The sequence below is a fragment of the Mytilus galloprovincialis genome, chromosome 3, assembly GCF_965363235.1.
Source record: "Mytilus galloprovincialis chromosome 3, xbMytGall1.hap1.1, whole genome shotgun sequence".
Classification (NCBI taxonomy): Eukaryota; Metazoa; Mollusca; class Bivalvia; order Mytilida; family Mytilidae; genus Mytilus; species Mytilus galloprovincialis.
The window spans coordinates 2,270,091-2,342,179 of NC_134840.1; the positions used below are offsets into that span (position 1 = coordinate 2,270,091).

Here is a 72,089-nt window from a genome sequence, read left to right on the forward strand (position 1 = left end):
ATGACTTAAGCAGTTGTTTGAAGATTTTTCTTTCCATTTGGTGTTTCATTCTAATATTTTTTCATATACATCTTTTTTTATTCTTTACAAATTCCGTATTGAGCATAGCAACACAAGTGTGAACTTAGTTTTATTGTTTTATTTTTTAGGAATATACTTCCTAATACGGTGTTACACTATAATATAAACATCTAGATTATCATTATTTTTTGGACGAATTCTATATCGAGTATAGAATCCCACATCTTGCTTAGCAACAGCAAACATTTTTTTTAAATTGTAGACCACTACAACACCTTTGTTTCTATGTGAAAGTCTTTTCATGAAAACAAGAATATATAGGATTTAATAATTTGAGATGAGATTGCACAGCTTTTAAAGATACTTAACAGTTAATGGAATGAAAGAGACGTGACTTGTACCACATACAGACATTGTGTGGAATAAAATGTCTAATCCAGGCAATTACGAATTAATATGATGTAGGGGTTGGAATGTGAATGTGTCCTCTGCATGGGTACAAAACCTATGGTGATTTAGAAACGACTTATCAAGGTAAAAAAGGGGGGGATATAACTCATTTTTGGAGTTATTAACGAGGCATTAATTGACCTAAGAAATTAATCCTATTGAGCAGTAAAGAAAATGGCATAGCTTGTAAGAACATATATGGTTTAAGGGTTGGACAATCATTTAACCATGAAAGTTAAAGGTCAATTAATTGGACTTGAGATCAACGGTAAATGTCATAATGATATTAGACTGTTATGATATCTGAGTCATATACACTGTATGCCAAATATCACAAGTCAATGTATAAAAACTAAATAAGTGTAGACCCGGACAAGTGTGTATGAGAATAAAATTCCAAAAAAGAAAAAGAATAGTTATGTTTAACATAATGTATCCATTCATTTCATCTTGGAAGCCAGGGAAAATTGACAAAGACAAGTGAAAACTGAGTACAGAAGAAACTGATGTTTCTTTCACGATGAAATGGACTATGGTTTGAATGGTTTTACAGTAGCAATTTTGGGGTCCTTTATAGCTTGTTGTTCGGTGTGAGCCAAGGCCCCGTGTTAAAGGCCGTACATTGACCTATAATGGTTTACTTTTATAAATTGTTATTTGGATGGAGAGTTGTATCATTGACACTCACACCACATCTTCCTAAATCTATGGAACATTTGTGTTATCTGTAATTATGATGTAGATACTGGCAATGACGGAAAATGGTTTCACTTTACTGTCAGTGTCAAATGATTTGTGAAATATCATGTAAAATGCATGTATGTGATTAATTTGCATTTTGTATCTTTTCGTTTTGTTTTTGTGTTTTTGTAATTTGTTTATCAAAATGAACTACAGTTATAATTGGACATGCAAGTTACTAATAAGAGTATATAAGATCGGGTTATGGTGAAGGTTGTCGCCTGTTTTAACGTTTACACATGCTGCGTTTGTTTGCAACTAGTAAGGAACCTGTTCAGTGGTTGTTGTGGTTCATACGTGTTCTTCGTTTCTAGTTTTTTTTACATAAAGATTAAACCGTTGGTTTCCTGTTTGAATTGCTACATTAGTCACTTGTGTGTCCTTGATAGCTTGATGGTCGGTTTAAGCCAAAGCTCTGTGTTAAAGGTCGTACTTTGACCTATAATTGTTTACTTTTTACATGTTGTGTCCTGGAAGGAGAGTAGTATCATTGGCACTCATACCACATCTTCTTATTTCTATATATGTTGCAAAAAGTTATTTCTTTTGGGTGGATGTGTATGTTTAAGAGCGGATTCATATAAGATGGATTCTTACAGTATGCACCATTTTATTAATTCATTGTACAATTAAATAAATGTAATAAATGAATTAAAACGCCTGATATCGTGTGTTCTGACACCGGCCTGGTCAAACCTAAGACTTAAAAATTGGTATTTGCTGATTTCCGTTAATCAATTGGCATTAATGGGTAAGGACAAAGACTAGTTGGATCGGAGTGTCAAGTTAGGGTAATATGTCTTCCTGCGGACTGTAATCTTTTTAGCTATAACACAATAAAAAATAATGAAACAAACAACCCATGCAGCAACACGATGTCCAAAAGTTAGCACTTTGTGTAAACATGAATTATTATTGAAATAGTCAATTTTATGAATTAACTGTTAACAAAACTTTTTGTTTGAAAAAACTACGGATAATATATTCAGGAATAAACAACCTCTATTAGCTGTATTTCGCAACAAAAAAAATCGGAATTTTGGGCCTTTTATGGTCTTTTGACATTTTTTTATTCGACCGTCACTGATGAGTCTTTTGTATGCGAAACACACGTCTTACAAGCTAGATATCTTTAATTATGATGCGCTTTATTCCTTTCATATTCAATACTTATTTTCTTTTCTTTGACGTGTAATATCTGATTAAAAAATAAAAGAAGCTTTTATTCTTTTGAATATGTTTAAATTCATTATACATGTAGTGCTGCTATTTTAGAAGATATATGATTGATTGAATGTTGTTTTCTGACCGTCCAGGGACAAATACTTTATGCATGCAAATTTTAACGGAAAGATATGTAGAGAATGATTTGCAAACAAGAAATACGAAGTAGCACGCGTTGTCGTCAAGATAGAACAACGGAAGGCGGGTGACAATTACAAATAATAAGTTCAATAAATTCAACACCATGACCAAAAAATAACTAAAGATACATAATTTAGATCATAAAAGTGTTGGATAGTTTTGTTTAATCTTGATTATTGTTACACTTACACAATTAACAGTTACTAATTAAAATTGTCACATGGTGTCTTCTTATGTCATATGAATTACAATGTATGTTATTATTCACAGTTCTGTCGTTTATTTTCGCAATCTGTATTTATATTAAATGATTGTCTAAAATGTTAACTCGGCATGCCATACTTGGTAGAAATGCGGACGTGAAAGAAAGCACTTTTCACAAAAGTGTCAACGGAGATTAAAACATTCCAGGGCGACAACTTCGTCAATTATGAAACAAAATACGTATATATGCACTGTTTGAGTATGAACCAGTTATTATATTCATTCACAATTACGTTCCCAGAGTTTCTCTGAAGTTTGTCATAGTTCCGTCTAATTTTGGGTCAAATTTCGACGGTCTGCTAAAATGTCACTTTAAATTCAAGAATAATGAATACAGGAATATCCTGTTTTCCTGTCTCAAATATGTTTATTTTTCGTCCTAAAGAAACTAGCCATTATTATAGCGTAGCATGAATACATTTCCGTCGTCGGATCCAGTAAATACCGGAAATCATCTCCGGTCCGCAGTTCGGTTAAAAATTTCGATGATTCAATGAAAACTACGACGATTTTTGTCACTTTTTTGAATTTTTAACTAGGAGCGTACTTACGACCCACTAAAATATTTAAACTGCATCAACATTTATGTTCAAGGAATGTCTGGTATAAATATGATCGTGGGTCGTAGGTACGCGCTCATAGTTTAAAATGCAGAAAAAGGTTTGGAAACTGCCATTTTTCTGCCCTTTTCGCGAATCCTGAGGTCTTTACAGCAACAGAGCATGAATCATATCAGCGGAAGTTGAAAAATCTATTGGAGTTTACAAAAATATAGGTTTTAAACTTTAAAAATAATGTATTATAATTAATGGCAAGTCACTTTTGATTTGAACGAAATTAGGGGGCCGTTCTCTGATGCTTATCGTACCTTGTCCTTTTTCATCCTAGCCCCCCCCCCCCCCCCCCCCCCCCATAAAAATCAAATGGTAGCTCCCTAACTCTTTTTCTACAGTAAACCATGCATTTCTACAATAAGATCCTACTTATTAGTAACCTCAACGACCAATAAACATAACAGAACCACAAAAACGTTTTTGATATACATAAACGATTTTCAAGAATACCTCAATCACAGCACATTACGACTCTTTGCTGATTATATAGCATCATATAGCAATGAAATAACATGTCAACAAGATTGCACAAAAGACCCCTCACAAAAGTACAAGCGGGTCTAAATGTGGCTGTGAGATGGGAGGAAGATTGGTTTACGACCTTATCACACACTGAGAAAAAAGAAACCATTCAAACGTTAAAGCATCCTGAATAACCATATTTTAATACTACTAGCATCAACAAAATATCTTGGTGTAACTATAATACAATGGAACATGTTTCCACTAATTGTAGTATCATGTCAAACAATTGAAACCTTGTAACAATCCCTAATGTAAATGATTGAAATGAAATACTAAAAAATTCAGATAGATGTTATCATGATAGAGCTACATAAATTTCTTTAGTTTAACGGAAGTCATGTACACTTAAAATTCTAGACAGGAAGAACCATAAAATCATTACATTAGGGATTGTTATAAAACATATTAATTTACATTGCGTCTAGCATCTAGACATTTAATCATATAGTTCCCTAAAACCTATACCAATTTCCATAACCAAAAAATCTGTGTCTTTTGATAGAAGTAGTAGTACAAGTGTACAAAGAGGAGTAACTCTTACTTAGCTTGAAATCTCGAACAGGTGCTTGTTTCCTACGGGACTTTGCGTGATCTGGTACCGAACCACGAAAAGGAAATGTCAACTTAAAAAACTTGTTAATATTTTCCGGAGTACAGTAATAAAGTGGTTCAGCTGGTACATTGCCAGTGTTAGTCGTCATTTGAAGCTCAGGTAATCATACAATTAACTTAATCCAATCACACTGTGATTAAATCCTTTCATTACACAAACATGTCTTTTGTTTATCAATATATGTAAAAAAAGATAACCCTTGTCCAAATAGTTATGATGTCTTAGAAGACTAATTTAATATTTGCCATGATGCTGTCTTACGGGATCTTATTTAGATATCAATTCTGAATTAGAAATACACCAAAATTCCACCTAGCAAATCGGAGCAATATAAAAAGCAATTCTTTGTATAAAGAACAATATCTGATTGGAATAGAATGTGTGTGCCAAGACAATTGAGAGCTTTAAGACTTCTGTTACTCTCACTTACTAGTGCCTCTCTCCTGTTGCAATTGATGTCATAAACTGGCCCTGCAACTTACAAATGACTTACATTTTCACATTCAGATGTGTAGAACATAAAGTCATAAAATTTGAAGTTGGAGAAATGGAGAACCCTAATCCAAATAATTATGACGTCTTCAAAGACTATTATAATTTTTTTTCTTTGACGCCTTACTTCGACGCCATAATGCTGAAGCCGCCATTTTCGGTTGGACTTTGAGAGCATATTTTATTCTCAAATTTGAGACCCAATTTAGCCATCAAATTTTCATTGAAGGCTAAAAAAATTGCATATATAAAAATTCTTACCTTTTATGTGTTTGTTTGTGCAAAATATTTCCAAGTAATCCCTACAGAAATAATAATATAGATAACAATTCCATCCGAGGCGAGAACATGTCGACTGCATTTTTTAAAACGTTTATCTGATTACTTTTTAAGAGATTGTAAAATAATTTTTACACCAAACTCGGTAAAATTTGGACAGACCGAATTTCCGGAACCTTTGTTTTACATTATCCGGAAATTCAGGTCCGTCAAAATATACAGAGTTTGGTTCAAAAATATATTTTATACTCCTAAAATGAAGCATCTTAAGGAGAAATCAGCTAAACAATTTAATAAAGCAGTAAATTCCCTCTCCCAAGTTCAACTGAAAATATGAGTTTGGCGTTATGACGTCAAAGTAAGGCGTCAAAGAAAAAGATTATGATAGCCTTTCAAGACGTCATAATTATTTGGACTAGGAAACCCATGAACATGAAGAAACCCTATTTGAAAAGGTTAAGTGTGTACAATTGCAGAATTCTATAATTTATCAAATTCTATTTTTCTTGTAAGACCTTTTTGTCAGATCATATATTTTGGTACGTCATATTAATTTGTACAATTCATGCATTTTCTATGTAAATTGTGAATCAATATCATTCTAAATAGTATGAAAACCACAGGCACTTGTCTCAGAAAAAAAATTTTGAGACCAGTGCCTGTGATGAAAACCCATTATATAAAATGTAAGGATGTATTTAAGCTCCATAGAGCTTATGTTTTCTGTATACTAATTCTGTATCTGTATGAGTATGTTGTGGATACCAATACTTGCATTTATACAAAGGTACAGAGAGAGAGTGTGCTGTGGATTTATTGACGGTGTGTGAGAGCAGTCTTGAAGCTCAGGCCATAAAAAAGATTGTTTCTTTGCCCTAACTCTACCTATCCAAAAAAATAGCTGCCTAAAATCTTTTATTGTCCTAATGTGAAAAAGTGTTTTTTTTTATCAAAAAGGCATGGAGACTAAAAAACATTTCACACTTTTTGTTGAAAAAAAAAGAAAATGCCTACCTTCTTCACACTGTTTCAACCAAATATTTTTAAGTGTGGCCTCAATGTGTGCACTGCAGTGTCAGCAATTTGGTTCCACTCAATCGCTGTTTTTACAAAAAAATGAATTTGAATATTGTGGTGTTTTGCAGTTGGAAATTCAAAACACTTTGTGTTGTTCTTAACTTGCTTTTCCACAATATTTGTTGTCCGATAATTTTCAAATTTCTTGACAATTGTTTTTCTTCTAAGATGTGAGTCAATTAGATATTTGTCTTGTTCTATAGCAGGAACCCGTCAACCACTTTTATCAGAAATATTAGCTTCTGACTTAAGCGCTTTGTCTGTCATTCTGTAGATCTTGTAATTCCAGGTTGGCAAGAATGCCGCCCATCATCTCTGGTCTTCAGTTATAAATCTTGTATGCTGTTGTATTCTTTCAAGCTTGTTGATTTTCGTAGATTCACAGGGTCCCATACTATTGCTCCATACTCCATTGTTGACCTGACCAGTGAGATATATGCTATCTTGTATGCGTTTTCTTGTATTCTTGTGGGCAATATTTCAAATTCCTTCTCAGGAAGCCTAAGGTTGAGTTTGCCTTCTTCACTAAATTGGAAATATGGGTAGTCCATGTTACATGTAAGTCCTCTGAAATTTGTAGGCCCATGTATCATGTGTATGGGTTGATGTTGGACTGAAGAACAAGGTTGGCATAAAAGTGGTCAATACTAGAAGCAAATATATAAGATGTGCTTAACTTTATCTAATTAAAATCAAAAAATTGTGAATAAATGGCATTACAGATACAAAGAATTGTGAGTTATTGGCCTTACAGATTCCTGAGAGAAACAAAGAATTGTGAGTTATTGGCCATACAGATTTCTGAGAGAAACAAAGAATTGTGAGTTATTGGCCTTACAGATTCCTGAGAGAAACAAAGAATTGTGAGTTATTGGCCTGACAGATTCCTGAGAGAAACAAAGAATTGTGAGTTACTTGCCTTACAGATTCCTGAGAGAAACAAAGAATTGTGAGTTATTGGCCTTACAGATTTCTGAGAGAAACAAAGAATTGTTAGTTATCAGCCTTACAGATTTCTGAGAGAAACAAAGAATTATGAATTATTGTCCTTACAGATTCCCGAGAGAAACAAAGAATTGTGAGTTATTGGCCTTACAGATTTCTGAGAGAAACAAAGAATTGTGAGTTATCGGCCTTACAGATTTCTGAGAGAAACAAAGAATTATGAATTATTGTCCTTACAGATTGCTGAGAGAAACAAAGAATTGTGAGTTATTGGCCTTACAGATTTTGGAGAGAAAGAAAGAATTGTGAGTTACTGGCTTTACAGATTCCTGAGAGAAACAAAGAATTGTGAGTTATTGGCCTTACAGATTTCTGAGAGAAACAAAGAATTATGAATTATTGTCCTTACAGATTCCTGAGAGAAACAAAGAATTGTGAGTTATTGGCCTTACAGATTCTTGAGAGAAACAAAGAATTGTGAGTTATTGGCCTTACAGATTTCTGAGAGAAACAAAGAATTATGAATTATTGTCCTTACAGATAGCTGAGAGAAACAAAGAATTGTGAGTTATTGGCCTTACAGATTTTGGAGAGAAACAAAGAATTGTGAGTTATTGTCCTCACATATTTATTAGAGAAACAAAGAATTGTGAGTTACTGGCATTACAGATTCCTGAGAGAAACAAAGAATTGTGAGTTACTTGCCTAACAGATTTGGGACAGAAACAAAGAATTGTGAGTTATTGTCCTTACATATCTATTAGAGAAACAAAGAATTGTGAGTTACTGGCCTTACAGATTCCAGAAAGAAACAAAGAATTGTGAGCTAATGGCCATGCAGATTGCTGAGAGAAACAAACAATTGTGAGTTACTGGCCTTACAGATTTTGGAGAGAAACGAAGAAATGTGAGTTACTGGCCTAACAGATAATGGAGAGAAACAAAGAATTGTGAGTTACTGGCCCTACAGATTTTGGAGAGAAACAAAGAATTGTGAGATATTGGCCTTACAGATTCCGGAGAGAAACAAAGAATTGTGAATTATTGGCCTTACAGATTCCTGAAAGATCAATTCTTGATAACATAAAGCTCATCAATAAGATGACTCATACACTGCACAGTATTATTACACTGTAAACAATGACCACCTGTACCATTACCTGTGTATTACAATCACTGTGGACTGTAGAATCATTTGTATATATTGAATTTATAAATGTGTTTGGATTTTTAACTAGTTTATAATTTGATTAGAGGTAGGTAACTTAATTTGTTTGTAAAAGAGTGATAAAGAAATGTGAGTCTATATACATGATATATATACTATCAGATGTAACTGCTCATGTTTGTTTACATAGATGTCTCATCTTCTAAGTTTGACTGGATAATTCACTGGAATTTATTTTAAAGTATGATTGCTTAGAATTGTATTTAGAGTTCAATAAGTTGTTTTATTACAGTTCAGATAAGGACGTGCCAAATAAATTCTTAGTTTCAACAAATGTGAAGGATCATGGAATAGCATAAGATAAAGGCATTTTATAGGGAAAGCCTGGTAAAGTTTTTACTATTTTGATATACTAATGTTAGAAATATAAAAGCAGTTTTAGAATTTCTCAATTTCAACAGGGTTTTACAAAGTCAAGTTTTTTTACATCAATTATTTCTTTTAATCATTATAATTGAGTGCTATTGTGTAGTTTGTATGTTGTATCCCTATAGTTCTTATGACTTTGGTAAATAAAGATTATTATTGCATGATATTATTAAATGACTATTTATATTCATGTTAAATTTTCTACTCAGAAAAGTCATGAAAATATATGTGTGTTTACAGTAGTTACAATATGAGGGTAGTTAAACATGTGTACAGTATGTAATCCTTGTTTATCCTTCACTTGTCAGAGTTTGTACCAGATGGCACATGTATATACACAAAATGTATAACGTAAAGGTACCCAAATTGCACATATTTAGCAAAAGTTGCAAGGAAAATCTTACAAGATTTCCTAGAAGCTAAACAATTTGTATTTTTATGATTCGATACTATGCACGTCTTTCAACATAGGTAGACATATTTAGATATTTTCAAAACGTTTCTCAGTATTTACAAGGATTTGTACTATACAAATCCTTGGTATTTATCAACAGATGAAGTGTTTACTGAAAAAGAAAAATGTATGGAAATGTTGCCATGCGACGTCATCAAAACTTCATCTTTTTAAAATTAGCAAATACAATATGTTACAAGTATCCATTTCTTAAAAAAACGAAGAGTAAGCATGGACAAATATCCAATTGTTCAAAATATTTGAAGAAATTAAACAAAAGCTCTGTTATTTGCCTTTTGCCTTTTGACGATGCAAATATAAGCATAGATGCAATTTGGGTACTCCTCATTTCAGAATCATCGATGGTTTGGATGTCAGCTCAGACTAATTTTTCAATGATTTTATATGGATTGAAAATCTTATTGGTGTACCTATATAATAAAGAAGGATATAGCTACAAAATAAACACAAAATGGAAATGTTTGTCTTGATCATAAAAAAACGTAGTTTAAAAAACTGTCAAAATAGGTGCAATTTGGGTACCGTCACGTTATTAACATGAAGCATCTGTTGTAGCATACAAACTCAAACTTTACTGGATCATGGATACATTAAAACATCTGTAAAAACGCAATTTGAAGTTCATGTATTCTATAAAATTTGTTTTAATTCAAATTTCATTGTCATGTTTTTATATATAGTATGACATCGTCATTGTCTGAAGACACATTTGGTTTCTGGACAATAACTTTAGTTAAAGTAAATGGATCTCTATGATACTTTTTGAGAAGGTTCAATACCACAAAAGGAAGGTTGGGATTGATTTTGTGGATGCCATGGTTCTGAACGTTTAGGAATTAGGGATCTAAAAAGGGCCCAAAACAAGCATTTTTCAGGAAAAGAAAAAGAAGTATTTTGATTGCTCTGAAATTATACCACAATGATTAATACACCAAGTAGAAGGTTGGATACATATTTGGGGTAATATGTGGTGCCAACAATTTAGGAATTAAGGACCAAAAAAAGGCCAAAAATATTTTGTTGTAGTTTCTGGACTAGAACTTGTGCGTGAGTGTATGGATCTCTCTGACATTGTACCACAAGGTTCCATATCACAAAGGGAAATCTGGGAATGAGTTTTGGGGTAATTTCCCCAAACATGCAGGAACAAGGGGTCAAAAAAGGTCCAAATTTTTTTTTCCTAGTTTCAAGACTATGACTTGTGTTCAAAGGAATGGATCTCTCTGAAATTGTCCTACAGGGTTCCATACTACAAAGGAAAGGCTGGGATTGATTTCGGAGGTAATTGGTCCAAGGAGGGATTCAAAAAAGTTTGGGCTTTTTTTTTTCTGATCTTGAGGTGTTCATATTTTTATGCCCCATCTACGATAGTAGAGGGGCATTATGTTTTCTGGTCTGTGCGTCTGTTCGTCCGTCCGTCCGTCCGTCTGTCCCGCTTCAGGTTAAAGTTTTTGGTCGAGGTAGTTTTTGATGAAGTTGAAGTCCAATCAACTTGAAACTTAGTATACATGTGCCCTATGATATGATCTTTCTAATTTAAATGCCAAATTAGAGTTTTGACCCCAATTTTACGGTTCACTGAACATAGAAAATGATAGTGCAAATTTCAGGTTAAAGTTTTTGGTCAAGGTAGTTTTTGATGAAGTTGAAGTCCAATCAACTTGAAACTTAGTATACATGTGCCCTATGATATGATCTTTCTAATTTAAATGCCAAATTAGAGTTTTGACCCCAATTTTACGGTTCACTGAACATAGAAAATGATAGTGCAAATTTCAGGTTAAAGTTTTTGGCTTCAGGTTAAAGTTTTTGGTCAAGGTAGTTTTTGATGAAGTTGAAGTCCAATCAACTTGAAACTTAGTATACATGTGCCCTATGATATGATCTTTCTAATTTAAATGCCAAATTAGAGTTTTGACCCCAATTTTACGGTTCACTGAACATAGAAAATGATAGTGCAAATTTCAGGTTAAAGTTTTTGGTCAAGGTAGTTTTTGATGAAGTTGAAGTCCAATCAACTTGAAACTTAGTATACATGTGCCCTATGATATGATCTTTCTAATTTAAATGCCAAATTAGAGTTTTGACCCCAATTTTACGGTTCACTGAACATAGAAAATGATAGTGCAAATTTCAGGTTAAAGTTTTTGGCTTCAGGTTAAAGTTTTTGGTCAAGGTAGTTTTTGATGAAGTTGAAGTCCAATCAACTTGAAACTTAGTATACATGTGCCCTATGATATGATCTTTCTAATTTAAATGCCAAATTAGAGTTTTGACCCCAATTTTATGGTTCACTGAACATAGAAAATGATAGTGCAAATTTCAGGTTAAAGTTTTTGGCTTCAGGTTAAAGTTTTTGGTCAAGGTAGTTTTTGATGAAGTTGAAGTCCAATCAACTTGAAACTTAGTATACATGTGCCCTATGATATGATCTTTCTAATTTAAATGCCAAATTAGAGTTTTGACCCCAATTTTACAGTTCACTGAACATAGAAAATGATAGTGCAAATTTCAGGTTAAAGTTTTTGGTCAAGGTAGTTTTTGATAAAGTAGAAGTCCAATCAACTTGAAACTTAGTATACATGTTCCCTTTGATAAGATCATTCTAATTTTAATGCCAAATTAGAGAATTTATTCCAATTTCACAGTCCTTTAAACATAGAAAATGATAGTGCGAGTGGGGCATCCGTGTACTGTGGACACATTCTTGTTTTTCTCAAAATTTTTCAAATTTCAAATTTTTGAAAAGGTTCAAGAAGAAAGAAGAACTGTTCAATTGCACAATATTGCGCAATAGATTTGTAAGATCTTTAATTTGACCACATCTAGTTTGTGTCAGAAATTTATATTATGTCAAAAATTTGATCACAATCCAAATTCTGACAGTATCAAGCTTGAATATTGTGTCCAAATATGCCCCAACTGTTCATGGTTAGACCTCTGTGGTCGTATTAGGCTGCTATTAGCTCAGCAAAGTATTTTATTCTATTCAAAGGATTTTTAATATATCCTTCTTCTAGAACTGTTGGGGTATATTGGACCTTTTAAAAATATGAGTTTGAAACTCCTAAGTTAATATCAGAAATACAAAAAGAAATGTGTATACATTTTATTTCATTATTTTTGCAAAAACATATGCATGAGGAGAATTTCCTGCTGATTGAATTTAGTTGTGTATGTAAAGATGTAGGCTGTCTTTGTAATCCGATGGAGATCTGTCCATAATGACAGCTGTGTGGCTGGGTTTTCCTTCTGTGACTCAATCTCATCATACATCCTTCTTTTCCAATAGTTTCCAGTCATATTCAAGAAATTAAATATAAGTTAAGTCAAAATCCAAAGTAAAATCCTAAATCAGAACACTTTGAACATTAAACATACCACGAAACTGGTCAGTTTGGACAAGGAATTTTCATGTTTCCAACTGGTTTTAACCAATAAAATATATTATGTACATGTAGACCTTGAAATTTCTTTAAGTACATTGATTTAAATACTGGCTGACTCACAGTCTGACCTTGACCCTAGATGAAACCTGATTTTAGTCTTAATTTGGCCAAGATTAATCTAATTATTTGTTCTTTATATATATGTCTGAATTTTCATTCAATTAGTACATTGTTATATTTGAAAAATGATATGATTTATAGAACAACATTTAAAAAAGTCTAATTCATATTATATATAATGAATTTGTCCCAAAATGCTGAGGTTTTACTGGACCAAACACCTTCTAGACTTAGAATGGTATTAGACTTAAAAAGGTGTAAGTCATAGTCCAGTGAAAGACCAATACCAAACACCTTCTAGACTTAGAAAGGTGTAAGTCATAGTCCAGTGAAAGACCAACACCAAACCAGCTTTGATTGGACATTACTGGACCAAACACCTTCTAGACTTAGAAAGGTGTAAGTCATAGTCCAGTGATAGACCACCACCAAACCAGCTTTGATTGGACATTACTAGACCAAACACCTTCTAGACTTAGAAAGGTGTAAGTCATAGTCCAGTAAAAGACCACCACCAAACCAGCTTTGATTGGACATTACTGGACCAAACACCTTCTAGACTTATAAAGGTGTAAGTCATAGTCCAGTAAAAGACCACCACCAAACCAGCTTTGATTGGACATTACTGGACCAAACACCTTCTAGACTTAGAAAGGTGTAAGTCATAGTCCAGTAAAAGACCACCACCAAACCAGCTTTGATTGGACATTACTGGACCAAACACCTTCTAGACTTAGAAAGGTGTAAGTCATAGTCCAGGGGACCAAACACCTTCTAGACTTAGAAAGGTGTAAGTCATAGTCCAGTCAAAGACCACCACCAAACCAGCTTTGATTGGACATTACTGGACCAAACACCTTCTAGACTTATAAAGGTGTAAGTCATAGTCCAGTAAAAGACCACCACCAAACCAGCTTTGATTGGACATTACTGGACCAAACACCTTCTAGACTTAGAAAGGTGTAAGTCATAGTCCAGTAAAAGACCACCACCAAACCAGCTTTGATTGGACATTACTGGACCAAACACCTTCTAGACTTAGAAAGGTGTAAGTCATAGTCCAGGGGACCAAACACCTTCTAGACTTAGAAAGGTGTAAGTCATAGTCCAATCAAAGACCACCACCAAACCAGCTTTGATTGGACATTAGGAATGATTAATACTGATATAGAAACTGATGTAGAATATCACACAGTATATCACTATGCATCCCCCCCAATGATTAGTTTGCAAATGAAATGTGCAATAAATAAAGGATGAAATGGTTAAGAAACATAACAATCAATTATTACATAATTTTACTGCCCATAAAAATAATGGATTTTGTGTTCTATAGAACTGCATTCAATAATGCTAATAAGTGCCTGGATGGGAAATTTATTGAAATATTTGAAAACAGATATTTTCTGCCTCGATAAGCATTCTTGGAATTACACATTTTCTGCATGATAGAAGTCATCTCAATGATCATGATTTTGTTGACTGTTATGAAATATATCTGCTTCAAAGATAAATTAATTATACATGTTGCTCACTTTCACATTGAATTATTTTTCTCAGGACTTTTTAATTTTTCGTTGCTCCATTGTATCATCTACCTTTTATTATAAGTGACATTGATTTACAACTTGTCCAGACTTTGGGATTAGAGATGGATGTCTACTGTAAAACACCCTATGTTGATCTCTAGACAATTTTGTGTTGTTAGGTTACTGTCTCACTGACACATACCTCAAATTATCTTTTATTCTTATGTTACAAAAGAACTGTCAGATTTGTACATCAGGTTTTAGATTGATTGAGAATTTTAAGTTGTAACTCTGTATTAATACTGCCACTAAGTAGAGTAGAGACTTATCAGTTTCATTGATTAGTAATCCCACTATAATCTGTTTAGGTACTGACTCAGACTAAAGTCAAAGTCAAAAAAATATAATAGGATACACAAAAATATCTGCATTCTTCTGTTGTGGAAAATATTGGTCAATGAATCACAAGGACAAAGCTGTTGACCATCATTGAATCATACTGTTTGATATCAGTACCAAGGGGGTCCTGTCTCAATTAGATGACTAATTTTGTGTAGATATTGTTTATGAATACATTAGCTATAAGTAAAATCAATGTACTGAGATATATTCCACTCAAGTGTAACATTACTAGCTATCTGCACTGGAATGTTAAAACTCATCTGATTTAATCTTAACTCTTATTACAAAAATATGTGTGTGTGTGTGTGTGCAGTACACTAGTTCATGTGTCTGACTTTAAGGATTGTTTTACTGTAGAATTATTCTTATATTTGGGATTTAGTAAATAAGAATTGTGTTATATAGTTTGATTAGGACTTTTTATTAGGTATGTTATTTTGATGTACATATAATTTTATGATTGTTTAAGTATACATGCTATAAGTTGATCAGGTGTAAACAATGATCAACTGTATTGTAGGATGTTAGACTTGTTATTAACTGAATGTAAATATTGACTCTACAATGTAATGTTGAATCATACAAATTAACACCCAGACTTCTGTAAACAATGTTGTGTATCCCTGAAGACCTGAACTTGCTAAGAGCTATCATATTGTGCAAGTTATTATAACATGGGGTTGACTAAAGAGTATCCCTAGTTAGACTATGGACACACCAACAACTGACCGTTATCTATTTAAATAAGACAGGAAGGGTTGTGGAATGACATTGTCAATTTAGCACACAGATGTAATTTTTGCATTTTCTTTTCTTCACCTTTGATAACTATTTACACCACTGGGTCGATGCCACTGCTGGTGGACGTTTCGTCCCCGAGGGTATCACCAGCCCAGTAGTTAACACTTCGGTGTTGACATGAATATCAATAATGTGGTCATTTTTATAAATTTCCTGTTTACAAAAGTTTGAATTTTTCGAAAAACTAAGGATTTTCTTATCCAAGGCATAGATTACCTTAGCCGTATTTGGCACAACTTTTTGGAATTTTGGATCCTCAATGCTCTTCAACTTTGTACTTGTTTGGCTTTATAAATAATTTGATATGAGCGTCACTGATGAGTCTTATGTAGACGAAACGCGCGTCTGGCGTACTAAATTATAATCCTGGTACCTTTGATAACTATTGGTTCAGTGTAGTGGATATTACCCTAAATACTTTATTATGATAAAAAGACATGTTCCTATATATGACTTATAATATTCATTTATTTTGGATAAAAATAATTTTTGAACAAAATTTCTATTTTCTTTTCACACAGTGTTTAATGAGAATTTAAAGAAAAACAATTAGTAGATAAATTCGGAATGGAAACACATAGACTAGACATGGTAGATATTATGTGCAATATTCATTACTAAAATTGAGATTTTTTTACAAGAAACCCTTTGTTGACAATAATACTTCCTGGCTTCCTTACATGTTCTAGTATACTGCAGTGCTTAATTGTCTCAATTTAAACAAATGATTTAGATAAATCCTTTCAAGAAATAAAATTTTTATTTTAATTAAGATTGTTCTTATTGTTTTGATAAAAATTGTGTGCAAACAAGATGCAGTGATATCCAATTAAATTATCTCCCCTTGAATAAAACACAAGAAGTTACCTCCCTTTGTAAAATCACAACTCCTTTGATGTTTTATAGGACAACTTAGTATCATAAAGAATAAACTGATAGATGTGTTTTAAAGCAGTTAAGTGTGCAACTTAGTATCATAGAGGATGTTAGAGGAAATGTACATTAATGTATGTAATAACAATGATAATTGTAATAATTTTATGGTTCTGGTCCTGCCTAGAATTAAATGGATGTGTTTTAAATAGAATGGTGATAGTAACATCTGTCTGAACATTTTAATGTCTCATTTCAATATTTAAAATAAATATTTTTCTGTTACAAATCATGATGTACGCTGCCCATCAAGGCCCCTTGATTGTATATTCTTATTCTGTTCTGTTCTTATTCTATAAATGCTATTTGAATAATATAGAAGCTCAGATGTGTTGTCCCACTCTAAAACAAATACTTAAAATTTCTAAGCAACTACATTATAATTAGTAAAGCTCAATTACACAGAACATCTAAACAACAGTAATATAAATAGCAGTCTATACAGGATAACCAATTAATTGTTAAGCAGTATGGTGCCAAGCCATCATGTTTCTCCATTAACTAGATATTTATAGTGGTTTAATGCTCACATTTTAAATCTATCAGAGTTGCTTTCTCCTAAAAACCTCCTTGTATTACAGCTAAATGAATATTGATATCCAGTTATAAAACAGATTCAATAAAGTTTGACAATCTGCCAGTTTTATCCTACAAAAAATATTATACAGAATAATCAAATGCATTGTATTTACCAACATTGCAGATTTCCTACATATTTTTGGTGTATTACTCTAGAATTTTATTATAAATTCAGAATGTCAATGAAATAACACTAACTTGATTGCCAGAAATCTGTGCTGCTTATCTTCATTGGAGTACCCCAGGAAGATTTATAAATATAATACAACATGTAACTTATCTTAAAATAAGATTTAGTATTGGCTTATACTTCTCAAGATAAATGGTCAAGGAACAGATTACTCTTTTTGAGCTCTGGACTTTGAGGTCCACATATGTAGACCTATTTACATGACAGTTGAGCTCTGAACTCCAAAGTTCACTCATGTAGTCCTATTTAAATTACAGAATATTTGCATATTTGCAATCTGATGATAAGTCATGACCCAGGACGTGTAACCTTTCCTGCTCCTGTAATTGTACATGGATATAAGTACAATCTGATGATAAGTCATGACCCAGGAAGGGCAACCTTTCCTGCTCCTGTAATTGTACATGGATATAAGTACAATCTGATGATAAGTCATGACCCAGGACGGGTAACCTTTCCTGCTCCTGTAATTGTACATGGATATAAGTACAATCTGATGATAAGTCATGACCGAGGAAGGGTAACCTTTCCTGCTTCTGTAATTGTACATGGATATAAGTACAATCTGATGGTAAGTCATGACCCAGGACGGGTAACCTTTCCTGCTCCTGTAATTGTACATGGATATAAGTACAATCTGATGATAAGTCATGACCCAGGACGGGTAACCTTTCCTGCTCCTGTAATTGTACATGGATATAAGTACAATCTGATGATAAGTCATGACCCAGGACGGGTAACCTTTCCTGCTCCTGTTATTGTACATGGATATAAGTACAATCTGATAAGTCATGACCGAGGAAGGGTAACCTTTCCTGCTCCTGTAATTGTACATGGATATAAGTACAATCTGATGATAAGTCATGACCCAGGACGGGTAACCTTTCCTGCTCCTGTAATTGTACATGGATATAAGTACAATCTGATGATAAGTCATGACCTAGGATGGGCAACCTTTCCTGCTCCTGTAATTGTACATGGATATAAGTACAATCTGATGATAAGTCATGACCCAGGAAGGGCAACCTTTACTGCTCCTGTAATTGTACATGGATGTAAGTACAATCTGATGATAAGTCATGACCCAGGATGGGCAACCTTTCCTGCTCCTGTAATTGTACATGGATATAAGTACAATCTGATGATAAGTCATGACCCAGGAAGGGCAACCTTTCCTGCTCCTGTAATTGTACATGGATATAAGTACAATCTGATGATAAATCATGACCCAAGACGGGCAACCTTTCCTGCTCCTGTAATTGTACATGGATATAAGTACAATCTGATGATAAGTCATGACCCAGGAAGGGCAACCTTTCCTGCTCTTGTAATTGTACATGGATATAAGTACAATCTGATGATAAGTCATGACCCAGGAAGGGCAACCTTTCCTGCTCCTGTAATTGTACATGGATATAAGTACAATCTGATGATAAGTCATGACCCAGGATGGGCAACCTTTCCTGCTCCTGTAATTGTACATGGATATAAGTACAATCTGATGATAAGTCATGACCCAGGATGGGCAACCTTTCCTGCTCCTGTAATTGTACATGGATATAAGTACAATCTGATGATAAGTCATGACCCAGGAAGGGCAACCTTTCCTGCTCCTGTAATTGTACATGGATATAAGTACAATCTGATGATAAGTCATGACCCAGGATGGGTAACCTTTCCTGCTCCTGTTATTGTACATGGATATAAGTACAATCTGATGATAAGTCATGACCCAGGATGGGCAACCTTTCCTGCTCCTGTAATTGTACATGGATATAAGTACAATCTGATGATAAGTCATGACCCAGGAAGGGCAACCTTTCCTGCTCCTGTTATTGTACATGGATATAAGTACAATCTGATGATAAGTCATGACCCTGGATAAGGAAGATGGTATTATCAACGTATCATAAATTGAGAACATACATTTTCAGCTGTGATACAATATCTTTAGCTAAGATGTGTTCTAATTTGTTGTGTACAATTAATGGTCATTTGAAGAAATGAAATATTTTTGTATTTAGATTCTTCAAAAAGATGAAAATCAAAATTCAAATTGAATTTGTTATATTCAAATCTAGTATTTAAAATTAGATAAGTGTTACATGTTGATTATCCCTTATTTTACTACTAAATGGAGTATTGGCTTGGTTATATTGTCAAGGGAGTGTCTATAACATAATACAGTAATAACAGAGTAATTGCTCATTGCATAAGACTGTATATAGGATATAATCCTAATGCATCATATATGTACTCTCAAGGGAGTGTCTATTGTTTGGAAATGTCAATTTATATTTAATAATGTATATCACCATGTTGATAAAACTTTCAACTAAAATAAACTTTTGAGTTTTAATGACAAATTTTATAATTTCAGAATCCCGGGTGACAATCATACAGAATGTCGGACTTTGAGGAGGGGGAGAAACCGCCAGCCCCTCCTGTCAGGCATACAAGCACAAGGTAATATTAGTCACAACTCCTCCATACTGGTTTCTAGATTTACATATTTTATTGAGAAGTTGTCTTTGGTTATATACAGAGCACTGTTTTAAATGTTAAAATAATACCACCAAATATTAAATGACTGTAATTATCAATGATAATAATTTGCCAGTCATTCAATCAGTCATAAAACACAATTACATTTGTAAAGACATAAATAGGTGTAATATCTTTTTGTTTTAAGTACAAAATAATGTTAAAATAGGAAGGCTACCTTTAATTCTACTTCGTTACATAAGAATAAACATTTGTCATGTCAGCTGATTTAAAATTCATAATAATAATACTGGAAGGTATTCAGCAAAGCCTTTATCAATATATCTAACCTAAATTTGTCAATGAACCTTTAAGTTTTATTTAAATTGGTGATTAGATGAATGTTAGAATAGATTTACACCTGAAAAGACCGAGCCCACCTTGCTTTTTTGACAAGGTAAAAGTCAGCCGATCTGATAATGTAATGTTTACACAAAGTCTGATCAATTTAAACACATGTGAATACTTTACTTAATACACAGGAACATAAAACGGCAGGACAGGAAACATGACCAATCATAATGTAAATAGTCACTGACAATCAAAATCCATAAACTGAGTGCATTTTATTCAGGATGGTTAAGATTCATTCATAAAAAATTATTTCCTACAATAGCCCTACGATGGATAAAAGTAAATGTAGTATATACATCAATACAACAGTTCTGTATTGTAAAAAAGGATGTAAAATTCAATAAAACTCAATGCTTCTTTTACACATTTAAATGGGAAAACTAAGTTGTACTGTTTTATCCCTAAAATTGCATTGTCACATTTCTTGGTTTGTATGAATTAATCAGTGAGAAAACAAGATCTGTGCAAGATGTTTATTTTTAAATATGACTGTTTAGTTGAATAATTTATATGATCTAATGGGTATAGATTTACACTGATGATAAATATAATGGCTCTTAGCTAAACTTTCATGTTTCTTTGCTTAGAATTCTATTTAACTTGCAATATTGGTTTTGTACAAACACTGGATAAGAGGCAAGACAGTTGAAAGAGATATGAAAAGACAAAAGATGTCACCTCTTCTTTTTAAAGAAAAAAAATATGTAAGTGAATATGGATGAGGCAGTATAAGTGGCAAAGTTACCTGGCTTAAGATATTTTGTCTGGTTAATAGGTATGCTTACAAAAGGAGGGTGCCCATTTTGACATCTGTCACTATATATTCAATTTCAAATAGGTAGGATTTTTTATGGCAACTTTATACAATGATTCATCTGATCCCTGTATTTGTTGTTTCACAGTAAAATTAAGTTCACTTGCATACATTATTTTACAAGAAATCAAGTTTAATAACAAAACATTTCTTAATGAGTTTCTTACAAGACTTGAGCATAAGAAAAGTAAATCCTAATTGTGAATTGTTTAGACCTGCAGTGATTCATATAGAATTCAATACAGTGATTGACAGGTCTACTGTTCCTTCATTATTGATTCCTCAAATGCATACAGCTCAGCAACATTTAAATATTACACAGAGAAAAGCTAATTGATTCATGCTGGGTAAGAAATAACTATTTCTGACAGATAGTTGAAAGAGTGCACTCTTATGTTGTGTATTTACAGTAATACATACTATGCATTACATATTTCTTCTGGTAAAAAATTTCATTCATTCTTCTTACAAAAAATCTTAATATTAAAAAAAAGAAGATTTTTGTGAAAATATTGGTTAATCTATGCTCTGTTTTTGTGCCTGTACCATATTAAAATCTAGCGGTTTCTCCTATGGGGATTTGTTTTTCCAAATCATTGGAGCTTGAATTTTCTTACAAAATGACATCTGATCCATGAGGGGGTCATTTCATTGACCTTCCCAGTGTCCCCACAGTTAACCTCTACTTTTTGTTTTAATTGATCGATATGTTTTAATTTAATATTTAAGGAAAGTATTTCTAATCCATATTGTTAAGGGAAGGGGATGATAAATGAAAAAGATGTTATTTCAAATGTTGCTTCATAACCACTTTTATAGAGGCAATGTTAACAGGACATTCACTCCCCAAATCTGATAAAAGAGAGATATTTAAAACTCAGGACTCTATTCAGATATAAGGTGCACATGTATATAAATAACAGTGAGAGGATTTGACATTAAACTTCTACAACCAAATAACCTCATAAGAAGGAAACATTTTAGTGTATTTCAATCTGTCTTCCTTCAATGTTTACACTGCCCCTCATGTGTCATAAGGAGTTAACACAAAATATTCCTTCAACATGCATATCCATCAGTATATTGTTGGAGATATTATATGTAAATATGGTATTTGTTTGAGTCATTTGTTATCAATGGTTTCCACAATGTTGTACGATATGATTAATGTCAACACTTAATGCTAATCAAATTGTTATATTGTATATTTCCTTGTTTATTATAAATAAAGCCTCAGGCAGAAAAAAAAGCAGTAGATTACAGTATATGAAGAAGATCAATGTATATAAAAATAAGAGGATGTGGTAGGATTGCCAATGAAACGACTGCAATTGCAGGTCACTGTACTGCCTTCAATAACGAGCAAAAATGTATACAGTTTGAACATGTTTTCAAGGCATCCAACACTCCCCTAACCTGTGACAACAACACAACATAAGAACATACTATTAAACTCGCTTCAAAAGGCTTGTGAATTATCATTTCAACAGAAAAAGACAAAAAACAAGTAGCAAAAGAATTAAGACATTAAATACAGGTTTGCAAGAACTGAATGTTACTGAAAGCTAGTTCAAAGTTAATATAAAACAACTATAAAATTCATGTTTCAAAGACTAAAATATCATTCAATACACATCCAATGGATTTAGTGTATAGATGGTATTAACAGTCTTGAAAAAAACCATGATCTTTTACAATGCCAAAATGTCAGTACATGTACATTTGTATATGAAAAAATTAATATTACTTAATATAATTAAGGACCGTAAATGTTCATAGCTGTTAATTAGGATTGATATTTAGTTAAAGTTATATTTTTTTTTATAACAAAATCAATGTTTGTGCTGATACACCAATATGGGTTCACTATTTACTCTTTGAAGAAAGAAAAAGTTTAAAAAAAGACCACCCACACCAGAAATTATATCTTTCAAACAAAGTCTTTTTATTTCGCAATAGTGAAATGCATGTTTGTTATTGATTAAATTTTTACAAGCAAGAAATTACATTTCCATCATCAAAATGAATATAATGTAATATCCTTGAAAAACTTTTAAGTTCCCGTTTAATTGGGATGAAATTTAGAAATCTGAATTAGATTTAACTGAAGCGAGGAAATTGAATGTTTTAGTTGTGAATAATAAATGATATTTTACATGTAGCAGATTTCAGCTGACAGTCAATTCCAGTGATTTCTTTGTTATGATTTAATTGAGAAATAAAATTGCTGCATTCAGTATTGTCAATTTCAACATGTATCACTCAAGTTTTGGCATTTCCAACCAAGGCTGTAAGGGTTACTTGTAACTGAAACATTTCAAATGAATTTACAATTTTACTCAGCTACCTACCTTAAGCAAAATAATTGTACTTTTCTCAGGCAACTTACATCACCTTTGTTTTTGTCCTCAGCTCAACTTTATGTTTGTTTGAATTCTATAACATTAATTGAGTTGACAAATCTTGGTTAATAATAGACAGCAATTATACATTCACTAGAATTGCTAGTTTTTATGATGGACGTTACAATTCTCTCTTATTAGTAGGGCTTCCACCACTTATAAAAACTGGCTACCACATTATAGCCAAGAGTATTAGAATACCAATGGAATTGACACTTTATAGCCAAGAGTATTAGAATACCAATGGAATTGACACTTTATAGCCAAGAGTATTAGAATACCAATGGAATTGACACTTTATAGCCAAGAGTATTAGAATACCAATGGAATTGACACTTTATAGCCAAGAGTATTAGAATACCAATGGAATTGACACTTTATTCATCATTTTCAAACTGGTTTATATCACAATGTTACGTCATTACATATGAATATTTTATATTTATTGTAGAGTTGCTGATCTTCCTCATGAACACAAACCTCTCCCTAAAGAACCTGACAGCAAAGAAGAAAAAAGAAGAATAAAGACCCCTAAAAGTGAGCAATATACAAAAAATATACTTTTGTTTTCCTTACTTCCTCTTATTTATGGTGGAGGTGCTGCTCTTGGATCATTCTCTTATAAAAACCTTTTCTTGGATCATTCTCTTATAAAAACCTTTTCTTGGATCATTTTCTTATAAAAACCTTTTCTTGGATCATTCTCTTATAAAAACCTTTTCTTGGATCATTCTCTTATAAAAACCTGAGCATGCTCTATTTTCCTATAAAAATCTGAGCATGCTCCATTGTCCTATTAAAACCTAAGTGTGCTCCATTTTCATACAAAAACTTTTTCTTGGGTCATTTTTTTAATGAAAGAAAACGGTTTTTCGTTCATTTTACTCTAAAAACAAGAGTTTTGTTCATTTTCCAATAAAAACCTTTTCTTGGGCATTTTCTTTTAAAAACCGCGGCTTGGTTCATTTTCCTATAAAAACCTTTTTTTTTGGTCATTTCCCTTTTAAAAAATCTGGGCTTGATTTATTTTCTTACTAAAAAACACTCTTTTTGATTCATTTTCCTCTGAAAACCTGTGCTTTATTCATTTTGCAATAAAAATCTGTGCTTGGTACATATTTCTCTAAAACATTTTCCTATTAAACCTGAGTTTGGTTCATTTTCCATTTAAGTTTTGAACAATTTTGTGCACATCTTTCAATCTGATCGTAGGAATATAAGTAATAGACTGGTTTGATCGGCAGTATTATATACATTGTATATTATTACATGAAGAGTATTTCTAGTCAAGTGATTATCTTACCTGAAAGAAAGTAGTTAACGTAACAGAAATGTTAGATTTGATTCCATTTATGACAGATTTATCTCCCTTTAATGATCAGTGACTAGTGATGTATTTTAGACAGTAGGGTTGGAAAGCATGTTTCCTGTGAATCTATATATGTAATGTAACAAAAAGTGAATTTTAATGAGGCCTTAAAATTTTTTTAATTATGTTTAACAAATAGAATGAATGAACAGATATTATTAATTAAAAAGAAGATTTTGAGATGAGGAAATATTTTGTGAATTCCCTCACACTTTGACATACATATATACAGTACTACCCTAAATAAATACCCCATGACCAGGAAAGGAAGTACTTGTTATACACAATTTCTACTAATGAACCCTTCTCCTTAACACAGGATATCAAAGGCTACCAAGGGGAAAAGATTTACTGCCAGATATTTTTGTCATTGTGTAGGGAAAAGATAACATTGTTGTCGAAATTATATTGATAATAAATGGGATTTTTTCCCTTTTAATTTCCTGTTTGACATTTTTTGTACATTATTGATTTGTAACAGAAGGTCAATTCCCCATTGGTAACCTAGATTAGAATTAGTCATTGCATCTTTGGAAGAGAATGTGCACAATAGAGTAATTAAATTAAATGAGCCCTCAGAGAAAGACAATCATATTGCTACCCTGAAATGATATGAAAATATGGAATAGTTCAATCTTACCAACAGATGGGATTTACTTATAAAATTTATGGGAATTACTTTTATTTATTTGTGACTTATAAGGGAAATTGACTATTGTGTAGTGGTTAAAGTACATAAAAAACATGGAGTAACTTAAAGTTTAAGTGTATTTGTTCCGTTAAGTAATTAATCAAGGAATGATAAAAGGAGTATGATGTTGTTGTGATCTAAAATGATGAAGAAGCAGCGGTCAAGTGGTGGGAATTTTTTATCCAATACTCTTCGAAGAATCAGTGTCACAGGTACTGAGTTATAAATTTAGCTTGATAATGTTTTTGTGAAGTCTATGTTTTTCTTAATTTTGTAAATGATAAAACTGTTCAACGAAATTTTATAATTAGATAAATAGGGGTCCTACTGAACAGATATATAAAACTGGGGTCCTACTAAAGAGATAAATAAAAAGGTGTCACACTAAACAGACAAATGAACAGAGGTCCTACAAAACAGATAGATAAACAGGGGTCCTACTAAACAGATGAATAAAACAGGGGTTCTACTGAAGAGATGAATAAACAGGGGTCCTACTAAGCAGATAGATAAACAGGGACCCTACTAAACAGAAAAATAAACAGGGGCCCTACTAAACACATAGATAAACAGGGATCCTACAAAACAGATAAATAAAACAGGGGTCCTACTGAAGAGATGAATAAACAGGGGTCCTATTAAGCAGATAGATTAACAGGGGTCCTACTAAGCAGATAGATTAACAGGGGTCCTACTACACTGATCAATAAACAGGGGTCCAACTAAACAGAAAAATCAACAGGGGCACTACTAAACAGATCGATAAACAGGGGTTCTACAAAACAGATGGATAAATAGGGGTCCTATTGAAAAGATGAATACACAGTGGTCCTACTAAACAGATGTATAAACAGGGTTCCTACAAAACAGATGGATAAACAGGGGTCCTACTTAATAGATGGATAAACAGGGGTCCTACTGAATGATGAATAAACAGGGGTCCTACTGAAGAGATGAATTAACAGAGGTCCTACTGAAGAGATGAATAAACAGGGGTCCTACAAAACAGATAGATAAAACAGGGGTCATTCTAAAAAGATTGATAAACAGGGGTCCTACTAAACAGATAAATAAACAGGGGTTCTACTAAATAGATAATGAAACAGGGGTCCTACTGAATAGATAGATAAACTGTGGGTTCTACTGAAGAGATAAATATACAGGGGTCCTACTGAAGAGATGAATAAACAGGGGTCCTACTGAAGAGATGAATAAACAGGGGTCCTACTGAAGAGATGAATTAACAGGGGTCCTACTGAAGAGATGAATTAACAGGGGTCCTACTGAAGAGATGAATAAACAGGGGTCCTACTGAAGAGATGAATTAACAGGGGTCCTACTGAAGAGATGAATTAACAGGGGTCCTACAAAACAGATAGATAAAATGGGGGTCATTCTTACGAGATTGATAAACAGGGGTCCTACTAAATAGATAAATAAACAGGGGTCCTATTAAACTTTTTTATAACAGGGTCCTACTTAACACATAGATAAAACAGGGGTAGATTAAATATGGGTCCTTCTAAACACAGATAAAACTGAGGTCGTACTCTGCTACTGAACAGAAGGATAAACAAATTTTTATTCTTAATCTGAACTGTTCTAAAGTGGATTGTAAAATTTGGTTTTGTAATTTGTATGCCTGTTTTTTTGAAAGAGATTTGTTTTTTTAGCCAAGCTAAGAGTATTGCTTTCTATAAAATCTTTTCGTTCTATATAATCTGGAATATGACTGTAATTTTCTTATACTTTTAACATTAAATCAATATTACTTTGCATTTCATGTTATTAGGGAATACAGTTTTACTCTTTAAAATGCCATTTGGTTATGGATAACCTTTTACAAGATTACAGTTGAACTCATTTCCCCCTCCTCAATCAGACTTAGAAAGGCCAAAAGATCCAATTTACATTGCATCCCCTTATTATTATTCTGTTGGTAAAAGATTACTCAATACTTTTTATGCCCCACCTACGATAGTAGAGGGGCATTATGTTTTCTGGTCTGTGCGTCCGTTCGTCCGTCTGTTCGTTCGTCCGTTCGTTCGTCCGTTCGTCCGTCTGTCCCGCTTCAGGTTAAAGTTTTTGGTCAAGGTAGTTTTTGATGAAGTTGAAGTCCAATCAACTTGAAACTTAGTATACATGTTCCCTTTGATAAGATCATTCTAATTTTAATGCCAAATTAGAGAATTTATTCCAATTTCATGGTCCACTAAACATAGAAAATGATAGTGCGAGTGGGGCATCCGTGTACTGTGGACACATTCTTGTTAAAGATTAATACTATCTTTCTTAGTGTACAATGTTGTGTCTAAGGATGAGTAATTGAAGATTCAATTCATTATTTCCTTGAATGCTCTATACATGTTCATTGGCACATACATTACTGAAAATAAGTCATAACTTCCTAGGGAATTTAAAAATTGAAACTTTTCTTTTGGCAATGATGCTTTGTCTGAAGATTTAAATGATTAGATATCAATATTGGTTCAATAGTAGTTCAAATAAACAAACATTGTCTTAACTAAAGTATATACCCTTTCTCTGTATTTCATCTATTACTTTTTTTGTTGTCATTTTTCTTTTTCTGAAACATACTTCAGTATGTAACACCATCATGCACTCGAACTGTTAATTTCCTTCCAATTTAGGACAATAAATTGTGTTTCCTTTTACAATTCAGACTTTTCTAAATATATTTCTTGCTGATGCATGTATGGAGTTTGTTTTAATAAACTAAACTGTAATGTCAGCTGGTTCAGCAGTGTTTTTATATTTAATACGAAATATAGACAACAACATCGAGCAGGTGTCTAATTAATGGACATTAGGCATGTTTGGTGGAATTACATTTAAACATATTAACAGCAGTTCAGAGATACATGTACAGTGAAATTGAAATAGGAAATATTTAAAACATAATGTGTAGTTCCAAAATTCAAATCCTATTAAACCAAAACTATTAATCACTGACTGTTCTTGGAAAAAGTATCTGTTGTAATTAAACAAATCTGGAAAAACCTTTTTGAGTTGTATCTGTTGTAACTAAACAAATCTGGGAAATCTTTTAGAGTTGTATCTGTTGTAACTAAACAAATCTGGGAAATCTTTTAGAGTTGTATCTGTTGTAACTAAACAAATCTGGGAAATTTTTTAGAGTTATATCTGTATTGACATGTTGTAGGAGTTTTAATAACCATAAAGATGAACTTCTTTGTTATAATAGAATCCTGCTCTGCATTTAAACAAATATGGCAACAATTCCTTGGGAATTTGGTTGGTGCACATGTTTTCCAGTGGCTGTCTTTAGATTTCCAGCCTTTCATCTTATTTAATCCACTTTGCAGATTTTATTTACTTGTTCTTCCTCTCACCATGCATGAATTAGTTGTAAATTGTTCTTCTCCTCACCATAAAATTGAGAATGGAAATGGGGAATGTGTCAAAGAGACAACAACCCGACCATAGAAAAAACAACAGCAGAAGGTCACTAACAAGTCTTCAATGTAGCGAGACATTCCCGCACCTGGAGGCGTCCTTCAGCTGGCCCCTAAACAAATATATACTAGTTCAGTGATAATGAACGCCATACTAATTTCTGAATTGTACACAAGAAACTAAAATTAAAAAAAATACAGGACTTACAAAGGCCAGAGGCTCCTGACTTGGGACAGGCGCAAAAATGCAGCTGGGTTAAACATGTTTATGAGATCTCAACCCTTCCCCTATATCTCTAGCCAATGTAGAAAAGTAAATGCATAACAATACGCACATTTAAAATTCAATTCAAGAGAAGTCCAAGTCTGATGTCAGAAGATGTAACTAAATAAAATAAACAGAATGACAATAATACATAAATAACAACAGACAACTAGCAGTTAACTGACATGCCAGTTAGTATTTAATAGTTTTCCATTTCTAAGCTTCATATTTGTTTTTATGCCCCACCTACGATAGTAGAGGGGCATTATGTTTTCTGGTCTGTGCGTCCGTTCGTTCATCCGTCTGTCCCGCTTCAGGTTAAAGTTTTTGGTCAAGGTAGTTTTTGATGAAGTTGAAGTCCAATCGACTTCAAACTTAGTATACATGTTCCCTATGATATGATCTTTTTAATTTTAATGCCAAATTAGAGGGTTAACTTCAATTTCACGGTCCACTGAACATAGAAAATGATAGTGCGAGTGGGGCATCCGTGTACTGGGGACACATTCTTGTTTGTTTGTGAAATATATTATAAAGGAGCAAAGACTGGCGTCCAGAATATGAACCAGCATACAATAAATTAAGTTATGTAAAAATGATAAATCTGTTCGGCTAAAAATGTCAAACACTATTAGTATTAGTTACCCGGAAAAAATAGGGTATATCAGGGTAGCGACTGACGGCTGACTAAATAGTAGAATGGGGCTGAATATTGAAATACTTCTTTTTGATAAATATTCCTAAAGTAATGAACTAGAGAAGTTCTCGCTCGGACACACACTCCATAATCTAGTATATTATAAGAGCATAAACCTGAAGCATGAATTAGTTGTAAATTGTTCTGAATTGTTAAAAAACAACAATCAATCAATAGTCCATGTAAAATTATGATGAAGTCAGTTTATCAATTTTGCATTCAGGGTTATACTGTGTTAGTTTTAAAAGTTGAGTGTTTGGGACATATTCATTCTTATCAGTATCACTAACAGTTTCTTTTTATATTTTAGGTACTAAGATTACAAGGCTACAGAATGAGAAGCCGGTCATATCATCCCCATCAAACTTTGAACATACCATCCATGTTGGATTTGATGCTCATACGGGGGAGTTCACGGTAGGTTATCAGCTCATATTGGAGAGTTCACAGTAAGTTATCAGCTCATATTGGAGAGTTCACGGTAGATTATCAGCTCATACTAGAGAGTTCACTGTAGGCTATCAGCTCATAGGGGAGAGTTAATGGTAGGTTATTAGCTCATAAGGGAGAGTTCACAGTAGGTTATCAGCTCATAAGGGAGAGTTCATGGTAGGTTATCAGCTCATACTAGAGAGTTCACTGTAGGCTATCAGCTCATAGGGGAGAGTTCATGGTAGGTTATCAGCTCATAAGGGAGAGTTCATGGTAGGTTATCAGCTCATATGGAAGAGTTCATGGTAGGTTATCAGCTCATACGGTAGAGTTCATGGTAGGTTATCAGCTCATAAGGGAGAGTTCACAGTAGGTTATCAGCTCATAAGGGAGAGTTCATGGTAGGTTATCAGCTCATATGGAAGAGTTCATGGTAGGTTATCAGCTCATACGGGAGAGTTCACTGTAGGCTATCAGCTCATATTGGAGAGTTCACGGTAGATTATCAGCTCATACTAGAGAGTTCACTGTAGGCTATCAGCTCATAGGGGAGAGTTAATGGTAGGTTATCAGCTCATACGGAAGAGTTCACGGTAGGTTATCAGCTCATAAGGGAGAGTTCACAGTAGGTTATCAGCTCATAAGGGAGAGTTCATGGTAGGTTATCAGCTCATATGGAAGAGTTCATGGTAGGTTATCAGCTCATACGGTAGAGTTCATGGTAGGTTATCAGCTCATACGGGAGAGTTCACTGTAGATTATCGAATACACCACCCCATAGAATTTCAATTTAGAAAATAAAATATGAAAAAATTGTACTGTTATAGGTAAATTGATATAAATATAAAAAATACAAACTGCAATGTTATAATATCAACAGCATTGTATTGAAACTTTAAATACAAAAAGTAAGATTTGATGGACAGTTCTTATGTATGTTTGCATTTTAAATGATGTTATCATAAAATGTTATGTGAAAAAAACACTATTGACTAACACTTTTGATGTTTTGATTTAACACTTACATATTTCAAAGAATGTGACAATCATTGTTATTATGTAGTTAGCTGTCTGAAACAAATTACTGAAGTAATATGATTGATATTCTATATTTCAGGGCATGCCAGAATCGTGGGCTAAACTACTGTCTCAATCATTTGATATTCTATATTTCAGGGCATGCCAGAATCTTGGGCTAAACTACTGTCTCAATCATTTGATATTCTATATTTCAGGGCATGCCAGAATCGTGGGCTAAACTACTGTCTCAATCATTTGATATTCTATATTTCAGGGCATGCCAGAATCGTGGGCTAAACTACTGTCTTAATCATTTGATATTCTATATTTCAGGGCATGCCAGAATCGTGGGCTAAACTACTGTCTCAATCATTTGATATTCTATATTTCAGGGCATGCCAGAATCGTGGGCTAAACTACTGTCTCAATCATTTGATATTCTATATTTCAGGGCATGCCAGAATCGTGGGCTAAACTACTGTCTCAATCATTTGATATTCTATATTTCAGGGCATGCCAGAATCTTGGGCTAAACTACTGTCTCAATCATTTGATATTCTATATTTCAGGGCATGCCAGAATCGTGGGCTAAACTACTGTCTCAATCATTTGATATTCTATATTTCAGGGCATGCCAGAATCGTGGGCTAAACTACTGTCTCAATCATTTGATATTCTATATTTCAGGGCATGCCAGAATCGTGGGCTAAACTACTGTCTCAATCATTTGATATTCTATATTTCAGGGCATGCCAGAATCGTGGGCTAAACTACTGTCTCAATCATTTGATATTCTATATTTCAGGGCATGCCAGAATCGTGGGCTAAACTACTGTCTCAATCATTTGATATTCTATATTTCAGGGCATGCCAGAATCGTGGGCTAAACTACTGTCTCAATCATTTGATATTCTATATTTCAGGGCATGCCAGAATCGTGGGCTAAACTACTGTCTCAATCATTTGATATTCTATTTTTCAGGGCATGCCAGAATCGTGGGCTAAACTACTGTCTCAATCATTTGATATTCTATATTTTAGGGCATGCCAGAATCGTGGGCTAAACTACTGTCTCAATCATTTGATATTCTATATTTCAGGGCATGCCAGAATCGTGGGCTAAACTACTGTCTCAATCATTTGATATTCTATATTTTAGGGCATGCCAGAATCGTGGGCTAAACTACTGTCTCAATCATTTGATATTCTATATTTCAGGGCATGCCAGAATCGTGGGCTAAACTACTGTCTCAATCATTTGATATTCTATATTTCAGGGCATGCCAGAATCGTGGGCTAAACTACTGTCTCAATCATTTGATATTCTATATTTCAGGGCATGCCAGAATCGTGGGCTAAACTACTGTCTCAATCAAACATCTCTAAATCGGAACAAAAGAAGAATCCTCAGGCCGTGTTAGATGTACTCAAATATTATGACACATCCACCAAAGAAAAAGATATACAAAAACCTAAATATATGACCAACATTAAACCTCCTAGTAAGTTACTTTTTATAGTACTGTAAAAGGGTGGGAAGGACCTTTATTATTAAGTGTCACAACCCTTTATCCAGTACAGTTAGTATCAAATAGACTTAAAAATGTAATTGTCATTTTACAAATTGCATTATTTAGGTACGATTAGCATCAAATGGAGTAAACTATTTTTCATTATAACTTCAAATTAAATTAATCAAAGCTATATGCTTAATTGTCATATCAGTTACTCCATTTCCATCTGCTAGTATATAACTTTAGGGTTCACAATGGTAACACATGAATACTGCAACATAGACATATTCAATGGTTTTACACCACAGATACACTTCTTACATGACTATGAAAGCTGGGTAAATAATTGTATTCTGCCATGACTGTGTCCATCCATCTTATTTTCCTGTTTACTCTGGTGATATATGCTCTTAATTCTTCACTTAACTTTTACACAATGTTATAAGTTAAGTTACCATTACATGAAAAAGAACTACCTTACATTTCTACAATTTTTTGAAACCATTAAGTCTTTTCTGGCTAATGAATTTTAAACGCTAAAACAATAGGCAAAATTAAAATAAATATATGTATTAGAATAACTCAAGTCTGCTTCACAAATTGTTATGAAATTTTGACTGTTAAGTTTTGTAAAGACGAGGTCCCTGTTGATTTTAATTTGATCAGTCATTCCATTGCAATAAGTATTTCATTTGACTAGAATCTTCTGTTCATAAAATTTTTATACAATTTCAGGTGCTGAATCAAGAGGGCCAACGCTATCAGACAAATTTAACTCAAATGTTATGATTTCACAGGTAATTTACTTTAGTTTGACCAACAATAAGGTTACTACTGTAAATTCTCACTTTTGCATAGTTTGACAGTGTGACAAACAATAGACAACTTTCAATTTCATTGCATTTTCATTAAAAACTTAGCGTTTTTTGAAGGTTGTCACTTCCGTTCCTATGTTGAGTGATTGGTCAAAAAATGAAAATGCTATATCTAAATAAATAAATTCTGTCACATATCTTATAGATTTAAGCATGCAGGGGCAATGTTGTGTCTCTAAGACAATGGACCGTAGTTAACACTAATATTGTTAAATAGAAAAACAATTTTATGTGTGACTGCCTAGACGCAGCCCAGCTAAACCAATTTGCTAAATTGTTAGGGACTAACAAATCAAATTCAATACTGTAAGATAGTATTTATTCCGTTGCACATCTATATGGTGAAAAGCTACAATAAAACAAAGACAATCAATATAAAAACAGCTAATGTAACATTTCAGACAAATCAACAAAAATGGTATCAAATAATAGAAAATATTATGTACCTCTAATGGAAACATATAAATCAAAATAAAAATTCAGTATACAAACAAAGTATCAACTTATTCGCAAAAAAGCACTTTATCTCCTGTCAAGCTTATCCACAGTGACGTTTCTGACCATATTCCAACTGAAAACATTTTATGGATTCACACTTTGCCTACAGTGACACAAATTCGCATGTGATTATCAAAAATTGTTTGCATGTCAAAGACTTATAAAAACAATTACATTCTATCAAAATAAATATGTTTACACAAAATATACATAAAAAAGGTAAGTATAAGTGACTTATATCATGGCATCAGAAGGATTGTCCAAGAGAAATTTATTGTGAGTTAATGGAAGTTAATGAAAATTGTAATACAAAAAATACAGTCCAGTTTCTTTCGGGAAAATAAATGAATGTGAAACATGAGACATGGCATTATGAATTTATCATTTATAAGTTTACAGAGAGTAAAATTTGTATATCTAAGTATTTATTTTTGTAAGAAAGATAATTTAAGTTTAAACTGTCTTACAATTCCACCCTTGTTATTGGTAAAAAGTTTGCAGTAGTCAATTGCTTTATCAATATTTTGTCTTTCAGCAACCAGCACCAACTGCAAAGCCAGAAAATTCAACAGGGGCCTCGACTCCAGAGGATGATGATGATGAGGAAGCACCTCCCCCTATAGCAACACGTCCTGATAAAACAAAATCAATTGTAAGTTTAAAGTATTTTTAAAAAAAAAAAGATGTGTTATGAATGCACATTGGACAACTCTGAGACCAACTGACAAAGAAGTTATCACCTCAACAGCCTTCAACAACGAGAAATTGTTAAAATTAGAATAAATGTGTGTATACATTGCAACAAGTTCAAGATAAAAAAATAATCAATAGATAAAGTAACAAGACCTAAAATCTAAAGAACTGGTATGTTTGGAATATGTTTTACAAAAAGAAGGTGTGTTTTGAATGCCAGAGACCTAATGATGTAGAAGGTAGCAACATAGTTCACTGTATGGTCTTCAACAATGAGAAAAAATGTATAACAATTCAAATGAGAAAAATATCAAGTGTGCAAGTTACAAGATCCTGTTAAAGCTAAATCATTAAGTAAATTAGATAATATGAAACTGTGAAAAATACCAGCCTAGAGAAGGAATTTCCTTTATCTAGCATATCAGGAAATTTTACTTTCACAACGTATCTATTTTGCTAATATATTTCCTGAACATCATATATATGTTAAAAACACCACATTGTATTTTTGATCAACGTTTGTCTTGTAGTATACAAAACCTGTGGAAAGTGAAGAGAAAACAAACGGAGCTATCTCAAAAAATGATAAACCAAAGAAAAAGAAAATGACAGATGAAGAAATAATAGAAAAATTACGAACAATAGTGACAATCGGAGACCCCAATAGGAAATATACTAAAATGGAAAAAATTGGCCAAGGGTAAGATAAAATGTCAAATCACCATTTCAGAATCTAATACATTCTATATTATATTATCAAAGTGTACAACAAAACATTGTTATGACTAAAAACATCCTCAGCAATGGACATTTAACTTATAACATGATGTTTTACAAACAATGAAATTACTCATACTCTTTGCATTATAATCCGTCATTCTGATTGGCCGACAACAATAGCTTAGTGCATTATTATCATATTTTATTACAGTAAAAAAACCTTTGAGTGCACCTGCTATCAGTGACAGTGTAAAAATAGTTCACTGAAAAACAAACCAAAAGCTGGATATAACTGACATGCTTTTTCACTCTAATAGAATTATACAAAAATTATACAAATGCAAATGCAAACTGGAACCATTTGATTATATCAGTATGAAAGATGACACTATTAGCTTAGAAATGACTTGATTATCTTATATGTTAGTTAGTTTTCACTATGTTATACTCAGGATTATTTTCATTGACAATAATTTATTGCTGGTTTATGTAAGTGAATTGAGTACACTATCCTTAACTTTTATTTGACATTTCAGAGCCTCAGGAACTGTATTTATTGCCATGGAGGTTGCCACAGGTCGTGAAGTGGCTATAAAGACAATGAACTTATCTCAACAACCTAAAAAGGAACTTATAATTAATGAAATTCTAGTGATGCGGGAAAATCAAAATCCTAATATTGTTAATTACCTGGATTCTTATTTACTAAATAACGTAGGGGGAGAGGAATTGTGGGTAAGTACTTCTATTTATAGACATGACTAAATAACGTAGGGGGAGAGGAATTGTGGGTAAGTACTTCTATTTATAGACATGACTAAATAACGTAGGGGGAGAGGAATTGTGGGTAAGTACTTCTATTTATAGACATGACTAAATAATGTAGGGGGTGAGGAATTGTGGGTAAATACTTCTTTTTATAGACATGACGAAATAACGTAGGAGGTGAGGAGTTGTGGATAAGTACTTCTATCTATAGACATGACGAAATAACGTAGGGGGTGAGGAGTTGTGGATAAGTACTTCTATCTATAGACATGACTTTTGTTTTACCAAGAACAGAAAACTTTTATCTACTATACAAAAGATTAAGCTGAATGGCACATTTTTATTATTTAATTGGTTATATCAATACTGTTTTTGTTAGATTTGAATAATTGAGAACCAAATAAAAACTGAAGTACATTAAATGTCTTATAAACTAGTTGAGGGAGATTTATATACAGTGAAAAGAACTCTGTTGAATTGAGTTTTTTTACATCTAATAATTGTAATGTTTCAGAAACAGTAGATAGGGAAACCAGGACAGTACACATCAAATGATTTTGATCTCCAAGCCACAGTTATTGTAAATATTTGATTATTAATTATAGGTTGTTATGGAATATTTAGCTGGTGGGTCTTTAACAGATGTAGTCACAGAGACTTGTATGGATGAGGGTCAAATAGCTGCTGTTATAAGAGAGGTAGGAGAAAGTGTTATATAATTTGAAGAGCTTTTAAAATATCAAAACTGTTGAAAAAAAGGTAAATTCTGCTAAAAGCACACTGTCTAGTATTCAGATTGATATAAAAGGCATCATTGGAGTTAATTAGTACAAAATAATTTACATAATAAAAGTTAATTCATATGTTACTGATTTAATTTGCAATTATGATAAAAGAGGGGCGAAAGATACCAGAAGGACAGTCAAACTCATAGATCGAAGAAAAAAAATGACAACGTCATGGTAAAAAATAAAAAGACAAACAGACATATAATAGTATACAAGACAACATATAAAACTTAAGACTAAGCAGCACAAACCTCACCAAAAACTGGGGTTGATCTCTGGAAGGGTAAACAGATTCTGTTCCACATGTGGCACCCGTCGTGTTGCTCATGTTATTACAAACCCGGTAAATAGTCTAGTTTCTGTAGATACTTGTTAACAACAGGCATTAAACAAACTAATCATATAAGAATATAAGTGAACCAACACCTGGAGTGGTGATTGTGCAGTAGAGTAAAAATCATATAAATAATCACTACATCAACTGTTTCCCCCATTATAGGATTGACATTAATGCTATTGATTTCATTTAGGACATTCGTGTGTAAGCCCGAATATAAGTTGTTAATATATTGAATATTTACAACATGTTTTGGCAATATTGAATATTAAGGACATGTTTGGGGAGAAAAGACACGTTTGGGGGAATTGGACACGTTTGGGATTGTTACATATTGTGTAACCTCCGAAAACGATAACAATAAAACTGGCTTACGAAAGCACAAATGTAAGGTTCATATATGCAGATACTGGACAGTATGCTATAAGGTAACTAGTACTAATACTCGTAATGTTTATAAGAATATGTCATGTCTTTTAGGATTCTGTGTATGACTAAATGACTATTAATAACTATTTCAGTGTTTACATGCATTAGAATTTCTTCATGAGAACCAGGTGATCCACAGAGATATAAAAAGTGATAATATACTGTTAGGAATGGATGGTAGTGTCAAACTAAGTAAGTTATACTAAATCTGTGAGGAGGTTTACATACTACTTATTATAAATCAATTGGGAGGTATAGATACTACTTATCATAAATCCATTAGGAGGTATCAATATTACTTATTATATATTCTTTAGAAGATAGATCTTACTTTAAAATGAAATGTACCTTCAGATAGTATTCTTATATATTTACTACATATCAAAGAAGTTGAACCTCTGTATATATAATGTGCATGTTCACATTTTGTACAGGATAAAAGAGAAGAATTTGTCATAAGATTCTTGATTTTCACTTTTTATGCCCCACCTACGATAGTAGAGGGGCATTATGTTTTCTTGTCTGTGCGTCCCTCCGTCTGTCCGTTCGTTCGTCCGTCCGTCGGTCCCGCTTCAGGTTAAAGTTCTTGGTCAAGGTAGTTTTTGATGAAGTTTAAGTCCAATCGACTTCAAACTTAGTACACATGTCCCCTATGATATGATCTTTCTAATTTTAATGCCAAATTGGAGTTTTTACCCCAATTTCACGGTCCACTGAACATGGAAAATGATAGTGCGAGTGGGGCATTCGTGTACTGAGGACACATTCTTGTTCTTAAATTTTGTTTAGACCTTTTTGTGTGATAATTTTTCATCTCAAGTGACTCGAAATTACATAGTCATTTCTTCATTAGTATCATTTAGCAATATAGCAAAAGACACCTGGACTTGAAAAAAAAACCAATTATAGTTATTTAAGATCGATGCTCTTGTATTATACTACAAAGAATAGTTGTAAACCATATATTTTTCTTTTCGCAGCTGATTTTGGTTTTTGTGCTCAATTGTCTCCTGAACAAAATAAACGATCAACTATGGTTGGAACACCTTATTGGATGGCCCCTGAAGTTGTCACAAGGTAAGATCTCGTCATGTCTGAGACCTAATTTGTGTTTTTAAACATGAACAACATTTGTAGCTACTGACAAGAAAAGACTCCAGATAAAAAAAAAGAAAAAAAAATATCTTTGAAAACAGAAAAATATGCAAAAAAATATATTTCACCTTTCTAACAATATGTTCGGTGTGCTATTTTATCATCATTTCTTAAATATTAGTTCAATGAAATATTATTGCTCAGCTGTCATAAACATTGCATGACATCGTCTATTAATTTCCTATGAAAAAGGGGGTTTGTGTCCACGGACAAAGACGAAATTAAACGTCATTTCACAAACGTAGACCTTAATCGATTTTAGGAAACTTGGTGAATAATGAATGATCTTCAAGCACGAAAACTGATAAAGAAAAAAATTGCAAAAACATATTACAAAATAAGTTTCAACAAACATGTCAAAATTGTAATAGACTTGTCCACTGGAAATACGAGGATATCGGGTTAATCAGTTGTCATGCATTCCCATTTTTTATATCCAAATGGACACATTTTTATGATCAATGACACTAGTCTGAAGAAAATTCCAAATAATTAATCATTTACTAATATTTAGTACTTTAACTTAACGTCTTTCACGGTTGGACAAGTTCATTTTCCATTTTTCTATGAGATGATGCATCTTACGGAATGATGACAAATACGGGAAAGGAACTTATTGTGTAATGGGTTTTAAAAACAGGTTTTGTTCCGCAAAATTATTTGCACAAATGACATTTCAAGGTCAGTTATGATTGATTTGTCTATTTTTAGATACGTAAATTTGAAGTTTTATTTTTCACAACAGAAAGTGTTATCAATTCCGTTAGTGTTTAATGCATTTCATTTCATAAAAAAAGAATATTTTATTTATTTTTCAAAGATAATGTATTTGATATGGTCGGCGGGAATAAAAAAGCATGAAAAGTCAATTTTATTTTAGTCTGCAAATCAGCAAAATCAGGTCGGCGGATCGGTAAACCAACAAACTAAAAATACCCTAGCCTAATATCTAACTTTAGATTGCCTAATCCAAATGTTATGAAACTTGTACACAAAAAACGATCTCATTAGGGTGGTGTCATTTCTACCTTTCTAAAGTTATGCCCATTCACAAATTGACCATTCTCTAACTGAAGTTTGCCCCAACCAAATGGTATGAGATTTTTACACCATGCTTTTACCTTAAAATCCAGATCAACTTCGTATTTAGCTTGCTTGAGTTTTGTCCTTTAAAAAGGTTATGTGCAAGCTGGGACACCATCTGTATCACATGGACACATTCTCCATTAATTTTGAAGTTGTTTATCAAACTCAATTATGTAAGTCAGTGCTTATTCTAATTTATTTTACAGAAAACAGTATGGTCCTAAAGTAGATGTTTGGAGTTTAGGGATCATGGCAATAGAAATGATAGAAGGAGAACCTCCTTATTTAAATGAGAATCCTCTTAGAGTGAGTAGTGATGAAAATAAAAAGATATAAAAACAATTAAAAGGATCAGAAAAATTTATTGGCTCAAATGCATGAGATAAATGATACATGTAAAAAATAAAAAGACCAGATTATGGACCTGATGTACAGGGCTTGCACTGTCACACCTGACAATTGAAAAAGTGAATTAAGTTATGTGTAACATTTATTTCTACTTTTTGGGATTTAGCTAAAAAAAAAAATTAGTTTGGCATTTACAGTTCAGAATAAAATTCAGAAACATCTAAAAGCTCCTAGAAAAATTTGTACAGGATTGTTCAAAATACATCCTATAAATATCTATGTTTAAGATAAATTTTTCTTTATCTTATAAGATAATTAGCATGTTTTGTATTTTAGGCTTTGTATTTAATTGCCACTAATGGTAAACCAGACATAAAAGAAAAACATAAATTATCTCCTGTGTTCCAAGACTTCTTAGATAAATGTCTGGAGGTGGATGTAGACAAACGTTGTTGTGCCTCAGATCTCCTAAAGGTTTGTAAGATTTATCCCCCTTGTTCCAAGACTTCCTAGATAAATGTGTAGAGGTAGATGTAGACAAACATTGTTGTGCCTCGGATCTCTTAAAGGTTTGTATGATGTATCTCCCTTGTTCCAAGACTTCTTAGATAAATTTCTGGAGGTGGATGTAGACAAACGTTGTTGTGCCTCAGATCTCCTAAAGGTTTGTAAGATTTATCTCCCTTGTTCCAAGACGTCTTAGATAAATGTCTAGAGGTGGATGTAGACAAACGTTGTTGTGCCTCGGATCTCTTAAAGGTTTGTAACAATTTACAGAACAAGCACAGACAGACATTATATTAACTACTAAATAAGAAGATGTGGTATAAGTGCCAATGAGACAACTCTCAATCCAAGTCACAATTTTTAAAAATTAAACAATTATTGGTCAAAGTACTGTCTTCAACACAGGGTCTTGGCTCACACTTAACAGCAAGCTATAAAGGGCTCCCAAAAAATTACTAGTGTAAAACCATTTAAACGGGAAACCAATGGTCTAATCTATATAAAAACAAGAAACACTTATGAACCACATCAACGAACGACAACTACTGAACATTAGATTCCTGACTTATGACAGGTGCAAACCATTGCAGCGAGTATAAACAAGCACATCACTGACTTTATATCAAACACTGATGTTCATTTACAATAAGATGTGGTATGATTGCCCATTAGACATCTGCCAGAATTTACAATAAGATGTGGTATGATTGCCCATTAGACATCTGCCAGAATTTACAATAAGATGTGGTATGATTGCCCATTAGACATCTGCCAGAATTTACAATAAGATGTGGTATGATTGCCCATTAGACATCTGCCAGAATTTACAATAAGATGTGGTATGATTGCCCATTAGACATCTGCCAGAATTTACAATAAGATGTGGTATGATTGCCCATTAGACATCTGCCAGAATTTACAATAAGATGTGGTATGATTGCCCATTAGACATCTGCCAGAATTTACAATAAGATGTGGTATGATTGCCCATTAGACATCTGCCAGAATTTACAATAAGATGTGGTATGATTGCCCATTAGACATCTGCCAGAATTTACAATAAGATGTGGTATGATTGCCCATTAGACATCTGCCAGCATTTACAATAAGATGTGGTATGATTGCCCATTAGACATCTGCCAGCATTTACAATAAGATGTGGTATGATTGCCCATTAGACATCTGCCAGCATTTACAATAAGATGTGGTATGATTGCCCATTAGACATCTGCCAGCATTTACAATAAGATGTGGTATGATTGCCCATTAGACATTTACAATAAGATGTGGTATGATTGCCCATTAGACATTTACAATAAGATGTGGTATGATTGCCCATTAGACATCTGCCAGAATTCAAATGAAGTGCATATAAGCAACAATAAAAAACATGCTGCATAGTCAGCTATTGAAGGCCCAGACAGAAAAAATATGAAACTATTCAAAGGATAAAACTAACGGCCTAATTTGTAACAAAAATAAAAATATACCGACAGCAACTAATGAAAAGCATTGGAAAACCTGCTACTTGCCATATACAGAGATTCTGCATATAAAGAATCTCTGTATATGGTAGAGGTTCTCAAAACATACATCTTACATAGAACATTGATGAATACTTCATCATTCTGATGTAATTGTTTCTTAGACAATACATATTTAGAACCAATTATATATAGAGAGAGTTATTATAATGTTTTCTTTATCTTTTTCAGCATCCCTTTTTACGACTAGCAAAACCATTAGCCAATTTACAACCTTTAATTTTAGCTGCTAAAGAAGCTCAAAAGGGGCATTAACACATATTTTATATATTAAGGTAAATAGATTATTATAGAAGTGCAATATTAGCAAGTGATTTTCATGAAGTATTTATCATGGTAATACAGTTTCATTTTATACATCTTTTCATATTGGTAAACACTGTGTTTCCAGATCTGCAACAAGTCATGTTTATTTCCATATGATAAATTGTGCTATTAAGATAAAGCAATACTGGACTAGGCTCGGAGCACAAAAATCATGCTCGAAACATGAAATCCAGCAATTTGATTGGTTGATTTTCTAGTCTGAGTACAAAAATCATGTTCGAAAGTTTTATGACCGTGAGGCCAGTTCTTATTATTTTGAAACTGAAAGAGAACCTTTAACATAAAATAAAATAAAAAGGGACACATCAATTCAGAACTGATACAAAAGGAATAAGTTCAACCATCATTTTAAAGATTGCATATACAGTTTACAAGCAGTCATACATGTGAACCTCCCGACGGGAGTACAATAATCCCGTTTTCAGGGGTCTCCTCCCGTCCTCCCGTTTAGGAGAAAAAACTCCCGTATGAAATATTTCATGAATGAAAATTTTCAGCCGCCATATTTGATAATTTCTTACTACTGTACAGGTGTAATTGACACCTGTGTTAATTTTTACCTGTAAATCAAAGAAGATGTATAATTATATGGCTTCACTTGACAGCTTGGGTGTCAAACATACTGGTAATCAACGATTTTTACCTCTGGCTAACTGCCGTGGTTTACTCCTGGTTTGCCCACTTTTAATTCTACCAATTATCTATTAGTTAAGAAAACAAAAAAAACAAAAGGTTTAATGAGCATACAATTGTATAGTCTGTTCCAACTTAGGTAAATAGTTTGTAAGTGTTTTCCAAATATTCAGGTTGTTTTATTGTATAGCAAAATAATAAAAAAATCAAATATTTTTTCTCAGTAATTTAATATCAATTCAATCAATTAATTCAACATACATATACAGCAAATAACTAAAAAATGATATTCAGTTATAAAAGTGTCTTTATGTTCATTAGTTTCTGAATGATTTTCATGATAGAAATAAATTTATACACTGAGTACTCTTTTATTGCAAACTTTATTTAATAAATTAATTAATTTTATAAATGCATTGCATAAGGAAATCAATTAAGCACAGAAATGTAATAAGGACACTACATGTAAAATGAGGAGAAATACAATCTTTTATATATACTTCAAAAGTAACAAAACATTTGATATATTTGCAAAGTCACAATTAACAATAATTCACTTCATTGTTCAGTTCAAATGGAGAAGATGGGATGTTGCGTCAGAGTAGTCTACCACGTTGATGGGTCCTTGTTGGTATCTGTATATGAGTCTGGTGTCTAATTACTCTGTATGGTCGTCTTTAAGGTGGGCAGGTTCCTCCTGCTGCATACTGGATAATGTTGCATTCTGTTAGTGCTTTTGTCTTTTTCAGTAGCTCAATGATCTCGTAGATGTATGGGTGGGCGTGTTTGTGTCGCTTCTTATGTTTGTTGTGCCATCCTTCCAGGTGATTTGTGCATGGTGCGTGGTTCTTCTATGTAATAGTGGTTCCATAGAAAGCGGTAGTTTTCAACCCAAAACTCTGTCACGTAATCTGTAAATGAACTTGTAGCGGGTATGTTTTCGCCATATACACTAGGTGAAATGGAAGAAGCAGCCTTTCACGGTTACCCCTAGACATACTGTCTGTGTTACGTTGTTGGTTGCTGTCTCGTAGTCAATAGATAGTGTTTCTGGTTGAAGCTGTAACTGGTGTTGTTGTTCAATGGCTACTGAACAGTTGCATTTATATTCTAGTTGTTAAATTTAATTGGATAATTTTATATTTTATTAAATTTTGAAACAGTGTATTGTACTGAAATTTTAAAAAAATAAGTTGAGTAAATTAAAAGATATTCAAATGAGATTTATTCTATTTAATCTTTAGTTTCATTATTTTACTTTTCACCTTTTTTTGAGAATGTACCAATAATTAAAAATATTTGTTGATAAATTGAAATATTTATTCATTTTAGTACACATTTTCCCTTTTTTTTTTTTTTGAATAAAATACATTATCCTGCCAAATATATATAAAATATAGAAATTTTTTGGACATTTTTCTTGATTTAATAGCAGAATATTATATTATTTTTTAATTTTACAGGTAAAATATAAGGTAAAAAATATGACTATAATTCAGAAATAAACTATAATTGTTAAAACAATAATTCCCTCTATGTTTACATATACATTTAATTAAAAGTGGGCAAACCAGGATGACACCACTGCCGTTTATTGGAAATACTTGAAATACATTTTTGTTACTTCCCTTTGATTTATCCTGTTTTCTGTGATTTTGCTTTTAAAAATATAAATTGTGAAAATACTATAAATGAATGATATTTTAATCAAATAATCATAAAAGGATGGTAATTAAATGAATTTAAATGTTTTGGGACAAATAAAAAAATATAAATTTATAAATTATTTCAGCAATCTAGACTTCTTTTCAAGGATTAAATTAAAGTTTATATTTTAAGTCTGTCTGACAAATATGTAAAAGGAATATAAGTACATTTAAACTGAATGTAAATAAAGATAAAAAAAAAGAATGTAAATCCGTCTATTTTATTCCTAATAAATCCTTGGGGATGAGAATTTATTGTTTTAGCTAAAGACATCAAAATTTTTTACACTGTTCGAGTCTTTTTACAAATATGACTTTCTTAATGCCTAAAAGCCATGCATTACTATTGTAAGTGTTTGTTATTTTTTTAATTAATTTATCATGTTACAAATATACATGTATAGCATATTTCTTTCTTATTGTCTATACAGTTACAATGATATGGAGATGGAGACATGAATACAAATCTGTACAGATAAGATAAATACATATAATGATTTATTTGCAAGCAGTGAACAATCAATTATCAAAAACAAAACAAAACAAGAAACAGATTCTTTTTAATATTTTATTTTCATTCAAATAGAAAGGCAATAAGGGTACTATAAACATATTACAAAAATTGATGGAAATTTGAAGAAAAAACACAATTTCTACATCATACGGTTACATTTACGACAAAATTTATGTCGATAAAAAAAATCCTGATCTGAGTCCTAATCTCCTGACCAAAATTTCCAAATCTCCTGATCTGAGTTTCACAGTCCATCACATGTATGAGCAGTATTGCCTTTAGAAGCATATAATTATTAGATTTTTATTTTATTTTATAGATTGGTCAATCTGATTTGAATTGCTATACGTACAATCAGGAAAATATAGTCAGTAATTTTGGTAAATATATCAAAAGACTGAATTGACATCAGTCATGGAAATGAGAAAACTGCTTTACATTTTGATTTTGAGGACAGAAGACAAAGTTTAAAAATAGAATATTGCCTATAATCAGTTTGAACATTCTGGTAACTACAGATGCATTTGTTTGCATGAAGTAAGATGTGAAAGGTCAAATGTTAATTCTGGTCCTAGGTTCTAATTGTGATACTTCTGTTTACTAGGTTTAACATACAGATTACTTATACTTATATTTAGTGTGTCACATTTTTATTTATATTAAACCATTTGAGTGTCCAAACTTGTTTTACCTTTACAGAAAATTCAGTTTATCAGAAATGATCTTTATTTAACTCTTTTAATCCATTATATTTTTAACCTTATTTTTGTTAGTATCTAAAAAGCACAATTAAGTGAAAGATCCATGCTAATCAAGTTTATCATTATTTTGTCCGTTATTTTCTCTTCCTATGATAGTGTATGCAACAGTTTGGATGTATCATCTGTTTACTCTTACATGTGTATTTCTATGCATAGAAATGAAGAATAAATACAATGTGAATTTCAATTTAAAAACAGATTAATTATGTGTTATTTTATGCTGAATACTCTATATAGGTTAACAAGAGGTGAAAGATCTTTAAAATGATCACTTGAATTTCAATCTAGTGCTTAAAGTGTTGGTGCTATAATAAAATGTCAAAAAGGAGTACATGTGCCTATGATGTAACAAATATTGAAGTGAATACATTACACCTTATGTTTACATGTGATGTCTCTTAAAGTTCTGGGTTTTATCTTATCATTGTTAATGTATTGTATTTAAGACCAGTTTCTTTTGTCTGAATGCAAGCATAATAATTAAATTTCTAATTGTTCATATTTGTTGAATTTGTCTTGTAAGATTGCTGTCTCAATGATGTTTTCCCCCACATCTTTTTTCATACATTTCAATAAAGTCAAATTTTATTTTGGTAAATTTATTTTTTGCCTCACTGTCACAAAATAAGATAAAAGAAATTTTCTCTGAAATACATGTTTACAGAATGGAATGATATTTAATAAGTATATTTTAACACTTTCATCTTGACTTTTCTCAAAGTACTTCAAAGAAATGAATGTTTTATCAAGTTTTCACTGAAATCAGATTTTAACAGTCAAAGGGAGACAATCTACTATTAAAATGAAATTTATAAGTTCTTATGTTCTATGCAAATTCATATTTTTTTTAATTTAGGAAATTCTTATTTGGTTTCTATTTTTAAAGTTTGACAATTAAATGAATGACATCTTTTAATATTGTGTGTTTTCCGATTTACACACAGTTAATATACATTATTATCATTGAGACCTGACCTCTCTTTGTAGATCTTCCATCTGCATATAAATGTACTTTATAAATCAGGCTGATTTAGGACTAACTGTATAATCTTGTCAGTCAGACCAAATTTCAGAAGTTTGATTTCTCCAAATGTAGTTATATTTTACACTGTGTGTTTATGTTGTAACACTTGCATTTATTTCCACTAATCTAAATTTTTGTTCTGCAATAAAGATGAGTGTTCTCATCACGATGAACAAATTCATTAATAGATATTTAGATTTAACAGTATTTAAATGCATGACTCTGCTCATACATTTCATTAAGTTGATATCAGTTGTTGTTACTGACTGAGACACTGTACAGTTATATGTGTATGTTTGACAGTGTCTGGTTGTCATGGTTTTATAAGGGTTAACAGATCTTACATGTTCATATTGAATCATGTGTTTGTACAGATCTTCCATTTAATGATTATGCAAGTAATTATGCTTTATTATTTCATTTCTTCAGTTTCATATTTCATGGTTTGTCTGTAGAACAACATCATTCATGCTTGTATCACATTGATTATTCTTGTATTACATTGTATTACTGTAAATTCAGAAATTATTGCGAGGTTTTTATTATTGCGAATAATGCGACTGAGTTGTAAGCGCAATAATTAAAACTCGCATTTTGTAATATTTTAACTGAATTAAGCATGACTTTTCTCAAAATCGTAAAAATTAAAATCGCATTCAAGTGTAAAATGACAAAATCGCAATAATAAATGCACGCAATAATTTCTGAATTTACAGTACATTGATCATTCTTGTATTACATTGTATTGCATTGATTATTCTTGTATTACATTGTATTACATTGATCATTCTTGTATTACATTGTATTGCATTGATTATTCTTGTATTACATTGTATTACATTTATCATTCTTGTATTACATTGTATTGCATTGATCATTCTTGTATTACATTGTATTACATTTATCATTCTTGTATTACATTGTATTGCATTGATCATTCTTGTATTACATTGTATTACATTTATCATTCTTGTATTACATTGTATTGCATTGATCATTCTTGTATTACATTGTAATACATTGATTTTTCTTGTATTACATTGTAATACATTGATTTTTCTTGTATCACATTGTAATACATTGATTTTTCTTGTATCACATTGTAATACATTGATTTTTCTTGTATTATATTGTAATACATTGATTTTTCTTGTATTACATTGTAATACATTGATTTTTCCTGTATCACATTGTAATACATTGATTTTTCTTTTATTACATTGATTTTTCTTGTATCACATTGTAATACATTGATTTTTCTTGTATTACCTTGATTATTCTTGCATTACATTGATCATTACACTGTATTACATTGTATTACATTGATCATTTCATGGTATTACATTATATTACATTGATTATATTACACAAAATATTGCACAATGTTGAATGCAAATTAGTGGCTTAAAGTGACAGTCTGATTGTGTTTTAATGTAGTGCTATGGTGTATTTGAGCCTTGCAGAATGTTAAGATGAAAACCTAGTGATCTGTATCATTCTAAGTGCAAACATTCTGTCCAATATAAATAATCTGTGTTGAAGGTTGTTGGAGAAATAGAGAAAAATATGTATTTTACAAGTCTTAATATAGGAATACCCCATTACAGAATATTACCCTGTGTAATCTTAGTTCCTTCCAAAATTGTCAACTATTATTTTTTATTGACATAAGAAAACATCTTTATTCTTTCCTATAAATAGGAAGTTTGTGTCAAGCAGTATATAGAATTAATAATAAGGATTCTAATGATTACCTACAAAATATCAATTCAAATAACATTCTGTCTCATATGTTCCTATGTGTTTACAAAAACTTATCACTTGATACTGAACAAATATTTCAATTGCCAGAATCATAGTATGCAATATATTGAAATAAATAAAACTACTGTCAAAAAAAAATTGATGCTTTGATATAGTAATGATAAATGGAATGTATTTTTAAGCAAACTTTTGCATGAAATCACTGATATTTTGAAGAGAACATGATAAGAAAAAAATCTATCATTATCATTAATTTGCAAAAGTAAAAAATAAGTGCTGACACCCAATGATGGCCTCCAACCCGCCAGGTGTTTTTAGAGACATACGGTTTTTACACTAGTACTAGCATCCAATATTATTTGTGATTATTGAAGATGGTGCTATTATATATATGAAATGTGTCAATTATAAGAGAAAGATGGTATTCAATTTACAAGAACTGTGTCAAGAATTTTTTTTCTAAAATTACATTACTTTAGTTCACATCAGTTCAAAAACTAGATTTTTACTGAAGTTATGATTTGACCAATGTGATGTATGAGTACTTTTTACTGAGTAGTAATTTATCATCGGTACATTCTATGTCATATAGTATTACGTAATAACTACTGTATATGTATTTACATACTTTATTTCCAACTTCAACGGATGTCTTGCTCAATTGTTATAAGAGTCTACCATTCTAAAACCAAAGTTTGGAATAAATATTACATGATACAGTCATGGCCACTGTCACAAACAAATATGGTGGAAAAGATAAAAGGTGAATCATCCAAACTCTCAAAGACCCTGTATACAAACTAAACTCACTTCTTTTTCCTTAAACAAATCAATTTGGAAGTACATTTTAAGTTTGAAATAAAAATTTAAATATGTATAAATGTGTCATTATTTTTAAATTAAGAGCTAAGACAGCTAAGGACATTTGCTACTGTATTGGCTGAGTATGTAACAAACGATTCTTTGGTGTATACATGATTAATAGCTTTATAACAAGCTACAATAACTGTGTGAAGAAATTAACCATTTTATTATTAAAGTATGCAAATTTTGTTTGTTAGCAAAGTAAGATGTATGTGTTGATTACACTTTAAAAGTGTCTCTAGGTTACATGTAGTAGCTTTAATTGTTTTTATATAATGAGTAATGAATAAAAATATTGACATCTAAAACCAGTGTTTATTTTCTGTAAATATAATGTAATATGAAAATAAGATGTGGTATGATTTCTAATGCTACAACTCTAGCAAAAGACCAAATGACTATGAAATTAACAACTCTAGATCACCGTACAGCCCTCAACATTGATTAAACACATTACTGCAAAGTCAGCTGTAAAAGGCCATGACATGACAATGTAAATAAAACAACTCGAACAAGAAAACTAACGGCCTGATACATACATACAGAATGGGAAGGGGAGTTAAACATGTTAGCAGGCACCCTAACCTCCATCTAACGGCCTGATACATACATACAGAATGGGGAGGGGAGTTAAACATGTAAGTAGGCACCCTAACCTCCATCTAACGGCCTGATACATACATACAGAATGGGGAGGGGAGTTAAACATGTAAGTAGGCACCCTAACCTCCATCTAACGGCCTGATACATACATACAGAATGGGGAGGGGAGTTAAACATGTAAGTAGGCACCCTAACCTCCATCTAACGGCCTGATACATACATACAGAATGGGGAGGGGAGTTAAACATGTAAGTAGGCACCCTAACCTCCATCTAACGGCCTGATACATACATACAGAATGGGGAGGGGAGTTAAACATGTTAGTAGGCACCCTAACCTCCATCTAACGGCCTGATACATACATACAGAATGGGGAGGGGAGTTAAACATGTAAGTAGGCACCCTAACCTCCATCTAACGGCCTGATACATACATACAGAATGGGGAGGGGAGTTAAACATGTTAGTAGGCACCCTAACCTCCATCTAACGGCCTGATACATACATACAGAATGGGGAGGGGAGTTAAACATGTAAGTAGGCACCCTAACCTCCATCTAACGGCCTGATACATACATACAGAATGGGGAGGGGAGTTAAACATGTAAGCAGGCACCCTAACCTCCATCTAACGGCCTGATACATACATACAGAATGGGGAGGGGAGTTAAACATGTAAGCAGGCACCCTAACCTCCATCTAACGGCCTGATACATACATACAGAATGGGGAGGGGAGTTAAACATGTAAGTAGGCACCCTAACCTCCATCTAACGGCCTGATACATACATACAGAATGGGGAGGGGAGTTAAACATGTAAGCAGGCACCCTAACCTCCATCTAACGGCCTGATACATACATACAGAATGGGGAGGGGAGTTAAACATGTAAGTAGGCACCCTAACCTCCATCTAACGGCCTGATACATACATACAGAATGGGGAGGGGAGTTAAACATGTAAGTAGGCACCCTAACCTCCATCTAACGGCCTGATACATACATACAGAATGGGAAGGGGAGTTAAACATGTTAGTAGGCACCCTAACCTCCATCTAACGGCCTGATACATACATACAGAATGGGGAGGGGAGTTAAACATGTTAGCAGGCACCCTAACCTCCATCTAACGGCCTGATACATACATACAGAATGGGAAGGGGAGTTAAACATGTTAGTAGGCACCCTAACCTCCATCTAACAAGGAACAGTGTAGTAACAGTACACCATATGAACAGACTCACAGTGGAAGTGGCAGGGTACTTATACATCCCCACAACCAGAAGACACTAAGTACGGATCTCAGAGTAATCACAGTTACAAACAGGTAGTTCAAAGCCTGGACAACTAATAAAAAAAATCATGCATTAATCAAGACTTCAGCTAAATGCTCCTTTTCTGATATCCTCTATAAAAACAATATTTTAATGGGTTTTTAACCAGCAAAATACAATGTCGATGAAATTTTTTAAAATGTATTCTGAGGACTTTAAAAGATGGTACGAACTGAAGAAAGAAAGAAGTGAACAATTACACAATCAATAACAAAATATAGCATTGTATACAATATGATACTGCTCACCTGTCTCAAACTTATGCCATCATTTTGCATCGTTGTCAGTCTCTGTCTTGTCATCGTTGTCAGTCTTTGTCTTGTCATCGTTGTCAGTACATGTCTTGTCATCGTTGTCAGTACATGTCTTGTCATCGTTGTCAGTCTCCGTCTTATCATCGTTGTCAGTCTCTCTCTTGTCATCATTGTCAGTACATGTCTTGTCATCGTCAGTCTCTGTCTTATCATCGTTGCCAGTCTCCGTCTTGTCATCGTTGTCAGTCTCTGTCTTGTCATCGTTGCCAGTCTCCGTCTTATCATCGTTGTCAGTCTTTGTCTTGTCATCGTTGTCAGTACATGTCTTGTCATCGTCAGTCTCTGTCTTATCGTCGTTGTCAGTCTCCGTCTTGTCATCGTTGTCAGTACATGTCTTGTCATCGTTGTCAGTCTCCGTCTTATCATCGTTGTCAGTCTCTCTCTTGTCATCATTATCAGTACATGTCTTGTCATCGTCAGTCTCTGTCTTATCATCGTTGTCAGTCTCCGTCTTGTCATCGTTGTCAGTACATGTCTTGTCATCGTTGTCAGTCTCCGTCTTATCATCGTTGTCAGTCTTTGTCTTGTCATCGTTGTCAGTACATGTCTTGTCATCGTCAGTCTCTGTCTTATCGTCGTTGTCAGTCTCCGTCTTGTCATCGTTGTCAGTACATGTCTTGTCATCGTTGTCAGTCTCCGTCTTATCATCGTTGTCAGTCTCTCTCTTGTCATCATTATCAGTACATGTCTTGTCATCGTCAGTCTCTGTCTTATCATCGTTGTCAGTCTCTGTCTTGTCATCGTTGTCAGTCTTTGTCTTGTCATCGTTGTCAGTCTTTGTCTTGTCATCGTTGTCAGTCTTTGTCTTGTCATCATTGTCAGTCTCTGTCTTGTCATCGTTGTCAGTACATGTCCTGTCATCATTGTCAGTACATGTCTTGTCATCATTATCAGTACATGTCTTGTCATCGTCAGTCTCTGTCTTATCATCGTTGCCAGTCTCCGTCTTATCATCGTTGTCAGTCTTTGTCTTGTCATCGTTGTCAGTACATGTCTTATCATCGTTGTCAGTCTCTGTCTTGTCATCATTGTCAGTCTCCATCTTGTCATCGTTGTCAGTCTGCCTTGTCATTGTTGTCAGTCTCTGTCTTGTCATCATTGTCAGTCTCTGTCTTGTCATCGTTGTCAGTATCTGCCTTGTCATCGTTGTCAGTCTCTGCCTTGTCATCGATGTCAGTCTCTGTCTTGTCCTCGTTGTCAGTCTGTCTTATCATCGTTGTCAGTCTCTGTCTTGTCATCGTTGTCAGTCTCCATCTTTTCATCGTTGTCAGTCTCTGTCTTATCATCGTTGTCATTCTTTGTCTTGTCATCGTTGTCAGTCTCTGTCTTGTCATCGTTGTCATTCTTTGTCTTGTCATCGTTGTCAGTCTCTGTCTAGTCATCATTGTCAGTACATGTCTTGTCATCATTGTCAGTACATGTCTTGTCATTGTTGTCAGTCTCTGTCTTGTCATCGTTGACAGTCTCTGTCTTTTTATCATTGTCAGTCTCCGTCTTGTCATCGTTGTCAGTCTCTGTCTTGTCATCGTTGACAGTCTCTGTCTTATCATCGTTGTCAGTCTCTGTCTGGTCATCGTTGTCAGTCTCTGTCTGGTCATCGTTGTCAGTCTCTGTCTTGTCATCGTTGTCAGTCTCTGTCTTGTCGTCGTTGTCAGTCTCTGTCTTGTCATCATTGTCAGTCTGTGACTTGTCTGTCTGACAAAGATTTTTCTTTTGAAATTTTCTCCTTCGAAACTGCTCAAATAGATAGAAAACCAAAGTTAGTCCGCCTCATCTTTAGGATGTAGAGTTTGTGATTTTTGTTCAAGTAGATAGGCCAATATTGCCTCTCTGTCTTTGAACATAGAGGTCAAATTACATCTACCCTCAACCTGCAATAAATTTGGTAATGGAAATTTAAAATGTGTCAAAGAGACAACAACCCAACCAAAGAGCAAATGCAGCGAGAAAATCCTGCATTGTAAATTTTAACTTTTTAGCCATTCTCTTGCCATTTACTCAAAAACGTGGTACTAGATAGAAAGTCTAAAATACAAAAAGAATCAACAATACAAAATGTATTTACTCTAAAAATTGGAGAAAATATGTTGACAAGTTTTGAATTTATTGCCCTCGCATATTCACTTTTTGCAGTTTTAGGCTGTTGTTGTAAAAAAATATTGAATCAAGATGAAAGGTGCAAATTGAAAAAAATGATCAGCATGACAAAATCTATTAACCTAGAAAATTTCTGAAAAATATCTCGTCAACCGGTTTCAGAGTTATTGCCCCTGGAATGTTAATTTTTAATGGTTTTTTTTACTTTTGCTCCTAAAAAAGACGAGAGCTAGGTTAGATATGTAAATTGTAAAATAAAAAACATCAGCAACACAGTGTGTGTATACACAAGTCTTATTACCAAGTTGGCAATTTTCGATCCAGTTGAACATACAGGCATGCAATTGTGTGCCTCTGGTTTTCTTGAACACAGGTCATAGCAAACCACTGAACCAATTTCAACCAAAATAAGTCTAAAAACATCAAGGCAATTGTTATAAAGTTTGTGGGTTTTTTTTTCGATTCTTTTCCAAGAAACATGGCTGCTTGGTTTAGAGAGACAAAAGACACCAAAGGGACATGTAAACTCGCACAAGATAGAATAGAGGGATACAATGCAGGTTTTGGCTTATGCCCCAAAAGCTAAAGCAGTTAGAGCAAATTAAATATAACAGGGTAACATGTTATTTGATTTTGTAATATGTTCTACGTAACTCTTAGTTGCTTAGTCTGAAGTTTTGTATGTTATGGCTTCTGTACTATTATTTTGTCTGTTTGTCTTTTCTTTTTAGCCATGGCGTTGTCTGTTTATTTTCAATCTATGAGTTTAACTGTCCCTCTGGTATCTTTTTTTATTTAGTTTAGCTCTTTACAACCATAACAGCTGACTTTTAGAACACACCTACGCATGTGAGATTTTGGCGGGGTTTTGGTGAATGTAAACAGAAAAATACGAGGGCCAAGAATACTGAACACAAATAGAGAAAACGTTAGTTTAATGTAAGCATTAGTAATTGTATATTTGTTTCTTGTTATTTGCACTGGATTTTTTGACAAATAAATTTTTTAGGTAGGATCACAATATTCTTATATATTATTCCCTTAATATAACCAGACTTGCTTCAGGTTTATGCTCTTATAATATACTAGATTATGGAGTGTGTGTCCGAGCGAGAACTGCTCTAGTTCATTACTTTAGGAATATTTATCAAAAAGTAGTATTTCAATATTCAGCCCCATTCTACTATTTAGTCAGCCATCTGTCCTACCCTGATATACCCTATCTTTTTCGGGTAATTAATACTGATAGCGTTTGACATTTTTAGCCGAACAAATTTATCCATTTTATATAACTTAAATTATTGTATGCTGGTTCATATTCTGGACGCCAATCTTTGCTCCTTTATTATATAATTCACTAACAAAACAATTATGAAGCTTAGAAATGGAAAATTACTAAATACTAAACTTGTTCAAAGGGTATCTACACGTCTCAATCTTCAAAATCGGTTATCTAAAAATACTACCATCGCTAACATTTTTAACAATAAAAATCGTGGTTACCCTTCTATCGATAAGTGTCATGCCAAAAAATGACTTACATGTCCCCGTCTTTCCACCAACAATACGGTAAGGTCCACGTTTAATGGTCGCACATTTTCTTTAAATTTTGAAACTGATATAACTTGAAAAACAAACAGTATTATTTATTTACTCACATGAAACAAACCGGGGTGTGGTATTCAGTACGTAGGAGAAACTGGACGATATTTATCTAAACGCACTCAAGAACATCTGTATCGTTTTAAAAGACCCAATAAATTCAAAAGTATCATTTACCAACACCTTAAGAAGCACAACCATCCTTTTAAATATTTAGCAGTTCAACCTTTAGAAGTAGTAAATAAGCAGCCTGGTGAATCGCATTCAAAGTTTGTACGATCACGGAAAATAATTGAATTAAATTGGATTAAAAAATTACAGACAGTTTACCCTCTCGGTCTAAATGATAATATCATGGGAATTGGTAAAATATTTAGAACCAATTCCGTTAACATTTTGGATATAGTTTCTAAAACTATTCGTAAAAAACGTTCTCACGGTCGTAGAACAAATCGCAATCAAAGAAAATTTCGGGCCAATCATACCAATATTTCGGACCTAATTTCTATTTCAAAAAACAACGGCAGACATTATCTGTTAACAAAACTCTGTTCGTTACCGGTTAATAAGTTAAATAAAATTTTGGAGGATTGCAACACAATTTCATATAGCAGTCCTAAGTATGAAATTGTTCAAATTATTATGGCATATTGTTATTCTAAATTATTTCCCAAAATTGATCGCCCTGAAGATCATAAAAAACATTTTATTAAAATTAAGTATATCAATAAAGGCTTTGATTTTGTAAATATTGCCGGTATATTTAACGACCATTCTGTTAAAGAAGTATAGTTTTTAATTCTAAAAACGCATAATTATATGCGAAGTTCGTTTTCTTCGACATTTCGTAATTCTCCACTATCTAAAGTATATGTTCAGTGAGTACTTCTTAGTAACTTTGTAATCATTATTAGATATATTTTCGATTAGTTATCGATTCGATCTGGATGGGATGAAAGACACGGTTGTACAGAGTTTTAGTGGAGCTAATTTAGGTTACATTAAATATGTTATTGATAAGGAGTATATATATCTTCATGAGTTTGATAGCTTTTCACATGTTATTTTACATTTTGGTACCAATGATATAGAGAAACATTCCATAGAGATTATTTTATGTAAATTTAGAAATTTGATATATAGTGCAAGAAATAGAAATAGAGACATAAATATCTTGATATCTTCCATTTTACCGCGACCAGTTGATTTTGTTCAGTTAGGATATAAGGTTGTTCAGATTAATAAAGCCTTAATTGGTATTTGTAAAGAGGAGAAAATAAGTTTCATTAAGTCTTATAGAAGATTTTTATTTAAGGGCTCTCCTAAAAGAGATTTATTTGCAATTAAAGATGGAGGTTTGCATTTAAATGAAGCTGGAGTTGCCCAGCTTAAGATGTGTTTTATTCATGTCATTTCACATTTGTAAATTGTATATGGTTAATTATGCAGTTGTAAACTATAGTATGTTAATTCTGATTTGTTCATATTTTGTAGATAACCATTCTAGTATGTGGCTTACAATGAAGTTCTTTATTCGTTGAGTCAGAAGATTTTCAAAGAAGTAACATATTCTTTGGATCTTCAGTAGGAGATTTACAAGAAAGTATCGTTTTGATTTCTTGAGTCTCGTCAGGCTTACACAAGTGTATATCAGTTTGTGGGTCTGAGTTATTCTTATTCTAAGAGTGTTTTGTTTTGTTTTAAGAATATAGTTTTCTTTTTTTTTTTATTATTTATTTTTCTTTTTCTTTTTTTTTCTTTTTGTCTTTTGCGGGCTTGTTTGGCGGTTTATTTTTGTAGGGCCCGCAATTGTGTTTACTCTATGACATGTATGTGTATAAATTATTTGTTAAATGAACTTGTACAATAATTTTCGGCCAAAATAAAAGTTTTATTTATCTTGTTTTATATTCTGAGCCAAAGATAATTGTATAGTTTTTAATTCTAAAAACGCATAATTATATGCGAAGTTCGTTTTCTTCGACATTTCGTAATTCTCCACTATCTATAGTATATGTTCAGTGAGTACTTCTTAGTAACTTTGTAATCATTATTAGATATATTTTCGATTAGTTACCCTCCCACCCATCCCTAATGTTTAATTATTGTACTTGTGAGTTTAATATTGACAGATTTAATTTGTGCGGTTTATTTTTGTAGGGCCCGCAATTGTGTTTACTCTATGACATGTATGTGTATAAATTATTTGTTAAATGAACTTGTACAATAATTTTCGGCCAAAATAAAAGTTTTATTTATCTTGTTTTATATTCTGAGCCAAAGATAATTCAAATTCCTGGATATTTTGACAATACTGAGCTACCTCTTATTTGTTATATCCAGGGTTATATTTACAAGAAATCTACCCGGAAATTTGTGTTTAATTATAGTCAATTGTGTAAAGATGTTAATATCAGTGAAAATACACCTACTTCATGTAATTGCAGTAATTCCGAATATATTTATGGACCCATTTCCCATGTTATAATAGGAGATCTTAACATCGTTCAAGACCGAGAGTTAAAATCATTCCTCAGTAAAGGACCTAAATATCGTCCCCCGTCAATTATTAATTGGAATGAGTGTCGTAATATCATCCACGACTCACTCCATACTTACTGTATGAAATGGATAAAACGGGAAAAAGCTGACAAAAAATCTTTGGACTCTTTTTTTATTTCAGTAATGAAGATAGTTGATATACGTATTCAACATTTTAAAGAACATTTTACTATTAACAATAACCACAATAAACCTATTTCTCGTATCAAACATAAACTAAAAGAACTAGCCAAGGAATTTGTTTTTGTCCCGGCCGATAAAGCTGCTAATAATATTATTATTGTTTGACGTAAATTTTACATTGAGGTTCTGAAAAAGGAAATCACCAATTCACCAACATGCCAACTGACTCCATTTTCAGAAAACGAAATCTGTAACAAACATAAACTTTTAGCCACCGCTTTACAAGCTGAGCCAAATACAATGAAAGTCCCAACTATGTATTGGCTTCCGAAGCTACACAAAACCCCTTACAAATATAGATTTATTTCGTCTTCAAGCCATTGTTCAACTACTAAATTGTCTATTCTTCTTACCAGCACACTTGGTACAATTAAAAACCTGATAATAAATTGTTCAAATAAGGCCTTCGAAAATAGTGGAATAAATTACTTTTGGAGTGTCAAGAACTCGTTGGAAGTACTTGATAAATTGCATGCTTATATTGGTGATTTTGAATCAGTTCAAAGTTTTGATTTTTCTACCCTGTATACCACATTGCCTCATATTCTCATTAAGAAAAAATTCACACACCTAATTAAATGGGCATTCAAAAAATCAGAATGTGAATATATATGTTCAAACTCTTTTAGGTCATTTTTTAGTAGCAATAAACAAAAAAACTATGTTAATTGGACATGCTTTGATACTATATATGCCCTTGAATTTTTACTAGATAACATTTTTGTTCGCTTTGGGGATTCCGTATATCGTCAGATAATCGGAATTCCAATGGGGACTAACTGTGCACCACTTATTGCGGACCTGTTTTTGTATTGTTATGAGTTACAATTTATGACAAAAATAAGCAAAGACCCATCGAAACAACATCTGATAAACAAATTTAATAATACTTTTAGATATTTGGATGATATTTTGGCTCTCAATAATGACAACTTCAGTATGTATATTAATGAAATTTATCCTGTTGAACTTACTTTAAATAAAGCTAATACTAACAATGACCACTGCCCTTTTCTCGATCTTGATATCTATATCACTAATGGAAAGCTGAATACTAAAATTTATGATAAAAGGGATGATTTTTCATTTCCTATCGTTAATTATCCGTTTTTAGATGGTGACGTTCCCTTGTCACCATCTTACGGTGTTTATATATCTCAACTTGTACGATTCGCTCGTGTATGTAACAATGTTTTAGATTTTAACGAGAGAAATTTATGTATTACTGAAAAATTATTACACCAGGGTTTTCGATATCACAAACTAGTCAAAACATTTACTAAATTTTATCATCGGTATAAAGACATCATTCGTAAATATAGCTCAACATGCAGACTTCTAATACGTTCAGGTATTTCACATCCAATTTTTTATGGAAATATTCTTTATAAAGCACAAAGGTGTCAGTATTCACCTCAGAAACTTACAAAACCTTTGAATAGACTTATTAAGAAGGGATATAATTACGATACTGTTGTCAAGTCATTAAAGATTACATATTTTGGCGTTAATATTGACTCACTAATAAGGTCTTTGCATCGGAACTAAACACATTTATTCTAAAAACAGTTGTTGGCATGGCACGGGTTATGTTCTTCTCATATATGTTATGATGGTATGATACTAAACCCCTAACGGGAAGGATTGTGCCTGATGTTCATATGATGAAATCATAATCTTTCAGTCAGTTTAATTGAAGTCTGGAGCTGGCATGTCAGTTAACTGCTAGTAGTCTGTTGTTATTTATGTATTATTGTCATTTTGTTTATTTTCTTTGGTTACAACTTCTGACATCAGACTCGGACTTCTCTTAAACTGAATTTTAATGTGCGTATTGTTATGCGTTTACTTTTCTACATTGGTTAGAGGTATAGGGGGAGGGTTGAGATCTCACAAACATGTTTAACCCCGCCGCATTTTTGCGCCTGTCCCAAGTCAGGAGCCTCTGGCCTTTGTTAGTCTTGTATTATTTTAATTTTAGTTTCTTGTGTACAATTTGGAAATTAGTATGGCGTTCATTATCACTGGACTAGTATATATTTGTTTAGGGGCCAGCTGAAGGACGCCTCCGGGTGCGGGAATTTCTCGCTACATTGAAGACCTGTTGGTGACCCTCTGCTGTTGTTTTTTTTTATTTGGTCGGGTTGTTGTCTCTTTGACACATTCCCCATTTCCATTCTCAATTTTATTAGTAAAGAATTTCTTGCAGTTTTCAGATGCAGATTTAAGTCATTGTGCTTTTGAAGGTTATCGAAACATATACTCAAATTTAAATACGTCGGATATATTTTTTAAAGATAGTTTTTGTTTTATTTAGTTTATATTTTTATGCTGTACATAATGTGTATTCTCTTATGTCTCATCAAGTTTTATAATGTACCATTTTTTTACCAGTCTGAAAATTAAATTTCTAATAAATATAAATATATTCGAATTAAGGGAAAAACTAAACAAGAACCAAGATATTTTCTATCAGATTTTCCCCGTTTACACCATATATACCTAGATAAATTTTTATCCTTCAAATAACCCTGAAGGTATATCGATAACTCTGTAAATCTTTTATTCAAATTTAAAACACCACTGCATTTAAGCTACCTGTGTTAATTATAAAATCTAGTTTCAGTATTGACAATGTATACCTTTATTTTTTATTTGGTGGCAGCGTTTTAAAAGAACTTTTGGTGAGATCTGGATGTAGATTGACCAGTACTTCAATCTTATGGAGTGAGTTTTCTAGGTAGGTTACTTTTCCGTTATATTTTGTGTAGAAATATTTATGCGTTTCCAAACATCTATTTGGTAACGTGTTTGGTCTTGTATAATAGGAAAACAGGATATAAGAACGGTTATTTTGGGAAATGTTTTAATATTTATTTATTGATGTCTCGCTCACTGGTTGATATATATTTTCTGTTTTCCATGGACAATCTACGGTTAGTCATTATAGGTAATAAAGTATATTTTATCATGTGACAAGACAACACATATACTTATAACAAATTATTTTTAAGATATCATACAATTTAATGTTTTGCTTAAATGAAAAAAAGAAGAAGTTTTTGGAGCACTTGTTTGAAAAGATGAAAATGTGCAGGACATAAGAATAATCAACCCCCTTGAATTTCAAGGCCATATCCACAGTTTCTTTTTAAAATCTTCTGGCATTTAAATAGTTTAAAATATTCTAAAAGAATAAACCTTAATAGTCAATAATTTAAATGTGTACATTGTTGTTAAAGCAGTTTTGATATAGCATTAGCATAGTCAACTGCAAAGTAACGGGTATGTGTTTGATTATGTTTAACAGATATCAGCCTACCTATATGAAAACACCTACCAGAGAAAGACAAACGTAATTCTGGTCCAAATCGTAGAATTTTGTAAACGAATCTTTGAAGATAGGCTGGAGTAACTTAAAAAAAAACACAAGTTTAAAAAAATAATATTTCCACCCTGAAAAGACACATTTATTGATATTCATCCACTGATCAACATGGAAATAAAAGTAGATTATTTTATCCCTTACATTTAACAAGAGTGCACACGCTGAAATGTATCGCCTTCTTTACTAACCATTGATATTATGTTGAGAGTCCTAAATATAAAACAGTAAATGTAGTTGACATATTGCTTATAGTTTAAAAAAAAAACCAGACTTAATAAAGAAAACTAAACATTGACCAATGAATCACCAAAATGAGGTCAAGGTGAAATAAAACCTGCCGGACTGACATGTACATTATAAAATATTTCCATACACCAAATATAGTTGACCTATTGCATATAGTATCAGGGGAAAAAAAAAACTTAACTTTGACCCCTGAACCATGAAACATGCGTGTAGATGAGGTCAAGGTCAGATAACAAACCAGTTGGACATGTACACCTACAATCATTTCATACACCAAATATAGTAGACCTATTACATACATTGTAAGAAATAAAGGCAATAGTAGTATACCGCTGTTCGAAATTCATAAATCGATAGAGAAAAAACAAATCCGGGTTACAAACTAAAACTGAGGGAAATGCATCAAATATAAGAGAACTACGACACAACAGAAACACAACATTAAAATGTAACACACACAGAAACGAACTATAATATAACAACGGCCATTTCCCTGACTTGGTACAGGTCATTTTAAAATAAAAATGGTGGGTTGAACCTGGATTTGTGGCATGCCAAGCCTCCCGCTTTAATGACGATGTTAATTATAACATTAAAATGACAATATTATGTGACAGGACTACAATACAAATAAATTGGAGAAAATATAGGACAGATAAACAAATGAATAATAGCCAACAATAGGTACCAGGTTAAAAATTTAATACGCCAGAGGTGCGTTACGTCCACACAAGACTAACCAGTGACGCTAAGTTTGGAAGCCAACCTCACCAAAACACCAAAAACACACCAAAACACAAAAACTTAACTATAAACACTGTACCACGAAAATGAGGTCAAGGTCAGATGACACCTGCCAGTTGGACATGTACACCTTACAATCATTACATACACCAAATATAGTAGACCTATTGCATACAATGTAAGAAAAAACACACCAAAACACAAAAACTTAACTGTAAAGACTGAACCACGAAAATGAGGTCAAGGTCAGATGACACCTGCCAGTTGGACATGTACACCTTACAATCATTCCATGCATACACCAAATATACTAGACCTATTGCTCATAGTATCTGAGGCATGGACTTGACCATAAAAATTCACTGATCCATGAAATGAGGTCGAGGTCAAGTGAAAACTGTCTGACGGTTATGAAGGTATGCACATACCAAGTATAGTTATCCTATTACTCATAATAAGAGGGAAATTAACATTACAAAAAAAAAATAACTTTCTTTTCAAAAGTCGCAGGCTCGACAAAAACTATGGCTTAACATGAATTGCCGCACTGATGTATGCGATCTTATATGTTGTAGGTCATTCAACTTGGTCCTTGTTGCCACGGAAATAAAGACGAACGTGGTGTGAAATGTAAACCGACGTTTCTGAAAAGAGCAAGATCCCATCCCAAAATCTCGGTTGTCTACGGACGACACATTAATACCGATGGAAGATAACAGAACAGGGGAAAGCATTTCGATCAAAACAGCGTGCGATGAGCATGGAATTGACCTTGACAGTTATTGTAGGTGGCATGATGTGGCAATTTGTAAGACCTGCTTAACATCATGCCATGAGAAATGTTCTGACTGTATTATCACTCTACAAAAAGCAGCAATAAACGCTAAGACATCGACAGCCCTTGATGGAGTATTGACTTCCATCGATGGAGCTTTAGAACAACTACAACGTGTTATAGAGGATTGTGGAATGGTCTCCACAAATATCGATGAACAAGAAAAGAGCGTTCAAAAATCGGTACAAAATATACGATTTACAGTAAACAAACGAATGGACGAACTGGAAGAAAAACTGCTAGCTAATTTGTCAGAAACATGTAATAACTATAAGGTGAAAACCCTAGAGCTTATTACAAAAATAAACAGAACGAATGATGAAATTAAACGACTCAAAAAACAAACATTCGAACTTAAACGTTTGGACTCTGACAGTCAAGTATTTCTTGGTACGCGTCAGATTGATAAAATAGTCCATGAAGAAATAGAATCTGTCAAGATGTCGCTGAGTTCTGTACGCAAATACACAATAGACATAGAGGTTAACGAAGAATTGACCTCATTGTTAGAGAATATCAACTCCTTTGGCAAAATAAAAGTCAATGAAAATGCTGTCAGTATACCGTTTATATTTGAGAACATAGACCAAGCACAGACACAACTATATAAACCCGTACGATCAGTTCACAATACCACATTTAATTTCCGTAGTAAGTTTTCACTTAAAGAACAAATCAAGAATTTGGAAATCACAGGAGCAACGATTTTACCAAACGGTCATGTATTGATAGCAAACTACACGAGTGACAAAGTCCTTCTAGAATATAATGATACAGGACAACACATCCGGAACATACCCGTCTCTGGTATGGCGTATGATGTGACTTTAATAGATGGTGAAAGTATTGCAGTTTCTCATGGTGAATCCAAACGCATGGATACTGTAAACATCGAAAATGGCACAGTCATTCAAACAATGGATACCAAAGGGTCATGCTGGGGTATCTCATGTCATGATAATAGAATCTACGTACTAGTAGAAAGTGAAGGAATAGTTGTGATGGATAAATCGGGGAAGAGGTTGAATACAATAAAGTGTAACGTGTCCGTCTTCGATATTGTTGCATTCAAGGACAGGATTTACTACACAGACTATGTGAACAACACAGTCCATTGCTGTAGTATGACAGGGGAAGAAATATGGGTGTTCAGTGACAAATATCTGAGGAGTCCTAGAGGAATGTCAGTGGACAATATCCAGAATGTGTTTGTAGCAGGACTGGTGTCTAAAACTTTATTAATTATACAGAATGACGGGAAGGTTAGTAAGATATTACTAAGTGAACCTGACGGTCTGGATCGCCCGATTCCTGTATGTTACAATAAAAACAAAAAAATATTATTTGTATGCAGTGACAATGGAGATGCCACCTTTTACAACATTGTGTAGAATCAATGACAATTAATGGAGATGCCACATTTTACAACATTGTGTAGAATCAATGACTATGGAGATGCCACATTTTACAACATTGTGTAGAATCAATGACAATGGAGATGCCACATTTTACAACATTGTGTAGAATCAATGACAGTGGAGATGCCACATTTTACAACATTGTGTAGAATCAATGACAATGAAGATGCCACATTTTACAACATTGTGTAGAATCAATGACAATGGAGATGCCTCATTTTACAACGTTTTTTTGTAGTTCTAATCAATGACAATGGATATGCCACATTTTACAACATTGTGTAGAATCAATGACAATGGAGATGCCACATTTTACAACATTGTGTAGAATCATACATCTGTGACAGCATGTCTCTTTACTGTTTTTTTTTTTTAACAATAACGGAACCTCTATAAGTTTTCTTTTTCGATTCCCCCAAAATAAGTCCAGCAAGGGAAGCGAAGCATCGCATGAGTAGACTATAAATAGCATTTACATACAAGGGAATGCTTCCAAAACGTATACAATGGCCCGACAGGGAGAAATCAAAACACAAAGTCGGGACATTTTGTGAAATAAATTGATATTGTTTGAAATCCAATTATATTTACATTCTCCATTAACTCTCTTTTACACCATGCAATTTACAGTGATTACAAGAGGGAGAGATATCAATTGACAATATGTGGATGCAGACGATACTTACGGTCATATGCTTGCTCTTAGTCTGGCTAATCCAGGCAGACGATTCCTAGGGTCACACACTTGCTTCAAGATCATCTGGCTAATCCAGGCAGACGATACCTAAGATCACATGCTTGCTCCAGGGGCATCTGGCTTATCCACTGCCTTTTAACAATGCATATGATCTAGTAGTTTGTGATTTGAAATTAAGATGTAATTAGAGTTCTTTGTAATCGAATCGGTTTTTGTTGTTGTTGATGGTGTTATGCTGCTCTAGGACCAAAACCATAGGGGAACTGTTTATATATTTTAAATAGTAAATTTATCAAATAGTATAAATAAAAGCTTTGTAATTTTATACGTTTTGTTTTGTAAACAACAATGTTAAAATACTAACAAGGGTAAAACTTTATCCCCCTCTCCCCTAAAGCGGGCGCCGTAACCCCAACAATTTTAAATATAGAAACTTATATTTACATTAGAAATATAAATAATGAACAAGAGTCAAAATGCTGAAATGTCTCGCCAGCTTAAATGACCATGATTGATTTGATGTTGAAAGTCTTAATATAATGATATTACTACACATACGATATCACATTTACTCAATATAAGCAATGATCAATGACAATGAGGTCAATAACAGATGAGCCCTGCCAGATATACATCTACACATTACATTCCATGCTACACATATACATGTAGTTGGAATTGTTTTCAATAATCTAAAAGATAGACCAAACCATGAAAACTTGACATTGGCTAATGAACATGAATTCTCATTGGCAATCATAACACATCTTCTTTTTTTATTTGAATACCAGAGATATAAGTACACCTTACAATCATTCACTGCTACACATACAGTTGGATTTTTTTTTTGATAGAATAAAAGAAAGACCAAGGATTTGTAGTTATACAAATTCTTGGAAAGACCAAACCATGAAAACAACATTGGCTAATGAATCATGAAAATGAGGTCAAGGTCAGATGGAACATATCATGGACATATACACCTTACATACAAAACTTTGAAGTTTTAGAAAAACTAAGCGTATTTGGCACAACTTTTTGGAATTTTGGATCCTCAATGCTCTTCAACTTTGTACTTGTTTGGCTTTATAAATATTTTGATGAGCGTCACTGATGAGTCTTGTGTAGACGAAACGCTTGTCTGGCGTACTAAATTATAATCCTGGTACCTTTGATAACTACCTACAATCATTCCATGTTACATATATATAGTCAGCCAAATGTTTATAGTATAAAAAAAAACACCTAATTAAACATGAAAATGAGGTCAAGGTCAGAATGTACATACCAGACTAATATGTACATCTTACAATCATTGCACACACCACATAAGGTAACAATATCTGAGGAATCACTAATCCATGAAATGAAGTTGATATCAACTGAACCATGTCTCACTACACCAAATAAAGTTATCACATCACTCATAGTGATTTGCTGAACCATGAAAATAGTCATATGACAGACAGAAGCTTTGTTACATAAGGCATCTGCATACAAGGTATGAAGCGGCCGAGTCCTATCCCCTCTCGACATATAAACATTTATACAAATGAAATACAGGGCTGAAAATGTGTGACACCCTCTATATCAGCTTCCATAGTAATTGCTACTTTTGTAAGCCAACGCAATAGCATTACAAGTCAGTATCATATCAGGATAAGCCAAAATCAGCCACTACAAGAGACTGTTTGGGCTCACCAAACATTGAAAAGTGATGGCAAAATATATCTCTGGTTGAAATGTCTATATAGATGTCCCTAAAAAGCACGTGTGTATAGTTTAAGTGTACTGATTAGCTTATCCACGGACAGTTACAAGATATGTAAATGTAATTGTACAAAAAAGTTTAGATGAACAAGATAACCAAATTTGACAGTTTCAAAAGGGAGCTTTTTCATACATCAGTCTTATTATGACAAAATTTAGAGAAATTTGGAATAGAAAATTTGATTTATGATGGGACAAAGTGAGATGTGTGAAATTTTATTACTGAAATGAGATTCATGTTAGTGGCCCTTAGATTATGTAAATCTAGCAAATGCACACTAAAGATATAAAATGAAATGGGAAAATCTACAGAACACCACATCAGATCTAGTCTTCCAAAGACAAATAAATGTTCCCGACGTTCTAGATAAATACATACTGTAAACAATGAAACACCACATCAGATCTAGCCTTCCAAAGACAAATAAATGTTCCCGACGTTCTAGATAAATAATTACTGTAAACAATGGAACACAACATCAGATCTAGTCTTCCAAAGACAAATAAATGTTCCCGACGTTCTAGATAAATAAATACTGTAAACAATGGAACACCACATCAGATCTAGTCTTCCAAAGACAAATAAATGTTCCCGACGTTCTAGATAAATACATACTGTAAACAATGAAACACCACATCAGATCTAGCCTTCCAAAGACAAATAAATGTTTCCGACGTTCAAGATAAATAATTACTGTAAACAATGGAACACCACATCAGATCTAGTCCTCCAAAGACAAATAAATGTTCCAGACGTTCTAGATAAATAAATACTGTAAACAATGGAACACAACATCAGATCTAGTCTTCCAAAGACAAATAAATGTTCCCGACGTTCTAGATAAATACATACTGTAAACAATGAAACACCACATCAGATCTAGCCTTCCAAAGACAAATAAATGTTCCTGACGTTCTAGATAAATAATTACTGTAAACAATGGAACACCACATCAGATCTAGTCCTCCAAAGACAAATAAATGTTCCAGACGTTCTAGATAAATAAATACTGTAAACAATGGAACACAACATCAGATCTAGTCTTCCAAAGACAAATAAATGTTCCCGACGTTCTAGATAAATAATTACTGTAAACAATGGAACACCACATCAGATCTAGTCCTCCAAAGACAAATAAATGTTCCCGACGTTCTAGATAAATAATTACTGTAAACAATGGAACACCACATCAGATCTAGTCTTCCAAAGACAAATAAATGTTCCCGACGTTCTAGATAAATAATAACTGTAAACAATGGAACACCACATCAGATCTAGTCTTCCAAAGACAAATAAATGTTCCCGACGTTCTAGATAAATAATTACTGTAAACAATGGAACACCACATCAGATCTAGTCTTCCAAAGACAAATAAATGTTCCCGACGTTCTAGATAAATAATTACTGTAAACAATGGAACACCACATCAGATCTAGTCTTCCAAAGACAAATAAATGTTCCCGACGTTCTAGATAAATAATTACTGTAAACAATGGAACACCACATCAGATCTAGTCTTCCAAAGACAAATAAATGTTCCCGACGTTCTAGATAAATAATTACTGTAAACAATGGAACACCACATCAGATCTAGTCTTCCAAAGACAAATAAATGTTCCCGACGTTCTAGATAAATAATTACTGTAAACAATGGAACACCACATCAGATCTAGTCTTCCAAAGACAAATAAATGTTCCCGACGTTCTAGATAAATAATTACTGTAAACAATGGAACACCACATCAGATCTAGTCTTCCAAAGACAAATAAATGTTCCCGACGTTCTAGATAAATAATTACTGTAAACAATGGAACACCACATCAGATCTAGTCTTCCAAAGACAAATAAATGTTCCCGACGTTCTAGATAAATAATTACTGTAAACAATGGAACACCACATCAGATCTAGTCTTCCAAAGACAAATAAATGTTCCCGACGTTCTAGATAAATAATTACTGTAAACAATGGAACACCACATCAGATCTAGTCTTCCAAAGACAAATAAATGTTCCCGACGTTCTAGATAAATAATTACTGTAAACAATGGAACACCACATCAGATCTAGTCCTCCAAAGACAAATAAATGTTCCTGACGTTCTAGATAAATAAATACTGTAAACAATGGAACACAACATCAGATCTAGTCTTCCAAAGACAAATAAATGTTCCAGACGTTCTAGATAAATAATTACTGTAAACAATGGAACACCACATCAGATCTAGTCTTCCAAAGACAAATAAATGTTCCAGACGTTCTAGATAAATAAATACTGTAAACAATGGAACACAACATCAGATGACAAATAAATGTTCCTGACGTTCTAGATAAATAAATACTGTAAACAATGGAACACAACATCAGATCTAGTCTTCCAAAGACAAATAAATGTTCCCGACGTTCTAGATAAATAATTACTGTAAACAATGGAACACCACATCAGATCTAGTCCTCCAAAGACAAATAAATGTTCCTGACGTTCTAGATAAATAAATACTGTAAACAATGGAACACAACATCAGATCTAGTCTTCCAAAGACAAATAAATGTTCCAGACGTTCTAGATAAATAATTACTGTAAACAATGGAACACCACATCAGATCTAGTCTTCCAAAGACAAATAAATGTTCCAGACGTTCTAGATAAATAAATACTGTAAACAATGGAACACAACATCAGATGACAAATAAATGTTCCTGACGTTCTAGATAAATAAATACTGTAAACAATGGAACACAACATCAGATCTAGTCTTCCAAAGACAAATAAATGTTCCCGACGTTCTAGATAAATAATTACTATATAACAATGAATCATAGGAATAAAAGAGGAATGGGGTATACATCAATGACAAAGCAACTAATGACTCGTGGCTGCTTATATCAAAACAGAAATTATAACTGGCTTTGGCAAATAAAAGACTAACAGAGAAATAGATAGATACCAGTTCTCATGCTATACATGAAGACTGGTACATTTTGTATTTATTGTTGGTTTCATTTATTGCAGGCTGCTGCAAAACAACATGTTTTAAATGAAATATATTTGTCTTTTATCATGGAAAACTATTGCTAGTCATTCTCATAGCACCATTTATATACCAGTTAGAATGTTAATTGGCATAAAAGCATTGCAAATTTCATTGAAATTCTGAAAAAAAAATAGTTTCCTAAACCTACTAAATAAAAACATAGAATACTATAATGCAACTGGTTTCCAATGACAAAAACAAATATATTTCAAAACAATAATTTTCATTTTTTTAATATTCAACAATCTTGCATAAAAAAGTTCTGACTTGAAAGCCAGTGTTATAAATAGCCATTAACTGACTGGCAACAATGAAAACCTTTACACAATAATTACAAACTGAGAGAGAGGGCCATCTTAACATTCAGTTCATAACTTTAAAAATTTGGCAGTGCAGATTTACTTATAAAATACAGGATTTATTAAAATCCATATACACATATGAATCCATCAAAGGATATTTCAAATAAACTAGCCTAAATTTATAACAACTTTTAGTTGTTACCACATTATATACATATGTTACATAGTTAAAATGGCCCACTTTTTTGTCTACAATATTTACAAGGCATTATACATACAAAATATTATTACAGACCAAATAATATGGCCATATAGCGTTACAGTTTATCATAAGGATGTACAGTCTCAATCTCCATCGTTTCTCGCCTTAAAAGACTTCTATAGCAATATTTATGAAATTGGTAAATATTCTGTATGAAGAAAGTTCTGCTATTTTTTTTTGTTTCAACAATAATGGAATGGAAAAACACAAAATCTTTTATTTTATCATAAATTGCAACATTCTTAAAATTAAAGAAAGCAACACATAAATCAAAGTTAACATACAACAAAGGAGTTCTGGAAAACATTGTATTATAATAACATTAAATAACTCATTTATACTGCCATACAATGGTCTTCTTTGTTTGTTATATACATGTCAGATAAACAATACTGAATTAAAATGTTTACAAACAGGCC

General features: G+C 32.8%; 1 protein-coding gene across 5 annotated transcripts; it reads left to right on the plus strand.

Moving 5' to 3' along the window:
- Positions 1–4,539: 4,539 nt before the first annotated feature.
- On the plus strand, positions 4,540–47,925 carry LOC143066938 (serine/threonine-protein kinase PAK 2-like). Of its 5 annotated transcripts, none has more exons than XM_076239807.1 (16): positions 4,540–4,692; positions 19,782–19,867; positions 23,967–24,052; positions 30,285–30,391; positions 32,763–32,928; positions 33,676–33,737; positions 34,849–34,965; positions 35,537–35,706; positions 36,263–36,461; positions 37,100–37,192; positions 38,141–38,240; positions 39,029–39,125; positions 40,496–40,595; positions 40,974–41,111; positions 42,860–42,963; positions 46,188–47,925. In XM_076239807.1, exons 2-15 carry the CDS (start codon positions 19,806–19,808, stop codon positions 42,941–42,943), a joined length of 1,581 nt encoding a protein of 526 aa, XP_076095922.1. In that variant the 5' UTR covers positions 4,540–4,692; positions 19,782–19,805; the 3' UTR covers positions 42,944–42,963; positions 46,188–47,925. The 5 variants fall into 5 exon arrangements, with proteins under 5 accessions (XP_076095922.1, XP_076095924.1, XP_076095926.1 ...); XM_076239809.1 differs by lacking the exon at positions 4,540–4,692 and adding an exon at positions 8,454–8,642; XM_076239811.1 differs by lacking the exon at positions 4,540–4,692 and adding an exon at positions 8,770–8,941.
- The last annotated feature ends 24,164 nt before the right edge of the window (positions 47,926–72,089 follow it).

What these genes read in the sequence shown, in the direction of transcription:
- LOC143066938 (XM_076239807.1), top strand. Translation starts at nt 19,806, where the DNA reads ATGTCGGACTTTGAGGAGGGGGAGAAACCGCCAGCCCCTCCTGTCAGG. An exon ending in TAGGGGGAGAGGAATTGTGG is followed by an intron (nt 36,462 to 37,099) that starts GTAAGTACTTCT and finishes TATTAATTATAG; the next exon opens with GTTGTTATGGAATATTTAGC. An exon ending in GGATGGTAGTGTCAAACTAA is followed by an intron (nt 38,241 to 39,028) that starts GTAAGTTATACT and finishes TTCTTTTCGCAG; the next exon opens with CTGATTTTGGTTTTTGTGCT.